This window comes from Balaenoptera musculus, chromosome 19 (genome assembly GCF_009873245.2).
Source record: "Balaenoptera musculus isolate JJ_BM4_2016_0621 chromosome 19, mBalMus1.pri.v3, whole genome shotgun sequence".
Classification (NCBI taxonomy): Eukaryota; Metazoa; Chordata; class Mammalia; order Artiodactyla; family Balaenopteridae; genus Balaenoptera; species Balaenoptera musculus.
Window position 1 is genome coordinate 6769519 of NC_045803.1, and position 68297 is coordinate 6837815.

The following is a 68297-nucleotide window of genomic DNA, read 5'->3' on the forward strand; positions in this document are numbered from 1 at the left end:
TCCCTCGTGATATTGACTTTTTAAAGAGACCAGGCCAATAACTTTGTCTAATGCTCCACATTCTGGATTTGTCTGATTGTTTCTTCATGGTGACTTGTTCCTCCATCCTATTTTCTGTAAGATGGAAATCAAGTCTGGAGCAGAGGTTCCCAAATATTCTCATTTCACAGTATCTTCAGTGCCTCAATAATTTTTTCATGGTGTTCCGAAGGCCCCAAAGGAATACCTAACTGTTCCATTTATTAAGTAGTTAGGTCCATGCAACTTAAGAAGTATTCATGTCCTAATGAGTTAGCACCAGCTGAAAAAGTAATGCACATAAATTGAAAGAAAAATATTTTATTTCATTCTAATTGCTCACTAATGGGATGTGTGCACCTGCTGGGCACTGCACAACCTCTCAAACTTCAGAATCGGATTAGACACCACCACCCTCATTTCCAATTCCACAAAGATTTCCAGGGCAGTGCTGGCTTTTAATCATAGAACTGCCAAAAACCCAGCTTCACAGAGATAAGTCATCTCAAAAAACGTAGCACAAATCTAATGTCGAAACTGTGAACTACGTCACACACACTCACACACACTCACACATTACCAGCGTCACAGTCATTCTCTTTGGTGCTCCAGTTGTCCCAACTGCCGCCAATGGGAGCCCCTTCAAGCTGGCTACTGTGTCCTTTTGACCTGACCCCATTAGTATTGTGAACACTTTCTTGCCTTTTTGGCACGAAAGATGGCCCATGCTTACTTTGTAATTGCCCTGCCCCCAAACCTGGAAGCAGCCACTTTTCCAAGAAGTCTGGTTCGTCTTAGGGGGAACGATATCTAGAAACCAAGACCAGGATGGTACATGGTTTATTTCAGCCAAACTTTCCACCACTGATGGATATAGATGGTTTGAGATTGTCCTGTCTAGTAAAGGACTAGAGTGTCATGCTCTGTGTCACTGACTGTTGCAGTTATCTGTTGCTGTACAGTAAGTCACACCCAATACTTAGTGACTTAAAGCAGCAAAATCATTATATTATCTCTTCAGGTCTCTGTGAGTCAAGAATCTGGGGAAGAGTCAGCTGGCGGTTCTGGCTCTAAAGTGGATACAGTGAGACTGTGGCTAGAGCTGTAAGAGAAGGAGAGCTAACGCAGCCGTGTGCTGGCCAGGAATTCCTCCCTCTTCAGGTAGCGTCAGGGCTTCTCTGTGTGGCCTCTCCCTGTGGGATAGCTTGAGCTTCCTCCCAGCATGGTGGCCTCAGGGCCGTCAGTGAGCTTATTAAGCCACCAAAGGCACAAGAGCCAATTTCCAGCAAGTAAAGCAGAAGCTGCATCTCTTTTATGACCTAGCCTTGGAAGTCACATGGCATCACTTCTGCCACACTCCTTTGGTTGAAAAGGTCACAAAAGCCCTCCCAGTTTTGAGGGACGTGCACGTGGAGGAGTGCCAGAGCGTGTGGGATGGGGGCGAGTGTTGCAGCCACCTTTGGGAAATATGGCCAGCCACGCTGACACAGGACAAACACAGATGTTCTGGAAATTGGACAAGCAGGACACAGGGGTGTTACTCTGCATCCAACTCTGTGTTCCTTGGTCAGCAGTTGCCATCTCTCCTAAGAGTTAGGGATTAGGTTGGAGGCATAGTGAAAGTCAGAACTGGGGGTTAGGTCTAGGGCTTAGCTGAGCACCTGCTGTGATGTTCACCCACCTCCTAGAACTCTGAGTCAGTGAGGATCTTGTTTATTTCTTGTTTATTTACCCACGGTAGGTAGCTGCTCAGTGGGAGTGTATTGAACAAAATACCTGAACACGGGTGGGGGGGGGCGGTGATACCTCTAGCCATTGTCCCCCATGGATCCCACTTTTTTTTTTTTTTTTTTTTTTTTAAAAGGTACTTCCTTTATTAAAGCTTTATAAAGAAACATTATGAAACAGTGGGTAGTTTAGAATAAATATGTGTCTGGTGCTTTTATGGTGTGGTTTTTTTCTTATTTATTTATTTGTCTTCGTTTCTGTGCGAGGGCTTTCTCCAGTTGCGGCAAGCGGGGGCCACTCTTCATCGCGGTGCGCAGGCCTGTCACCATCGCGGCCTCTCCCGTTGCAGAGCACAGGCTCCAGACGCGCAGGCTCAGCAATTGTGGCTCACGGGCCCAGTTGCTCCGCGGCATGTGGGATCCTCCCAGACCAGGGCTCGAACCCGTGTCCCCTGCACCAGCAGGCGGATTCTCAACCACTGCGCCACCAGGGAAGCCCCTGGATCCCACTTTGAAAGAGCTTTCTGAGCAAACCAAACTACTTTAAGTGAAAATTTCCTTCCTTGGCCCATATTTTCTTTATCAAAGGTAAACCTAACTGTCCATCAGAACTTCTGATAAGGGTGAGATGAGTATTTAACACACTGAGTGGATTAAAAGAAAAAAAATTTTTTTTTTACAGCCTGAAGCAGAGAGATTTGATTTTGGGTTAACCTCTGAAATGCCATCCCAAAGGAAATGTATACCTTACATTTGGTTGTGTGAAATAGTAAACGTACCTTTTGAGTCTCCATTACTATGGGGGGGTGGGGTCCCCAGGTCACTGCCATCCCTTCTTAGGCAATAGGGATTCTGGCCCATCCTAGGCCATCATAGGCCCCAATCAGTGTTGAAAATGCGAATGAAAAATGGGGATCAGCGCTTAGGATGCTCAGGACTGCTGCTTGAGTTAATTAAGCTTTAGGGCAAAGTTTAGGGGACAGATGGTCACGTGGGGCTTGGTTTTGTGTTTGCGCTAATCCGGGGCTCTTCCTCCCCCTTTCTACTCTCCCTGTGTCTCGCCCTGCTTCTGCCACACCTGTCTTATTTCCTCTCTCAAACAGGCCAAGCCTGTGGCCTTCCCCGGGCCTCTGCTGTCCACACCTCTTCTGCCTGGGGGTTCTTCCCTGCACACCCCGGCAGCTGCCTCCTTCTCTCATTTAGATCTCCTGCCTCCTTATTGTCATTTAGATCTCCGCTCCAAAGCCACTTCCTCTGTGAGGCCCCCCACCCCATCACCTCCAGCCTGCCGCCCTGCCCGCCCCTGTCTTCCTAGCGCTCTTTTGTTTCTCTGAAATAGGTTCAGACCAGACCAGGACGCCTCAGGAGTTGGTAAGATGTGGAAATTCTTCTCTACTTCCCTGCTCTGGCCTCTCCCCAGCAAGCCTCTAGAAACTAAGGGGTTAATGCTGGGAACAGCAGGAGCCTCCAAGACCCTGCTCTGCCTGTGCCCACCCGTGCTCACATCCCTAAAAGTCCAGTTGAGGCTGGTTGTAAGGAATCAGCTAGATGTTCACGAAGCGCTTGGCATGGCATCCGAGTCTGATCGAAGCAAGCACGTATGACATGCTGGCCGTTATGACTATTATTGTTTTACCAGCATTGCCACTGACCTTGGGCCTGTGCTATGCTGTGCTCTGGGGTGCACGCATTCACACCTCCAACCTCCTAAACCAGATTTCTGTAGCGCCAAGGTGGGGACCCAGCGCTCCACAACCCACCTGTTGCTCCCAGGCCCTGGTCGCTCTCTCCTTCCTCAGTTTCCCCTCTCTGCAGTTCTCCCGTCTCCGCATTAACCGGCCCCCACCCACAGCTGCTTCTCATGCACCCAAATGTGACCCACTTTCCCTCCCCGCCTCCCAGCCCCCTCTTTCCCCAGACTGGCTTCCACTTCGCCCCATTTCTGCCCGTGGGGATGAAGGGGACACACGTGCCCCTCCCAGGGCTCTCGGAAGAAGGGCAGATTGGCACTTTATCTTTTCTCTCTCCTCCATATGCAAAGCTAGTAGCTGGACTTTTTGGGGGGACAAAGAAGAGGTGAGATTCCTGCCTGGGAGGAAATTCAGCACACTGGAAATGGGCTGCCTCTTTTCAGCCCCCTTCTGAGTTTCTTTGCCCCCTAATTCCCCATGCCCCCCATCCTTGGTGGCTGAGCCTTTAGGGGCAGCAGACAGGGGAGTTGATGGGGCAGAGGGAGGGCAAGGTGACCTCTCCGAGGCCCCTGCACCCTCTCCCTGCCTCCCTGCACCCAAGGTGCAATGCGGGCTTCACAGCTCCAAATGTATCCCCAGCACCTGCTGCCAACACCTGGAGGAGGTGAGAGAACTCCGTGGGGGGAGGCTGTGGGCCCCATCCTCTGCCCTCTCCCACGCATCTCCACCTGACAGGGCTGGGCCAGGGGCTCCTCGCCAGGGCCCAGCCTCTTCTCTAGCTCCTTCAAAATACCCCGTCCAGAGCCTGGACTCTGCATTTGGATTCTGCCCTCGTTCCCCTGAGAACTCAGTGTCCTTATCTGGGAAATGGGTGAGAGGATCTTTCTGTCTGGCTGCTGAAACGGGGGCGGGGGGGGGATGATGAGGTGGGCACACAGTGAGGGTTCAAGGCATTCCCTGCGTGCTCTCCCTCAGGCTCCTGCACCCCACCTGTACCTCCACAGCTCTAGCTCCCAGGCTCCTTTCTCCCCTGCCCTGGATCTCCCCTCTCCCCCCACCCCTCTCTTGGTCTCCCCCCCCCTTCAGTCCTCTCATCTGTGTCCAGCTTTGTTTCTCCCCATCAGGCCAGCGCCTCCGCCCTGCTCCCTCCCTCTCCCCACATCCCCCCAAAGCTTCCCCGCCTTTCCTCCCGCCCTCTCCTAACTCTCCCCTCCCTCCTCCCTTCCCCCACTTCCCCGCTCCTGGGCCTCCTCCAGCCCTCTAAGCATCTCTCTCCTTCCAGACCCTCTTTTTCCTGTCCTCTGCCTACTCCCTCCTGCTCCCCAGCTCGGCTTCCCCTCCATCCATTCGCTTTGGCCCTGCCTTCCCCTTCCCTCCGCATTCACCCCGCACATATTTACCAAAGGTGTACTAGGAGTTTCTCCCCCCCTGGCCTCCCATCCTGTCTGGGACAAGCTCGCCTCCCTCTCCCCTTCTCTCCATCTTTCCCTGCTCTTCCCTCGGTCCCTCCCTCTCCTGCTTGTCGCTCGGCCCTCCCTCCCCCTCTTTCCTTCCCTCTTTTCTCTTTCTCTCACTTTCTTCCCCTTCTTTCTCCCACCGCTTCACCCCTCCCCCACCCTCCCCCTCTCGTCCCTCCCCCTTTCCCTCCCTTCCCCATCGTCTCCCTTTTCCTCCCTCCCCTTCTTCCCCCCCTTCTTCCTCTCCTTCTCTCCTCTCCCCCCTCCGTTCCTTCCCGGAAAGCCTCCCCCCTCCCGGCGCCCTCCCTCCCCTCCCTCCCCTCCCTCCCGCTCCCCCTCCATCATCAGTATTCCGCTCGCGTCTCTGCCGCTCTCGGCTGCTCTCGGTCGCTGCCGCACCGTCCGAGGCGGGGGCCGGGGCCGGGGCCGGGGCCTGGGGGGGGTGGGGTGGGGGGAGAGCGGCGCCGGCGGCCCGACGAGGGAGGAAGGAAGGAAGGAAGGCTGGAAGGAAGGAAGCGAGGAAAGAAAGAAGGAAAGAAAGGAAGGCAAGAAGGAAGGCGGGCCGGCGGACGAGGGCGCCGGGCCGGGCGGCAGGCGGGCGGGCGAGCGAGGAGGCAGAGCGGCCCCCGAACCCCACCGCTGCCGCTGCGGAAGCCCCCTCCCCATCCAGGAGCCGGGGAGGGGGGAGAACGCGAGCGACCCGGGCCCGGACGCAGCCCCGCCCCCCGCGCCTCCCCGCAGCGGGCCTCGCACCCCGAATCCCTGTGCCTCATTGGGGGGGTCCTCCCCCCGCGGCCGGGCATGCTGCCCCCCGGAAGGAGCCCCTTTCCTCGCTGTGAGTAGCCGCCGAAGGGCCCGGGCGGGGGCGGGAGGAGGAACCGCGGGGGGGGGGGCATTCTCTAATTAGGGGACCGTGGTCTTAGGCCTCCTCGGGGCTGGGGGGCCGGCGGCAGAGGACAGTGGGCGGGGCCTGATGGAGAGCAGCAGCCGGTGGGGGAGGTAGTCGGGTGGGGGTCCTCCGGGCCAGGCTAGTTCTGTGTTGGGGGCGGGGGTCGCCGCTGCCTAGGGACGGGGTGGGGGGGGGATGTACGTCCGGCGGTCGCTGTGTATCCAGCTGTAGGGCTGAGGATGTAGGCTTGCGGGGCGGGGGGAGGGGAGGTGGCTCACTGGGTGTAGGTCTGGGCCCCTCTTTCTGGGGCGGGAGTTCAGGTTCTTCCCCCCCCCCATTGCCCCTCCCACCTTCCACACCGCCACTGCTTGGGGTGGGGGGGCACGCCAGTGATGGGGAGGGGGGAGAGAGGCGGGCACGGGGTTTCCTTGGTGACCGCGCCTGGCAGGAGCGGTTGCCCTGGCAACCGGGGAGAACCGGGGAGTTTGGGAAGTGAGAATGGGAAAAACGGAGGGGGTGACTGGGGAACGAGACAACCGTCTCCCCAATCTTCAGCCCCTCTCCCTCTGGGGTCCCCCAACCCCTACTGATGGGCAACCGAACCCCTGCCCCTCCCTCTTCCCAAGACCCCCTTCCTTGACCCCATTCTGCTTCGGGGCCTTCTATCCTTGGGCACGTGTCTCTCTGGGACCACTACCTGCCTCCCACCGTCCTTAGCCCTCTCCTCTTGGGGACCTCCCCTCCCCCATTTGCTGCCCTCCCAAGCCTTCCCACCCTCATACCTACTCTTCTAGGACCTTCTAACTGCACCTCGTCTTCCCCTCAGGATCCCCTCATCCCCCCATCTCTCACTCTCTCCCCCCAGATATCCCCCCTTGATCCCCTCTCCAGGAGACCGCAACTTTAGCCTCTTTTTCCTCTAGCCCCCAGTCCCTACCTTGTTCCTCTCAGGACCCCTTATCACTTCCCCGCTCTGCTTAGGACCCTCACCTGAGCAGGGGCCGGTGGAGCTTCTCCCTAGCACACCTAACCTCTTTCACTACATCCTGCTCTGTCTGGGACCCCCTTCTGTGACCTTTCTTCATTTAGAGCCCCCCATCCCTGTCTCCTCACCTCATGGGATCCCCCAATCCCAGACCCCCCCAGTCCTAGGGGCCTCCTGTCTGGAAACTCTCCTTCTCTTTCCCTCGGCTTTTTCCAACTCCCCATCAGTCCTGGGGAGCCCGTGACCCAGGCTCTGTCCAGGGTTCCGCCCACATTTCCAAGCCCCCACCTCCATGGGCTCTTCCTTCTCTCCGGCCAGGGGCCCAGCCAGTCTCTCTCCTGGACTCTGGGTCCTGATGCCCATGGGGCCCCCTCACCCACCCGCCCCATCCTGTCTCTGCCACTCCCATCTTCCCCCTCTCTCCCCGCCCCCACCTCTGCCGCTTCTCCGGAGCACCGGCCCCTTCTCCCCGCCCTGCTCCTTGCAGTCTCGGGCCTTGCTTTCTGGAAGAGACTTTCTCAGGGTGAGGAAATCCCCTGGGGAGAGCCCAGATGGGAAGGGGGAGGGGGAAGGGAGCCACAGGGCTGCCCCTCAGCCCCCTCCCCACCCCCTCCCCAGCTGGGAGCTGCAGTCGAGCCTCCGCAGCGCCCCATTGCTATGCACCTCACATCCCAAGTCCCGGCCGCGCAGCCGCCAGACAGGAACTCGGGCTCCAGCGGCAGCTGGGAATAGCCAGAGTCGCTTCCCTCCCGGTCCAGGCGCAGGCAGGATCCTCTCCCCGCTAAAAACTGCCCCCACCCCGCAGTGGCCAGGATCAGCCCCGCCCTCTTCCTGTCTCCTTGCTCCTTCCAACCTGCACCTCCTTTCCCCTCCCCACCTCCCTCCCGCTCTTCCCTGGGTCTCCTCTAATACTGGCACTTGAGTGTTCAAACACACACTCAGAAAGGAGGGACAGAGAGCGAAGCAGCCAAGAGGCGAGAGGGAGACATTCAGACGAGGCAGGGAAGGGTGGGAGCCAGAGAGACAGAGGCACAGCCAGAATGAGAGAGGGGGACCCGACTCCCAGACAGACACACAATTAGGGCGCATCACCAGGGAGCCAGACCTACACAGAGTTACTCAATTTCCAAAAGAAAGGAAAGTAGGGGAGGGAGGGGAACACACATCATCCTCACACACAGAGCAAGGGACCAGGCAAGGCAGAGACACAGGGAGCCACAGGGAGCCGCAGACTCTGGGCACGTGGGGAGAGACCCAGGGCGCAGGTGAGAAGGAGCCAGAGGGCACTTCAGCACCCGAGAGGTGCAGGGGGCAACTAGAGGCACCGGGCCCAACTTGCCCGAGTGAGTCAGCCATCAGTGGAGGGCAGGAGGGAGAGGGTGAGAAAGACACAGAGGCATGTGTAGGCAGAGGTGCACACGTGCGTGGGCGCACACGCACAAACACACACACACAGAGTCATTCACTCGCAGCCAGAGACCCAGATGTGGAATCAGAGAGACCCAGTTACGAACTTGGCTTCGGAACCCAGAGTCAGCCAGAGGCCGGGAGAAAGACCTGGACACACAGAGTCCCTCATACACAGAGACATGGAGGGAGAGACAAAGGCAGCACCTCCTGGAGAGACGCCCTGCCAGAGAGGCCCTCACTCCTGGTCGCCCTGTGACCTCGCACTCACAGAGACTCAAAGAGGTGTCACGGAGACATCGAGAGGCACGGAGGTGGTCTCAGAGCTGTGAAGATGCAGCCCCACGTGTTGCTGGTGCATTCTCAGATCCCAGCGTGAGGGGTCTCCGTGTGTGCTGGAGGGACCCCAGCAGCCGCCCTGCATCCCACCCAGGATCAGATGGGAGAGGGGTCCCCGAGTCAGAGGGCTCCGGCAGAATTAAGACGTCGGGTATCAGAGGGCCATTGACATGTCTCAGGAAAACGGAGCCAGGGCCCAGCGCGCACACGCACGTGAGCACACGCACCGAGGCCAGGTGGAGAGAGGCAGGTCTCCAGGCGAGGTGCTGTGGGGCACAGCCAGAGTGGGGGGGGGGGGAGGGGAAGCGCTGAGTCCGCAGCCTCTTCCGGCACCCCGGCTCCTCTCCTCCCCACCCCCACGGCTCACCTGTCTCCTCTGATAGGACAGTGCACCCTCTCTTTATCACACCCTCCGCATCCTCCTTCCCTTCCCCGACCTCTCTGGCTGGTCTGGCTGGGCATCTGTCCTGAGGTGTCACCTGGACCTCGTGTCTCTATCTCCGCACCTCCATCTCCCATCTCTCTCCCCTCGGCTGACCCTTCACCCCGCCCCCCCAGCCCAGTGCCTTCGGGTCTCGGCTCCTCTGTCTACCCTTGCTTCCTTTTCCACTTCTTTTCAGCCACGCTTGCTCCCTGCACTTTCTTCTCCGTTTCTCTGTTGTCACTGTCCCTCACCTCCAGCCATCTGTTTCGACCCCCCCCAACCCCCGTCTTCCTTCCTCCTCCTCTCCCTGCTTTTTTCCCCCGCCCCGCACTCGCCCTCCCCACAGCCCTGAGCACTTACACCGGTGTCCTGTGGGCCACGAGTGTTATTTGCCCCTACTGCTTTCAAAGTGTTTAATGTGTTGCCAACTTTTTAAAAAAAAATTAGCAATTTCACATAAAAACTCATTCACATCACAAGAAAAAAATGTGTAACTTCGCGTGGTGATTTGTAACTAGACTTATTGTGGTGATCATTTTGCGCATATTGAATTATTGTGTTGTACACCTAAAGCTAATATAATGTTATATTCAATTATATCTCAGAATTCCAGATTATCAGCTTCCTTTGAATAATTCTCCCCCTGGGGTAGCAGTGCCCTGTGCTCAGGTACCCCAAGGGCCAACCCTCCCTCCTCTGTTCTAACCTGCTTCATCCATCTTTCTTACCTGCCCAGCACTATAGAGTTTTCCACCTCTGCTATTTTCTCTTCTCTTTCCTCTCCAAGTGGTTCTTCCCACCTCCCCCACCCCACCCCACCCCCCCGTCACTCTCTCCACACTCCTACCCTTGGTTTTCTTCCAGAATCAGAGCCCCTTTGCCAGGGGCTCTCTCTGCCTGCCCTTCTTGCCCCATCATTCTTCGGGGCAGTTTTGCCCCAGCTCTGGGCCTCCCTGGAGCCAGGGCCTGCCTCCCTGCCACACCAAGGACGGGAAGACTCTTAAGACCACCAGGCTGCAGAGCACACACAAGTTCTGTTGCAGCCCATCCTTGGCTGGCTGACAGCCAGGGTGGGCCCCAGACCCCACCCTTGTCCCCCAGTGGGTCAGATTGCAGCCCCCAGGCAGGGGTGGGTTTCCCTGTGTGTTGAAGGGAGGGCAGGTACACAGCTGAAAGTTCACCTGGTCCCAGTGCAGGTCTCAGAGGACATGAGGCTATGTTCTGGGGGAGGAGGGGCTTCACTTGGTCTCATCTCCGGGTCAGGGTGCAGATGACAGGGGTCCCCTTTGTGCCATGACGGTGCTCAGCCCCACCATCAGTTCCTCCACTATCACCCTTGTCGGGGTGTCGGGAGAATGTCTGTGTTTCCTCTCTGGCAGAGTGTAGGAAGCCTCCTCATCCCTGAGTTTAGGAACCCTCCATCTTTGCTGGGGAGAAACCCCCTTTCCCTTCCCTTCCCAGTCCCTGAGAGCGGGGTGACTCTGCCGGAGAGGGGGTGGCAGGAGAGTAAAAAGAGTGCCAAGATGCCCCCTTGTTGCCTGGAAACCTACATGCAACTGTTGTCATGGCAGGTGGAGGGGAGGGGCTGCTTCTGAGGCCTGGGAGATGGGCTGGTAGAGCCCCTGCAGGCAGAAGTCCATCCCAGGGGGCGGCTGGGTCCTCAAGAGGGCTGCAGAGAGTGAGAACGCTGGGTCCTGGTGGGGGTGTTGAGAAGCCTGTGTATGACCCAGATGGCAAGCAGAGAGGGAGCGAGGTAGGGCTGGGGCAGCGACCCAGGCCACTCCCTTCCTGTCTCAGCTGTGTCCCCCTGAACCCCTCAGCCCACACTCCTGTCAGAGTGTTGAGCTTAGGCCCCAGAGCTCTTGTTCAAGCACTGTGACAAAGGTCAGAAAGCAGTGGCAGCCCCAACCCTCCCAGAGGGGCAACCCCAGGCGGTAAACGCGGAGATTTGCCGTCCACTTGCCTGGAACCCGCAGACACAGGGCCGGAGATAATGATGACAAGAGCTGACATTCATTAGCGCTTACCCTGGGCCAGGCTCTGTGCTGGTGATTCCATGTGGATTTGTTCTGTTTTCTCCTCACAGGAGTCCTGGGAGGGAGGCACGATCATCATCCTTAGTTTGACAAAAGGGGGAACTGATGCTGGAGAGATGAGGTCCCTTGCCCGAGATCACCAAGGTAGAAGTGGCAGAGCTGGGGCTGCACACCTGGGCGCTGGCCACTCTGCAGATTGCCTCCCCCAGCTGAGATCACTGCTTTCCAAAGGGGGAAACAGAGAGGGCAACATGCTGGCCCATCAGGCCCTCCGAGTGGAAATTAGGATCATTAATAATAACAATAATCAGATTGTTAAGAGTAATAGATTCAGAAGGTTAGAGTTTAAAAGAGATATCGGACTTCTGGTAACTCGCAGGCTCCTGGCCTCTCGATCTTGTTTATGCCCTTCAAACCCCAGAGGGGAGAGGACGTACCCAGGCCCATTGTCGCGGCGGACTTTCCTTCCCAGGGTGGGGGTGTTCATGTCCAGCTGGGTCTGGGGGGAACAAAGACCCTTCAGGTGATTCTGTGGGTCCCCCACCAGCGATAAATGGGTGTTTTTGATCCAGCCAGAAATACTGGATTAACATAAGGGGGTGTGGGGGTAGAGTAAAAAGGAGGAAAAGATTTGTTCTTCTGACCCAGTGAGAATAAGTGATAACTGTTATTAATGATTTACTACTGATAACACTGTCATTGAAGTGCCCAGCACTGGGCAGGTAATGACACCAAGCTAGGTGTCATTACCTTCACAGACAGAGCCTGGGGGGCCGGAGGGGGACACAGCGAGAAAGCGGCGGGTCAGGGTGTAAACCCAGGTCTCCCTGACACCCTTGCTCTTTCCACCTGTCCAGCCTTCCTAAAGTGACAGTGTGACACTATCCAGGAGGAGGAGGATAGTCACAGTCATAGAAGAGTTTTACTGAGACCTTTCTATGAGCCAGGCACGAGCTCAGCAACATCACAGATGTGGGACCACTGACTCCCCACCATCCGAGGAGGTCGATTAGCTATTCTCCTCATTTTACAGATGAGCAAACTGAGGCCATGAGAGGCGATGTCCCCTTTCCAAGGCCCCATGTCTAATACGAGTGACAATCGACGTTCTAACCCCGGTCTGCATCCCCTCCCAGCACACCCCTAGACAGGGTGGGGGAGGGGAGGGTTCATTACTCTTCTGGAAATGGAACGTGGGAGCAGATGGCACACTTAGGGGACCCTTGACCCCTTGCTCCAGGACCACCATCCCTGGGAAACGTGGGATCTTGGCCTGGTCCTGGATCCACCAAATCAGAATCTGCACTTTCACAAAGCCCCCAGCTCAACTGGATGCGCGCCGATGTCTAAGGAACACTGATCCCGTTCAAGGAGTTTTCAGCTTTTGGTTACTTTTAGTAGAACGCCCCCCTTTTTTAAAGTGTAGTAGTTCTGCACGCCCTGAGATGGAAAACAGATGGCAGCGTTGCCCTTCCAGGGGACAGGGAGGGGAGCAGGGGGGCGGGAGGCCACAGTCAGGCTGGCTCACACCAGGGCCCTCCCCACCTGCAAACTCACCCCCATGCACCCCTGCGAAGCCTTGGCAATAACCGCTGTTTGGAAAGCCGCCAACACCAGGCTAGGTCCTAGCTCTCTCCCTGGGTGGATTCAATTCAGCGGCCGCCCCACCTCCCAGAGTCACACAGTATAGGGGGCCTGGACGTTCGGCTTCCTTCCATCTCTTGGTTCCTGCCCGGGTCCGGGCGGTCACGGGTACAACAAGGACTCAGGACCTCACCACGCCTCAGCCTGCCCTTCCGTGAAGTGGAACTGCTGTAGTTCCTCCCCTGTGGGCCCAAGGCTGCCTCAGCAGAGGCCTGGCACAGAGCAGGCTTCGTATGACAAAGGCAGAGCCAGCCTGGCTTGGGTGCCCTACTCTCACTTGAGTTCGTTTCTCTCACTTTGATCTCCTTCCAAGTCCTTCCAGAATCCCGGGAGAGCCCTGTGAGGTTGTGGGCGGAGCCTCTGAGCTGAAGGAGCCCAAGCTCTGGGGACTCAGGGTTCCAAGCGGGACCGAGGCTGAACCGGGAGGCACTGGGGTGGCCACACCGCGCTGTCCGATCCAGTAACCACTACGGCCGCAACCGTGTGTAGCCATCAACATCTAGAGTAATTTAAAGAGGGAATTCCCCGGCGGTCCAGTGGTTAAGACTCTTGAGCTTCCACTGAGGGGGGCACGGGTTCGATCCCTGGTCGGGGAACTTAAGGACCTGCACGCTGCAGGGCGCAGCCAAAAAAAAAAAAAAAATGCTCGATTAATTTAAAGTAAATCAACAATTCAGCTCCTCACTCACACTCACCACGTGGCCAGTGCCTGACGGCCACATATGCTGGTGGCCACCGTACCCGACGGTGCTGATGGCACTTGCACAGTGGGGGACAGCGGCTCATTCAAATACTGAACCGGTTCCACACCGGCTGGCAAACAGCTGCTGTTCTCCCCCCACCCCCTGCCTCCAGCCCTTTGTCATATGCTACCTGTTATCAATTCCCATTTCTCAGACGAAGAAACGGGGACAGCAAGCTATGGTTCCCAGCAGAAAATTGGCAGCAGCCTGGGACTGGAGCGGGTTTGCTTCTTTCCCCACTCACCAGGAGGACTTCGAGTCCCAGCTCACATTTGCTGGTCACTTGCTGACTAGACCATCTTCTGGGCCCCCTTTCCCCAGCCCCGGGCAGCGCTGACTGTCACTGGTGTCCTGATTTAAAGGAGGAAATGGGAGCCCAGAGAGGGGGAGGGCCTGGCCCAAGGTAACACAGCCACAGCGACCGATGGCAACCAGGCTTCGGGTCCCTGCACCACCCGTAGCATCTGGGGTGCTGGCATGAGCGGGTTCGCCACCTACAAGCAAAGATTGGACCGCTCCAGTCTCCTCTCCCCAACCTTCTTCCCTGCCCTCTCCCCTTTCCTGGCTTTAAGAATTTGACCCGCAAATCTATAAGAAGAACCTGCCCCCTCCCTCCGCCTCATCTCCAAGTTGTGCCGCTTTTTGCAAATTGGCAGTATCTTTTCACTCTTTTCCTCCTCGCCACCCCTGTGGCCCGGTCCCAGCCTCATCCTCTCCCCCTGGACCTTTGGCCCAGCTCCTGCCCGGCCTCAGTCTCTCCCAAGAGTCCACTCAGAGGGGTCTTTCCAACCCAGAGCTGACCCTGCCCCTCTCCTGTCACAGCCTCCCACCCTCAGCTCCCAGCACCCCCGCCTCTCAGCCCGCTGTGGAGCAGGACGTCTTTGTAACTGAGCTGGACTCCGCAGACCCCCGACCCCCATCTGCCTCTCTGGCCCCCAGGCCTTTACACACAGGGGTCCCTCTGCCTGACGCGCCCTTCTTTACCCGCAGGCCTCACGCTGGTCCTTCAGCTCTCAGCTTTGCCGTCACTTCCTCCCGCAGACGTTCCAGGGCCTCCACCCCGTGCTCACCCTCTCACTCAGCCTTTGTATGTCTCCCCTCTGGACCACTAACTCCCCAAAGACAAAGGCAGGTCTCCTCCGCCCCTGCGCCCCCGGCGCCGGCAGGGAATCCACCGGTAGGGGGCGCTCGCTCGCTCCTTCATTCTGCGGGTATTGATGAGGCTCTGTTAGGAGCCGGGCGCATCCTAGGCACCTGGGATGCAGCCAGACAGACAAACTCCCTGCCTGGGGAGCTCACCTTCTAGTGGGGAAACAGACAATATGCAGGACCGGGCGTTATCCATCATATGATGTCGGGCCAGCTGATGAGAGGGTTGTGAAGGAAAGGAAGAGAAGTGTAAGGGATGGGCTGGGGGGGGGGGGGTGGCAAAGAAACCCTCCCGGAGGTGGCATGGAACAGTCCAGAATGGAGACAGAGCAACGCAGACCCAAGGAGGACCGCTTCAGGCAGAGGGAACAGCAGGGGCAAAGGCCCTGAGGTGGGAATGTGCCCGGTGTGTGGGCGGAGCCTCGGGGTGGTGGAGCCACTCAGTAAATATTTGTTAAATGAACATATGAAAGACCAAATAAATGACCCGTCAGTGCTTCTCGGTCGGGAGTTGGGGGAAGACAGGAGAAGACAGTCCCCCTCACCAAGCAAGTCACCTCTCCCCAGCCCACCCCTGCCTCAGGAAGCCTGGGCAAGTCCTGAGCTGAGCCCCCAACTCTGTTTCCTCCGCAGCAGCTATGAGGGGCCTGGGCCACCCTTTTCCCAGGGTGATTCTATCTCAAAAGTTAAGGGACTGTCAATTCTCGGGGCTTTGGGGTTACTTTTATTTTAAAAGCGTTCAGGACACGGACCGGCTCAGAGGGACACACGTGTGAAGTTGTTTCATCCATCCCTGAAGCCTGTGCTGCCTGTACCCTCCCCCCCACCTCCCCCCACCGTAACAGCTCCCGGCCATGCCCGTATGACAGACATCCAGAGAGAGAAGTGTTCATCTCTCCCTGGCTTTGATGTCTCTCCACCCTCCTGGCTCCAGTCCCTCACAGTTGGGAAGTTCTTCTTTAGATCTAACCTCCATCCCTCTTGCTGCGATGGCAGTCAATTTCCTATCTTTTCTCTCACCTCCTGAACTTCCCCCAGAAAAAGATGAGTCTGCCTGACTGGAATGTTCCCTGCCCCCCTTTTGTCCTCGTCCCACCTCTCCTGGGCCCCTGAGTTTCCGATCTGCCATCTGCCTGAATCCTCTCAGGCACAATGCCCGAGATCTCCCAGAACTTGGGGAGGATGGCGAAGCTGGTGAGGCCTCGGCCCCTCGCCTCGAGTGCCTGGTCCTCCATGCCTCCGCCTTCCCCTGGATCTCGGCTCACTTTCTAGGTTCCTCTGTTCCCCCTTAAAGCCTCTCTCCCTCTTTCTTGCCACCTCACAGGGCTCGCATTGGCCTCTGTCTCTGTTTCTCTCTCCTGCTGTGTCTCTGCCCCTTTCTGCCTTTCACACCTCTTCTCTCTGGGGCCTCTTGCATCTCTGTCTGCTTCGGTCCCTTGCACCAGGTGGGGGTGGAGGACCCTCGTGTTGAGGCTTCTCCCAGGGCCCTGGGGTGAGAGAGGCAGTGTGGTGACCTGGCCCAGGGCTGGGCCTTGGGTTCCAATCCCAGCTGCCCCGTATCCAGGCTGTGTGACCATCAGCCAGTACCTTCAGCCCTCAGGATCTGCTTCTCCATCTGGAAAATGGACACAGGGACAATGCCTTCCTCCTAGGGCCATGGGGAGAAGCCAGCATCTGGAGACGAGGGACGGCTAAGCATGGCCCTAGGCCCGTAGTGAATGCCCAACAGAGATTCCCGTCACTATCAGGGGCAGACCGTGGCCAATGAGGGTCACAGAAGGCAGGTCACAGTTCAACAGGCCCCCAGGAGACCTCCAAGGGAATTGTCCCTGCTATCATGACAAGCTTGAGCGTCTCTGTGGCCCCTTGGCTCTGGGGAGGCTGACCAGGGAGGGGCCACTTCCCAGCTGTGTATTTAGCCTTGAGCAAGTGACTTTGCCTCTCTGTGCCTCAGCTTCCCTGTCTGTGAAGTGGGGGTAAGAGCAGTCCCCTGTCAGAGGGCCAATGGGAGAGCTACAGTTAATGCAAGTCAAACTCCCAGGACTCTGCCCTGTTGGTGCCAGGCACACGGTGGACATTACCATTACTGGTGGTGGGGTTATTCAAGGAGTTGGTATGAGTCAGGCATGTACACAGCCCTTGGCTTTGAGAACATGCTCAGAAGAAGAGGGTTAGCCAGCACCCCTATTAGCTGTGTTGGAGGACTGTAACTGGGGCCAGGTGTCCCCTCGGCGCAAAGCCATATCCAGGAAGGTAGCCCACACAGGTGGCATCTGAGGTGTGGCTCCCCTCAGGGTCTGCATTTAGTGGGGTGCACGCAGCTGCCCTGGGGACCTACGGTATAGTATCTGGGACCCTGCCAGCCAGATGGCGCCATGCTGTGGGTGCAGAAATTGAGCTGAAGGCAGTGTGTTTGCGGCGGCGTATGGAGGTGCTGAGTCTGCCAGGCTGGCCTCCTGGGATGGGAGGGGACCCTCCTGGGATGGGAGGGGCCTCCTGGGATGGGAGGGGACCCTGGGGTCTGGACGCCTGTGGGGTGAGCCTGAGATGTAAAGCTGGGTGAGTGTGTCCTGGGCTGGGTGTGCAGAGAGGGGCATGTGGCCAAGCAGGTGTGTCTCTGTGTGACTATAGGAGAGAAGGGGGGGAAACTGGGGAGGGATCTAAATGATGGCGCTGATAACTAATGCCTCCACCCGATGTTCACTGAGCACCTACCCTGTGCCAGGCACCATCGTAGGTGCTGGGAACCAAACTGTGCACAAAACAGACGCAGTCCCTGCCCTCGGGGAGCTTACACTCAAGTGTGTGGGCTTCTAAGAGGTCAGAGGGTAACAAATGCGATATAGACAATGCAGAGAAGGTTCTGGTGTGGGGTAGGGGTGCTGTGAGATGCAAGGAGGCCTCACTGAAAAGACCTGAAGGGCAAAGACCTGAAGGAGGACAGGGACGCCTGAGGATGAGCGGTCCAGGCAGAGGGAAGAGCACGTGCAAAGGCCCTGAGGCAGGACTGTGCGCGCCATTCCAGAAACAGTGAAGAGGCCAGTGTGGCCTGAGGTGGGTGGGTGAGCAGGGGAGGAGCAGCCCATCCTGGGGAGAGGGGTCTGCTAAACCTCGGTGAAGTCTCTGCCCTTACACCCCACGAGACAGAGCGTGAGAGCTGTTTAGTGGAGGAGGGGCAGGATCTGACTTGGATGCTGTCAGGACCCCTCCAGCTGCCTGTGGGAACCGTGTGGGAGGGAGGGCGAGAGTCAAAGTGGGGAGACAACTGAGGAGGCAGCTGTGATCATCTAGGGGAGATGGTGGCGGGGATGAGAAGTGGTCAGATCTGCATTTTTTGTAAAGAGAGAGCCATTTACTGAGCCAGTCCCCGAGTGGCCCCATGAGATAGATACTATTATTATCCCTGTTTCACAGCATTTTTCTGCAGCTCAGAAAAATGAAGTCACTGGCCTGAGGTCACACAGCAAACCAACAGCAGATCCAGGACCGAAACGCAGGCCCCCTGGCACTTGATCAATGTGCTCTATTATTGCTACTTGTCTTTTGGGGCCTGTGCATGTTGGGTTTGGAGGGTGGGGGCAGCATTAGTCAGCATCTACACCAGTGTCTGCACACAGTAGGGACGCAGAAAATATTTGTTGGATGGATGGATGGCTTAAAAACGATGAATAGAATGAATGGAAGAGGCTGCCCTGCCCATTTTGCAGAAGTGTATCAGGAGGCGGATAGCAGGGTATAGCTGAGGTCCAGGGGAGAGGGCTGCATCTGGGGATGGGTTCCTTTGTGGCAGGAACAGGGGTTGGCCCTCGGCTGAAGGACTGGGGTGACGGTGACGTGGGCCCAGGTTCGCTGGTGTATCGGGGTGGAAGTCAGGGTGCCTGGCTGTGCAGTGTGGTGGGGGGCTTTGGGGGGGCTCCTAGGGTCCTGGGGGAGCGCCTGCCTGCAGAGGAGCTCGCGCCAGGTTGTCTGCACTCTGGCTGGGGGGCAGGTGCACGAGGGGCGGTGGGTCAGCGCTGGCCCAGCCTGGTTATGCGGCCGATGAGTTTGTCTGTGCCAGGAGGCCAGGCCTGGCACAGCCCAGACGCCCCCCACCCCCCACTTCCCTGGGCAGCCCAGCCTTCAACCTTCCTCCCCGGCTTCCCCGCCCTTCCCCGGCTGCCCAGAACCAATGGGTTAATTAGATAACGGAGGCTTTGATTAACGGGGGAGGGGGAGGCCTCCGGCGCTGGGAAGGGGGGCTGGAGGAGGAAGGAGGAGAGGCGCCCTCCCCGCTCAGGAGGCGAGAAAGAAGGAGGGAGGGGGTGGGGAGGGAGGGAGCTGAGGCACAGCTTGGCTCTGCACTGCCGTGTGACTAGAAATTGTAATCGCGGAGAGAGAGAGACAGACAGAGCCCGGCCGAGGGAGACAGAGACAGACAGACGGACAGACGGACTGAGAATCCGACCGAGACGGGCACCCCGACCCACCTGCGAGAGGGTGATGGGGACGGAGAGAGAGTGAGGAGGAGATGGAGAAGGAGAGGGGGGCCTGGTGGTCCCAAGGGTGGCGAGACCGTGAGGGGGGGACCTGAGGAGGGGGCCGGGGCGCAGAGGCAGAGGGGCAGGGAGAGAGCAGGGGGCTGAGGTCAGCGGGGGGAGAGGAGGCTGGCGGTGGGGGGAGAGTGGAGGTAGAGGGTAAGAGACTGGAGGAGGCGAGCAGGGAGGGGAGGAGGAGACAGTTGCTGCAGTGGCCTAGACGGGCCTCCGGGGGGGTGGGAAGGGCGATAGGCGAGGAGGGGGGGGGCGCGGGGAGACCCCAAAAGCCCCTGCGCCCCCCCCAGCACAACCTCGACGGGAAGCCCTGGAGAACTGGGGAGGCAGAGCCCCCGGCGGCTGGAGGCATGTGGAGGGGGGGACCTGGGGCGCAGGGAGAGGCCCAGCGGAAGCCGAGCCACTGGGGTGAGTGTCGCTCTCTGTTGGGGGAGACAAGGATGGAGATGGCGGAGGGCGATGAGGGAGGGGAGGGAGGCCCAGGCTCTGCAGAAGCCGTCCTGGTCGGGGTGAGGTGGGGGCGGCGGTGGTGCGGGCTGGCAGCAGGCGAGATGGGGACCGAGGCGGAGGTAGAGACACAGCGGCGGCGGGTCTGGACCTGGGGTGGGCGCTGCGGGCTCCCACCGCCCGAAGGGCGTCCCGCTCTGGGGGTGCCCCGGCCTCGAAGGCTGGCCCCCTTGGGCTGCGCCGGCCCTTGGCTCCGAGGGTGTGGGCTGCCTTATCACCAGTGTCTTGAGGTGGGAACAGGACAGGGACAGAGCGTAGCGCTCCCTGTCACTCAGGGGTATGCAAAGACCCCACCGCCCTCACAGGCCGCGTAGATAGAGGCGCTCACAGCTCCCAGTCCTCCAGGCAGAAAAATGAGTCTGGAGTGTAGACACAGGACCAACCCTGCCCCCATCCCACCCCCATCTTTCTCTCTCTGTCTCTGTCTCTGTGTCTCCGTCTAGCTGTTGCTCTTCCCCTCACACATGCGTTCAGGCACACAGACATACGCACATGTCCTTTTATCTGAGTTAAAATGATGTTGGAAACGGCGGGAGGGAGCGTGTGTGTGCGCGTGCGTGTGCGGGGCGGTGGGGAGGCCCGGCGGCCCTGCGTCCGTGGGTCTGGGAGCGCGAGGGCGCGCCCCGGCACCGCTGCTGCTGTGCGTGTTTGTGCAGACGGCTCCTCTGTCCCCCTATTCGCCCCACTCGTGGGGAACTCTTGGGTCAGCCGCGTTGGAGCAGAGCTCGCGGGCGTGGGCGCGTTTGTGTGCGCTCGAGGCGCAGACGCGGCGTGGAAGGGTTCGGGTTGGGAGCCCGAGGGGTAAAGCCAGGACCACAGACCCCTTCTGTCGCTGCCCAGCCAGCTCCGTGCTTCTCAGTGGCCTCATCTGTCAACTGGGCGTCCTAACAGCTTCCCCCCTGGGGCTCCCAGGAGGCTTAAACGAGCGTGTGCAGGTCTGGCGCAGAGAAGGGGCAGACTCGCAATTCCGGAGCCATTATTATTGTTGTTGTTTTCATTGTTACTGTCATGACTAGCCGATCCCCCTCTCCGTCTCTGGTCCTGTGGAAATGTGGGTGGGAGGGCCTGACCCCCACGCTGCCCACTCCCCTCCCAGAGCTCAGGCTCAGGCTCTCCGGCCCCCCAGCCCCTTCTCCGGCGGGCGGGCGGGCCCGGCACCATCCTGCGCGCAGCAGCCGCTGGCACGGACCCACCAGCCGCCATCGTGGCCTCGAGCACCTGCCGCCCTCCACCTCCTCCTCCCCCGTTATCGTCTCCGGTGTCCTCCCTCCGCAGCTGCCTCACCTGCCCACACCCGGCACCTCCCCACTTGCCTTGTCTGGCACCTCACCTTCTCCTTCCAGTTCCCCCTCTGAGTCTAACTCAGATCCCTCCAGCTGCTGCCGCTGCTGCGAGGCGCACGGACCATGGGTGATGGCGGGGAGTCCGGGTTGCTGGGAAACTTGGCCTCTACAAACACTCCCTGAAGGGAGAAGTGGTGGGGGGGGGGGGGCGTCCAGGAGGCTGGTCCCCTCCCAGAGGTGCGTGCAGGTGGAGAGGGGACTTGGGTGGCTGCTGGGACAGGAGCCAGATCCTCACTCCGACTTCCCAGCTTGGCTTTTCACCTCTTGTCTGTCACTTATGTCTTGTCTCTCTTGTCTCTCACTCTATCTCGACCTATTTATGTCCCTTTTTGAAATCATGCAAAGAACCAAGTTTTTAATCTGGCCGACATCTCCACTTGCCGGCCAAGCGCCCCTGGGTGAGCACTTCCTCTCCCCCAGACTCAGTTTTCTGTTCTGCGAAATGGGCATAAAGTCTTCCCAGCACAGAGAGGGTGAGATGAGTGTAGGGTGCGCAGGGCTAGCCCTCCTCTCTGCACCCCTCGTCCTGCTGGGCCCTCATCGTCAGGGGTGGCCTCTCCCCCCACAGGGGGCCTGCAGGAGCCTTGCCCCCTTGGGTCCTGAGCCTGGGCAGGGAGGTGATGGTGGTGGCAGCAGCCGCAGAGAGCGGCCTGGATGTCGGGGAGAAGCTGGGCCACTCGGGGGGTCCCCGTCCCTCACTGAGCCTCTCCCTCTCTCTCCCTGACAGCCCCCCGGCGCCCAGGCGGAGCATGAACATTGAGGATGGCGCGTGCCCGCGGCTCCCCGTGCCCCCCACTGCCGCCCAGTAGGATGTCCTGGCCCCATGGGGCCCTGCTCTTCCTCTGGCTCTTCTCCCCACCCCTGGGGGCCGGCGGGGGCGGCGTGGCCGGGACATCTGCCGCCGGAGGGGGCTCCCCGCCAGCCACCTCCTGCCCCGCGGCCTGCTCCTGCAGCAACCAGGCCAGCCGGGTGATCTGCACAAGGAGGGAGCTGGCCGAGGTCCCGGCCAGTATCCCCGTCAACACGCGGTACCTGAACCTGCAGGAGAATGGTATCCAGGTGAGCCGGGCTGGCGGCCCGTGGGGGTGGGGGAGGGGCCCAGGCGGTGGCCAGTCCCTCCCCCCTGAGCTGGCAAAGCCTCCTGGGCGTCCGCACCAGCTCTTCACGCCCGTACCCTGGGCACTGATGAGACGCTGTTTGCACCCTAGTCACTTGAGCCGAGGCTGTCTGGGTTTCCTCGGCACAAGGCTCCCTGTGTCTGTACCCGCACGCTGGGCCCCAGGGCAGGACCATCTGCCCTCCTCCCACAGCACGGCACAGGTGAGCCTTCAGCCTGGCCCCGGAGCCACAGGTCGTGCTGGGAGTGACCCTTCCCTGAGGCCCCTGGGCCACCTGCACCACCGCACCTGCCGCGTGGCGTCGGGCGCACATGATGCATGGCTCTGCCCCTCAGTTTCTTCACCTGGAAAATGGCGATGATACGATCCCTGCCCCACGGGATTGGTGCGAGGGCTGATGGGTGTCACACTTGTCAAGGATTTAGAGCCGTTCTGGCCCCGGGCGAGCGCTCACTTGCTGTGCGGTACGGGGCTCACACACCCCCCCACTTCCCGGAGCTGGTGTGAGAGCCCAGCGCTCCCCAGTACCTGGCTGGCAGCACTCGGACGGGGCAGTTGCCATCCGATTATAATTGTCATTAAGATGGGCCATGAGTGATGCTTTGGGGGCAGGGCTGTGCTATGTGGAAGCAGGGTCTCCCCTCTGCTTTACTGACTTTGGGGCTGGATCCTCCTCGGTGGGACTGGGGGGCGCGAATCCCGCGCACTGCAGGGTGTGAAGCAGCACCCCCGGCCACTAGAGGCCAGTAGCGTCCCGCCCCCAGTTCCAAATGTGTCTCCAGATGTTGCCAGATATTCCCTGGGGAGGGAGGGAATTTTCCCCCCCCCCAGTTGAGAACCACTGTTTTCTGGGTTTTTTTTGAACCCGGGCCACCACAGTGGAAGCGCTGAGCGCTGGCCCACCAGGGAATTCCCCTGAGCTCCATGTCTTTAAAGCTGCAACCAGCAACCCCTCCTCCTGCAGCCACCACCCACTTCCCCCATCCAGTTCCGTCCCCCACGGCCCTTAGCGTTTAACACAATGCCCGTTTACTTCTAGACAGAGGCCTGGAATGCGGGATCAGGGAGGGCGCGAGTGGCTGTCAGTTTTATTCACTGATGTGTCCCGAGTGCCTAGACTACGGCCTCCCATGTGTAAGTCAACCAAGAGACACTGAACAGACCAAAGCGTTCAGGGGAAGGACGTGGATGCTGGGGCGCTTTGGGCCCGGAGAGGAAGACGGTGAGGGGAGGTTTGCCTGCGGGACCCCAGGTCCCAAGAGAGGCGTATTCAGGCAGAGGGATCGTCTGAGCAGCTCCCCAGGGCTGGGAGGGCGACTGGTTATCACAGAAGAGGCTGGACTTCATGCCAGAGTCCAGGGGGCTCTGGAGGGCTTTAGGCAAGAGGGCACCATCAGGCTTGTGTGGTGGCCCCTGGGAGGATGGGTTGAATGTATGCAGTTAGGTGGCGGAGCTGTGGCACCCGTGTCTCTTGGTCGCTGTCACATGTCAGCCAGTGCCCTGCACTGGACTGGGGCGCGGGCGCCTAGCGCAGGGCCGGGCACTGAGCAGCTGTTGATGGGACCGAATTGTTCACTGAGCCCCCCAAAGATAAAACGGCCCAGTTCCTCCAAAGGGATGTTGCTGGTGGTGGGAACTCAGTAGCTCCTCGTCGCAGACGCAATCCTTGATGCTCTAACCTCCCCCCTTCCGGCTCCCATTTCCCGGTTATCCCAGCCTGGCGTGCCACCCTGTGTATTGGTGGATTGCCTCTTCCCTTCTAGAATGTAAGCCACTCAGGGGCAGGGAAGGGCTTTGCCCAGAGCTGGTCCTAGCAGCATCTGTGGACTGTCACATGAATACACAAAGGATGGATGGAGTACCGGCAGCAAGGGGGCAGGTGTATGGTGAGAATGAAGGGAGGGTGTCGCCCCCTAAAGGGAGGCATGGACAGAGCAGCTGAGACTGCAGCTTGATGTGTCTGAGGCTGACTCAGAGCACACGAGCAGAAAAGGTAGCCTCTAGGTGGAGGCAGCTGGTGAGGTGGGCCTGGAGCCCGGGGACACAGTCCTGCAGGGGCAGGGGTGTGGTGATGTGACACAACTCCAGCTTCAGTGGTCCTTGCCCCACGGCCACCCAGGAAGGGACAGCCTTGCCTTTGGCAGTCCCCTTGGCACTGACCCCCTAAGAGGTCCCCTCTCTGCCCCCACAGAGGGGGCTCTGGTCCCCAGGCTGTCCAGGACAGTCAGATGGGGGCCCTGATCCCTTCCCCTTCCCCAGGGTCAGACCAGGATCTGCAGTGGGGGAGGGGAAGTTTAGCTCTGAGCCCTCTTCTCTCCTGGCTCTATGGGCTGGGATAGGAGAGGCCTGCATGGGGACAGGGGATTGACCAAATGCCTTTAAAACAGTGGTTCTCTGGGAATTCCCTGGTGGTCCAGTGGTTAGGGCCCGGTGCTCTCACTGCCAGGGGCCCGGGTTCAATCCCTGGTCGGGGAAGTAAGATCCCGCAAGCTACTCAGATCCGCCAAAAAAAAAAAAAAAGACACGGAGGTCAGGGTGGCCTCATGGAGAAGGTGACATCTGAGCAAATGTTTGGAGGAGGTGATGGTGGGAGCCTTGTGGGGCATTCCAGGCAGGGGGCAGCAGGTGCAAAGGCCCTGGGGTAGAGCCTGCCTGGTGTGTAGGAGGAAAAGCCATGAGCCTGGCGTGGCTTGAGCGGAGTGAACCATGGGGAGAGGGCGGGGGATGAGGACAGAGATGGGACAAAGGGGCCTCGTGGTCACGGTGAGGACTTGGGCTCTTCTCTGCATGAGACAGGAGCCAGGGGAGGCTCTGAGCAGAGGACAGACGGGCTCTGACTCGGGTCTCTCTCTGGCCAAGGTGTGGGGACTGTAGGGGCAAGGGCGATGGCAGAGAGCCCTGTTCGGAGGCTGGTGCAGAGTTCAGGAGAGAGATGCTGGTGGCCCCAGGTTGGCCCAGACTGGTTGCGGTGGAGGTGTGGGAAGCAGACAGATTCTGGGTCTGTTTTTTGGTGGTGTTTTTTGTTTGTTTGTTTGGTTGGTTGGTTGGTTGGTTGGTTTTTTGGCTGCGTTGGGTCTTTGTTGCTGTGCACAGGCTTTCTCTAGTTGCGATGAGCGGTGGCTACTCTTCATTGCAGTGAGCGGGCTTCTCTTGTGGAGCACAGGCTCTAGGCATGCGGGCTTCAGTAGTTGTGGCATGCAGGCTCAGTAGTTGTGGCACACGGGCTTAGTTGCTCCGCGGCATGTAGGCTCTTCCCTGACCATGGCTCGAACCTGTTTCTCCTGCACTGGCAGGCAGATTCTTAACCACTGCAACACCAGGGAAGCCCCTGGGTCTGTTTTGAAGGTGGAGACCACATGATTTTCCAGCAAAGTGGATATGGGAAAAGAAGGAGAGAGGATGACTCTGTAGGTCTGAGTGGACCCCTTGGTTGGACCTGTCTGCTCGTGTGTCTCTCACCTCATCTCCCAGGCCACTGGTCTCCAAACGATGTGACCCACATCCCTGTCGGAATATACATATATGAATTTTATTGCTAAAGTCGTACAAAGGTCTACAGCATCCATGGATCGTGTATATTATAAAGCTTGCACAAAAATGGCCACGTTAAAGGATGGCAAGCATATCTTGAACTCCTAACACTTTCGTTTCTCACCCCTGGGGATTCTTGCAGCCCCCTGCTCTGGAGACCTCCGACCCCACCCCACCCCCCAGACTGCACATTCCCTGAGGCCAGGGAATGTCCAGTCCGCAAAAGTGAACGATTCAAGATGTTCAATGGAATCTTCCTCCCTCGGTGGACACCTTGCAGATGGCGGGAGGAGTGGGGCCGCCGTTAGAGGGGTTTTACCAAATAACTTTTTAATTATCCAGATAAGAAATGAAATAACTCACCCCTAGTCCCACTACCTAGATATACATAACTACTGTTTACATTTTGTTTTAAAGCCTTCCTGGCTCTTTTCTGTGCCTATGTAAATGTGGTTTAAAATGATTTATTATAGAATGAATACAAATTAATTTAGAAAAACTAGAAAAGATACCTAAGTAAGAACACAGGGACAAAAGCCAAGTGTAATCCGACAACCACAGGTAACTCCCGTTAACATTTGGTGTCTTTTTATTCAGAGACTCTGCACACACACCTCTGTGTGCACGACAGGGTTGGGTCTCTAAATGGATATTTTGCTTTTTTAAAAAAAAAAAAAGAAAAAATGGAATCACCCCATTTCTTACTGGCTGGCAACTGGCTTTTGGCACCTAGGAGTTCAACCATGAATATCTTTCTCCCTGATTCGGATACTTGTCTATTATGTGGATTTTAATGACTGCATTAGATTCCGATGCGTGAGCGTCCAGTTAATTAACTAGTCCCCTCTTATTTCCAGTGTTTTATTTTATAAATTTGTTTATTTATTTTTGGGTCTTCGTTGCTGCGCACAGGCTTTCTCTAGTTGCGGTGAGCGGGGGCTACTCTTCGTTGCGGTGCACGGGTTTCTCATTGCGGTGGCTTCTCTTGTTGCGGAGCACAGGCTCTAGGGGTATGGGCTTCAGTAGTTGTGTCATGCGGGCTCAGTAGCTGTGGCTCGCGGGCTCTAGAGCGCAGGCGCACGTTGTGGCACACGGGCTTAGCTGCTCCGCGGCATGTGGGATCTTTCCGAACCAGGGCTCGAACCCGTGTCCCCCACATTGGCAGGCGGATTCTTAACCACTGCGCCACCCAGCGTTTTCGTTGATGTAAACAACACTGCAGTGAACATCCTCAGTTCTTGTTCTTTGTACTATTCTGGATTCTGCCCTTGGGACAAATTCCTAGAAGTGGGATTGTGGGGTCGGAGGCTGTGACCGCCCCAAGGTGCACGCACACGAGGCCTGGCACCAAAGCTCCGTAGAGGTGGCCTGAGTTGTGGAGATTCGAGAGTCCCCCCATGTCCATGGTCACCTGCTTGTCATCTGGCTCCTGCCCAGATGGTCACCTCCATGAGGGCAGGGACTTCGCCCTGCTCCCTGTGTCATCCCCAGCACCTAGACCAGAGTCTGGCGCACAGTAGGTGATCAGCAGTTATTTGAGAAAGGAAGGCCAGCCCCAGGGGACCTGGCAGAGACCGGGGGAACCTCCATGAGCGGGAGCAGGAGGTGACTCCTGCAGTGCCCGCCCTGAGAACTGGGGCAGCCCTGAGGGTCCCATCACCTGTTCCCACTCACCCCTGGCCGCCTGCAGTCCAGCGAGGGCGAGGACCACACGGGGGGCACGGGGACTCCAAGCACACGTGGCCAAGTGGCCACGGGGACGGGGCTGAGCCTACAGAGATGCCTTCTAGGCGAAGCCCTGGGGACCCGCCTTCCCTCTGCCCTGCAGCCCTGTTGCCACTCAAGCCGGGCACCTGCCACTACCGGGCGGGCCCAGGGACACCTCTGTTCCCCTGTGTACTCTGGGTCCACGTAGACGCTGTGCCCCTGGGCTGGGCTCAGCCAGCCCACCCCTCCTCAGGCAAGCGGGGGTCCTCCCTGGGCCCCCCTCCTCGGTCACAGGTCACGGCCTCGTCTCCTTGTCCCCACTCTCCTCCCCTCCCCTCCTCCAGAGCCAGCCATCCTCATGTGTTTACTCTGGATCTTTCTGCTTGTGTGTGTTCTTGCAAAATGCTTATTGTTGCTTTGTGTGCATGTATTTTTAATTTATGTAAATGAAGGTGCGTTATAGATGGCTTTCTTTGTCTCACTGTTTTCACTTGGCCTGGGTTGTTAAGAGCCATCCACGTCGCCCTGTGTGTGTGTGTGTGTGTGTGCATGTGTGTACTCGGGTGCTTTAACTGCTGCAGAATTTCCTTGATGGGCGTCCCCCCCTTCCTGCCCCACCCCCCACAAAGCCTCCTTTAGGAACCCTTTGGGGGCTGCGGCATGATAATGTGTTTGGAATGTACGCCGGGGGGATTGCTGGGTCAGAAGACATGATGTACTTAACCTCACAAAGTACACTGACCCACCCAGGCCTTTAGGGGGCTGCCCTGGTCCCTCCAGGGGTCTAACATGGGGTCCTGTGAGCAAGGCGTGTAGAGTCACTTGACAAGGAAATATGCTTCCATCCTAAGAAACAGATCAACCCATCCTGAGATCCTCAGAAGTGTTCAGAGAGTTGTGTTGAATGCTGGATGGCACAACAGCCAAAACGTAGAAGCAGTCTCAGTTCCTGATGATTGGGGCACTGGTTCAGTGAATCACTGCACATCCTTACGACAGAATATCATGCAGCGGTTCAAAATGGAGTTTCGAAGACTATTGAAGGACACAGGGGAATGCTTAGAAGATCATATTGAGCTTTTCAAAGGATGCAAGGAGTATGTCCAATGTATCTTTAAAATTTAATTTAAAACAAAATTCAGGGACCGCCCAGACACTCTCACAGTGCCTTTTTTTTGCCTTTGGCCGTGCCCTCAGGCTTGTGGGATATTAGTTCCCTGACCAGGGATTGAACCCCGAGCCCATGGCAGTGAAAGCACCAAGTCTTAACCACTGGAACGCCAGGGAATTCCCTTAATTTCTTCTTTATGTTTTCTTTATTCCCTAAATTTTCTTCAATGAGGGCATTTAATACTTCTTGTAATCAGGAAAAATTCAACTTAAAAATAACAAGTACAGGGCTTCCCTGGTGGCGCAGTGGTTGAGAATCTGCCTGCTGATGCAGGGAACACGGGTTCGAGCCCTGGTCTGGGAAGATCCCACACGCCACGGAGCAACTAGGCCCGTGAGCCACAATTACCGAGCCTGCGCATATGGAGCCTGTGCTCTGCAACAAGAGAGGCCGCGATAATGAGAGGCCCGCGCACCACGATGAAGAGTGGCCCCCACTTGCCGCAACTAGAGAAAGCCCTTGCACAGAAACGAAGACCCAATACAGCCATAAATAAATAAGTAAATTAATTTAAAAAAAAAATAACAAGTACAAAATGTTACACGAGCCGAAGAAAAAAGTCTACACTGGCATTTGCTCACCCTTCCCTGGAGAAGGGAGGAGAAACTACAGTTTGTGGAGGATATGCCCTGACTCGTTTGTTTCCTTGATGGTGGGATTGTTCCCATTTGACAGATGTGGAAACAGAGGCGCAGGTGGCTTGTTCACCTGCTTGTCCAAGGTCACCCAGATGGCAGTGACCCCGGTGGCTTGCCCCAGGCCCCAGGAGCCGCCGTGGAGAAGCAAGGCCCTGCCAGCCAGGGTTCAGCTTTAGGAAAGTCAATCTGCTGCAAAGAAGAACACACTGTAGTGCACGACCAAGGCAAACACCAGAAATGGCTTTTCAGTTACATGCTAGTTTGCAATTTTCCGTGTGGCCGATCCCACCAGCATCAGGAAATACAGGGAGTTTTTGACAGGATGGACTTTTCCCAGCCAGAGCCCTTGAAGGAAGGGAATGGTGGACCGAGGGGTGTGGAAGGGTCCTCTCTAGAGGTCAGCAAGGGCAGCCCCACCTGCAGGCCCGTGGGACACTCGGGTCACCTGGGCAGGAAAAAAGCAGCCAGCCTCAGGGGCCACACCCAGGCCCCCCAGGACTGGATGCCTAATTCAACCTGTCCAGCTTCCATCCTGACTCTGGTTTCCTCCTTCCTTCCCCCGGAAGCACCCCCGGAACCCTAGATCATCCCGTCGCCCCCTCTGGCACTCAGTTTCCACACCTGTCAGATGGGACTCCAGATGCCCTGTCTGTTTCTTCCTGACTTATTTTTATTATCACGTGTAACACACACATAAGAAGAACACGGACGTGAATGTCCAGCTCAAAAGGTCATCAGAAAAGGAAGGGCCACGTCAATGCCACCAGGGCAAGAAATGGAATATAAAGAGCCCCTGAAGCCTCTGTGCTCTCCCCTCATTTCCTCCCCCTTCTCCCCAGAGACAACCCTCCCCAGAGTCCTCACTCCAGGCCAAGGGAATCAGGCGCCTACACTCCTGCACGTCCGGCTTCCTTGGCTCCGCACAGCTGCTGAGACGCATGCTTGGTGTTTCCTGTGGCTGTGGCTTTTCCCCTTTTCCTTTTGTATCGTTGGATCACATTCTATCTGATGCAGATACCTCAATTCCTTTATGCATTTCTGTTGATGGGCATTTGGATCGTCTCCAGTTTGGGGTTCTCACTCTGCCTGGTTTTATAAATTTATTTATTTATTTTTGGCTGTGTTGGGTCTTCGTTTCTGTGCAAGGGCTTTCTCTAGTTACGGCGAGCAGGGGCCACTCTTCATCGCGGTGCGCGGGCCTCTCACTATCACGGCCTCTCTTGTTGCTGAGCACAGGCTCCAGACGCGCAGGCTCAGTAGTTGTGGCTCACGGGCCTAGTTGCTCCGCGGCATGTGGGATCTTCCCAGACCAGGGCTCGAACCCGTGTGCCCTGCATTGGCAGGCAGATTCTCAACCACTGCGCCACCAGGGAAGCCCACTCTGCCTGGTTTTGATTTAGTTTTTTCGAGCCGGAGGAGATGTGGGTGGAGCCCCTCCCCCATTTATTCCATGAGAGCTGGCCTGCCTGCCTCGGGGCCGGGGCAGAAGGTGGGGGGTAGCACAAAGGCTGCCTCAGACTCTGTTGGTGAGCGGCTCAGGAAAGGGTGATACACGCTTCCTGCCTCACACCTCACGGGGCAAGTCTGATGCCAGAGAGCTGGTCCGCTTCTTTGACCATCAAACCCTGAGGTGTTCCCTCTGGTACCTACCCTGATGAAGGCAGGGTCCTTCAGGATGCAGCCCCACCCCTCCCCCCTCCAGCCTCCTGCATCCCGGGCATCACACTGGCCCTTTCCACTCCCTCCTAGCTCAGCACCTTCACACATGGTGTTCCCTCTTTCTGGAATACTCTTCCAGTTTCCCACTCACCTAGGTAACACCAGCACTTAAGATTGTAAGGGACCATTGGGGTTTGAATCACAACTTCTCGGGAACATTATGGAACTCATCTGGGCCTCAGTTTTGTCATCAGTAAAATGGGGATAACAGTCCTTCCGTCTTAGAGCCACCGAGAAATTCCATGTCTTTAACCTTTGGACCAGCATGTAATGAGCACCACTGCATGCTGGGTGGTCTTGGGGGCCCTGGGGACTCAGTGGTCTCAGCGGCTCAGATGAGGGAAGAGGGGCTGGCGAGCGGTCAGCTCCTGAGAGGTCCAGCTAGTGTTCATAGTGAGACCGTCATCAGGGTCGGTCACTGTCATCTTTCTTGAGTCAGAGAAATGTCTTGGCCTCAGAGGCACCTTCTCTGAGCCCCCGGTCCAGTCAGGCCCACGGGTCCCTCTGGTGCCCAAATCTGTTGGTCACGCTTGTGGTCGCCGCTGGCCCCAGCACTCAGCACAGAGCCTGATGGACTGTAGGTCCCCAAATACAACTGTTAAGTTAATGAATCAGAGAATGGCTTGCCGTCTTGCCAAGCCATGTGGCCTCTGAACCTCACCACAGGCCCAGATCTCACCCCCACTTCTCAGTTGAGCAGACTGAGGGCCTCAGAGGCGGAAAGTGGGAGACGATTCATGCAGCCCCAGCACTGCTCCAAGCCCTTCCCACGGCGACCCTGTGAGCAGGGCCTGTTCTTATCCCCATTGTACAGATGAGGAAACTGAGGTGCAGGAGTAAGACTCTGGTTCAAGAGGCCACAGTCAGTGGAATTGGGACTTAGCCCAGGCAGGCAGGCTGCAAGACTGTATTTCTTCAGCGCCATTCCTTTGATCTGTATTTCTGTTTTTGTGCCAGTACCATACTGTTTTGATTACTATAGCTTTGTAGTATAGTCTGAAGTCAGGGAGTCTGATGCCTCCAGCTCCGTTTTTCTTTCTCAGGATCACTTTGGGTGTTCAGGGTCATTTGTGTTCCATACGAATTCTTAAATTTTTTGTTCTAGTTCTGTGAAAAATGCCGTTGGTAATTTGATAGGGATTGCATCGAATCTGTAGATTGCCTTGGGTTCTTCAGTGCCATTCCTGATGCTTCCTAATTCATAGTTACTGGGCTCTCCACCCTGGTGACCTGATGACAGAACTGTAATCGAGTCCTGACTCCATGTCTGGAGTCCCTGCTCTGGCCTGACCTTGCCCATCAGGACACTCCCCCCGGCTTCCTTCCGGCCACCTGGCCACAGTCTGTTCCCCCACCCTCAGCCAGCGTCACCACGTCATTCCTGGGCTTTAAAACGGCCCATGTTCCCCCAAGAGAAGACCCTTCTCAAACTGGGTGTCCCAGCCTCACCTCACTCAGGGACGCCCCCTGCTGGGCTCAGACACCCTTCCCTCCCTTCGGAAAACACGTTGTCCCTGAATAGCCAAAGTCACCTTCTGTGCTTGCCCACACCGGGCAGAAGTGTGATCCTCAAGATGCCACCGTGAAGTCTCCACCTGGAAACAGGCTCCGACTGAGAGGAGGCTGAGACTCATGTGTCCCTCTCCCTACAATGCACCTACTGTGTGCCAGGCACTGCTGTACGCACAGTGAGCAGGACAGATTCACGTCCCTGCCCTGGTGAAGCTGGGTGGAAACAGAGACAGTGCAGGAGGTGCACAGCACAATGCCAGTGTTTTTTTGGTTTGTTTTGTTTTTTATTTATTTATTTATTTTTGGCTGTGTTGGGTCTTTATTGCTGCGTGCGGGCTTTCTCTAGTTGCAGCAAGTGGGGGCTACTCTTTGTTGCAGTGCGCGGGCTTCTCATTGTGGTGGCTTCTCTTGTTGCGGAGCACGGGCTCTAGGCGCACGGGCTTCAGTAATTGTGGTGCGTGGGCTTAGTTGCTCCGCAGCATGTGGGATCTTCCCGGACCAGGGCTCGAACCCGTGTGCCCTGCATTGGCAGGCGGGTTCTTAACCACTGCGCCACCAGGGAAGTCCCAGTGCTGGTGTTCTGGGCTGTGCCACACGGCGTGTGGGATCTTAGCTCCCCGACCAGGGATCGAACCCGTGCCCCCTGCAGTGGAAGCATGGAGCCCTAACCACTGGACCACCAGGGAATTCCAATGCCGGTGTGTTTTAGATGGAGATGAGCTGAGTGAAACAGTCAAGCAAGAGAGGGAGGTGCAAGTGGGGGAGGCGGCGTGGCTTGAGCCTGAGCCTGACCCCACTTCCCCACTCCCCCCCACGCACCATCTTAGGCAAAGCTGGGGTGCACTTAGCGGCTGGCACCCCCCTCTGGTATAGCGCTCGCCCCTGCATTGTCTGCACGCAGGTTTAGATACCCATCTGGGCTCCTGGGTTGGGGGTTGAGGGCATCCTCTCACCAATTCTAGGAGGTAGATCTTATAAGCCCCACTGTACAGATGGGGAAGTGGCCCCAGGAGGTCTGAAATTTGCTCCAAGTCACAGAAGCAGTAAAGGGCAGTCTGGATCAGGAACTCCGGCTGTCTGACCCCAGAGCTTTAACCACCAGGCCGCAGGGCTCAACCTGCAGTGACAGCCGGGCAGGGTTGGGGGCCGGGGACGAGACAGGCCTGTCCGAGCACAGTGGTCTTCTGGGGAGCTGGGGACCCGTGGGGAGCAGGCTGTGTCCTCTCTCGCTCTGGCCAGAGCCCCTCCTGCCTGCCTCCTGTAGCTGAGGATGGCCGGCCCATGGTGCAGGCTGAGGTTGGTTCCAGCTGCCCTCGCCCAGGATGGCTGCTGGGGGGTGCGGCATGGAGCCTCTAGGATGCCCCCCTCCCCTGTTAGAGGGGTTGCCCGGCATGGCCTGGACCCTCCTATCAGGGACAAATTTAGGATTTGTTGTTGGCGGTGAGGGGGTAACGGCGAGGATGGAGAGGGTGCTGCATTCTGAGGGGCCACCCTGCCCCTGGGCTGGGCTGTGTTGTCGTGGTACATGCTTGTTCTCTCTTAGTCCTCAGGGCCCCTGTCCCCACGTTACAGAGGAGACGGAGGCCCCAGGAGGCCGAGTCTAGGCCTGGGGGGTGGGGGACTCAGTGAGCAAGGCAGGGGCCTACACTAGCCCCCATGCTCGCCCAGCTCTGGCCACATCCTGGCGGTCAGGGAAATCCCTACTGAAAAGCGATGCACAAGACCCTGATCTCAGAGAAGGAAGAAATATGAGGAGTTGTCATAAAAACAGTTGGTACGGAGGAAAAAAAAAAAAAAAAAAGGCTTTTAAATTATGAACGTAAAATAATTAACGAGATTAAAAAAAAATACCCAACAGTAAGCTTACTAAACTTTTGTTATCGGTTCATTACATTCAAAACCCATACAAGCAATTTATCTTAATAGTGTTAAGATGAACAATTCACTTCACCATTTTCCAACCACAGTTAAATTTTTAATAAGGGATTTCTTGACAGTTTATTTTCTTAAAAATCCCAAAAGAGGGGCTTCCCTGGTGGCGCAGTGGTTAAGAATCCACCTGCCAATGCAGGGGACATGGGTTCGAGCCCTGGTCCAGGAAGATCCCACATGCTGCGGAGCAGCTAAGCCCATGTGCCACAACTACTGAGCCTGCACTCTAGAGCCCGCGAGCCACAACTACTGAGCCTGAGTGTCACAACTACTGAAGCCCAAGCGCCTAGAGCCCGTGCTCCGCAACAAGAGAAGCCACCGCAATGAGAAGCCCACACACCGCAACGAAGAGTAGCCCCCGCTCGCCGCAACTAGAGAAAGCCCGTGCGCATCAACAAAGACCCAACGCAGCCAAAAATAAATAAATTAATTAATTAATTAAATTTTAAAAAAAAATCCCAAGAGAACACAATGGGGATTTTTTTCTAGAGTTAGTAGCGTTTACCTACCACCACCGAAGTGGAAAGTCCCCTAAATAATAGGCCAAGTTACAGGATGGAAAGAGAGGGGAGAGGCCCCCGTCAGGTTGGGAGGTGGTCATTGATGAGACCATGTTCTGGTGCCTGACTGGTGTCTGCATCCTTGGCAATCAGCACAGAGCCGGGCGCACAGGTTGGGGAGGGCTTAGCAAACGTGGGCTGAAGGAGGGAGGGGACTTGGTGACTTGGGTAGTTAGGACCCTAGCCCCAGCTCCTCTGCCACATCACAGGATGTCAGCGTCCCATCAGGCCAAAGATGTCAGGCTGGGAGGACAGGGGGATTTGCCTGCTCCGAGAACCAGTCCTCACCTTGCCTACCCGACTCTGGGTCAGTGAGCCAGCCCTCGGCATCAAAGAGGATTTGAGATCATCTGGCCTCGGGGGTTTCAAATTGTGCTGTGAAGGGGCCACAGGCCTGCCTCTCCCCCTGCAACCAGGGCATCTCCCGAGATCCAGATCCGTTTATACCATTACCACTTAAATGATCATTTGCATAATAATATGTTTCGTGTTTCTCTTCCCCTCTCAAGGTCAGGCTCTGGGAATTTGGCTATGGCTGTCTTGTCCATGCTGGATCCCCAGAGCCCGGCATGATGCTTGACACATAGCAGGCACTCAAAGAATATCTGTCAAATGAGCAAATCGCTACATGGGTAATGTTTGAATAATGAACGGGCTCTGCAGCTCAAAAAACACATCAAAACCCACACAGAGCCCAACTCTCTTGGTTTAGGTGGGTGAGTGTGGTGGAGACCTGGTGTTTAGATTCAGGAGAAGCCGACTTTGAGTCCTAGTTCTGCTACTTTGGAGCTGTGAGACTGAGGGCAAATGACTTTACCTCAGTGAACCTCCATTGCCTCAGCTGTAAACCATCAAATATGAAGAAGGAAGGCAGGGACATGTGGTTGATAATCTCCATGTGACAGGATTTCCACAAGGATTAAAGGAGATCATGACCTCAGAGTGTTTAGCATAGGGTCCAGTGAATACTAGGCACTTAACAAATACTGGCTCACCCCTTTTGCCTTATTAGAAACCTGCCCTGGATGGCACTTTGTCAGAGTCAGAGATGGGATCAGCCTTGTATTGTTTGGAAGAAGAGGGGAGGAGTTGATTGGCTTTGGTCTTTAGGTATGCATGTTAAATCTTAAGGCTAACCACTAAAAGAAGAGAAAATACATAAATCTTAAGATAGTAAATGGGGGAAATGGAATAAGAAACTCGATCTTTGCAAAAGGTCATAGGAAAGGGGAATGAATAGGCTGCAAAAAAAAAATCAGGACAAATAGAAAGCGTGAAAAAACATAGGAAAAATAATTCCAAATAGATTAGTAATTACAATAAATGTAAACACACTAAACTTCCTGTCAAAAGACAGAGATTTTCAGACTGAATGAAAAACAAAATCCAAGAGACATACCTAAAACATAAAGACAGAAAGGATGAAAGCAAAAATGATGGCAAACACTAACCTAAAGAAAGCTGGTGTGTCTTTAATAATATCAGACACATGGACTTTAAGGCAAAAAGAAGAATAAGTTGGAAACAGAACCAAAAACAGAACACTGGTGCTCTCTCAGTTCCCAAGTTCTGTCACTGAGGATTTCAACATTTTGGGTGCTGTCACCCAGGCCAAAAGCCATGCAGGCACATTGACTCACACAGTGGGTACTCTCCAAATATGAGCCTTGTCCATTCTGAAGTCCGCCATGAACTAGGCCTTGACCTGAGTGCAGGGAATGCAGAAATGATTCAGATGGAGTCTCTACTCATGAAGACTCACAGCCTAGACAAGGAGACAGATGCATTGAGCCAGTGTGATAAGGGTCTGATAAGAGAATACCTGTGATGAGTCAGTGAACAGGAGGCCAAAGAGAGCCTCCTGGCAGAAACAATTGGAACATCCCAGAGAACTAGGAGGAAGGTGGCATTCCAGGCAGAGGGCACAGCCTGTGCAAAGGCAGAGAGGCTGAGCAGAGCATGGTGAGCGTATAGAACCCCATACATCTCCCTGTGGCTGGAGTAGAGGAGAGGCCAGTGGGGCAGGTCCTGCAGAGCCTCTGACACCAGGCTGAGGGTCAAAGGGAGCCATGGGAGGGCTGTGAGCAGGGATTTGGCAGGGTCTGAACTGCATCTTAGACAATTCTGACAGCTGATGTAGAGGAAAGAGGCTGGGGAAGAAACTGGAAGCCCAGAGGCAGGACAATTGTTAATGATCATTATCAGCTGCATCAACAATTTAAAAATATGTCTTACTGCCTGCTTGCCATGTCCCAAGCATTCACTATCTTGTCCAAGCCTCACAATAACCCTGCAGGACCTGCGAGGAAAGTGGGCTCAGAGACGTTAGGACACTCAGCCAAGTTCACACAGCTGGTCAACAGCAAAGCCAAGATTCAGACCCAGCCCTGACTCCACCCCCCACCCCCCACCCCCGCCCACTAGGCTGCTCCCCAGTCACCCTGCAGAGAGGAGGAGGGAGAAAAGACTGGAATCCTGTTAAAAATAAAGGGACTCACTATTTTAAGCAATCCTACAGCACATCCTCAATAAAACCAGACTTCCCTTCTCAGCAACACCCCCGTCCTGCTTATTCCCAAGTGCATCATTCAAGTGACTGGCGGGGGGACCCCACCCGCTTTGGGAGTGCCCCTGCATCTCCCTTCACACACCCCCTTCTCATCGCAACTGGGACAAAGCACGTGGAACAGGAGCAGCCGCAGCCTCGGGCTCTGCCAGGACGCACCTTATGGACATGGTGTAGTTTCACTTGCTTTGTCCAGAGGATCAGGGAGACCCGGGCTGGACTCCTAGCTGCGGCCTTCCCACTTCCCCCGGGGAAGGTGAGCAGCCCTGCTGAGTCGCCTGACCTCGCTGAGCCTCGGCTCCTGGTCTCTGAAACAGGGCACGATGCTGGCCTGTGGGCTGCCCAGGTTCAAACCCCTCATCGAGTAACCTCGCCGAGTGGTTCCTTCTGTGAAAGGGAGCGAACAACACCTGCCCTGCAGGGCTGGTGGGGACAAGCCGAGCTGACGGATGCGGACACCCAGCCCAGAGCCTGGCATTCATCGCTGCAGCCCAGATGCCACCTGCGAGGGCCACGCCTTGTGCTGAGCGAATCTCACCGATGACCTTGCATCCTCGAAACAGCTCTGCAGGGCTGACATTACAACGCCCTTCCACAGAGAATGGTCCTCCTCCGTTTGCCCCTTCAGAACTCCTTTATCCCCGTTCAATAAATAAGCGACGGATGGATGAGTGTGAGACACTTGGGCTGGGCCCAAGAGAGTGAGCAGGGGTTTTCGAGGTGGATGAAGAGGGAAGGGAATTCCGAGCAGAGGAACAGTGTATGCACAGGGGGAGTGCCTGTGAGATAGCTCCACGAAGTTCATACTGGCTGAAATGTAGCCGGAGTGAGGGCTGCAAGTGAGGGGAGCCTACAGGCCAGGCCAAGCGGGGCTTGCAAGGCAGGCTGAATTTCCTCGGAGGGCACTGGGGAGCCACGGAGGGCTCTAGAGGAAAGCAGAGGCAGGGCCAGCTCTGGGTGTGGCAAGGCCCTGGAGATGAACTTGAGGGGAGAGACTGGAGGCCAGGCAGGTTGAGGCGTGAGCTGGACCGACCGTGGGGACAGAGAGAAGATGGCTGTGAGACTTTCAAAAGGATTAGAACCGGCGGCTTGCTGCCTGACCAACCCTCACAAGGGGAGGCCGTGGACGATGCAGGGGCCTCTAGGCTGCAGGCCCGCTTTCGACTGGGAAGGCAGGCTGGAGGGGCCGCGCCGAGAACAAGGACCCCGGCAGGAGCGGGGGCAGGGTGGGGCATGCAGACGGGTTTGCTGGGAACTGGGGAGGCCCCCAGAACTACATGTGACTCAGACCAGGCAACGGGCCACTCCAACACCTGGGCCAGCAATCCCTTTGTTCTCAATTTGTCCGTCCAAACCCTCAAGTCTGACCTTCAGACTTCATTCTCTCCCTAGCGATTAGTAATGACTGGATCATTACTTCATTTTCTCCCTAGCGATTAGTAATGCCTGGATCCTCTTATTATTATTATTATTATTATTACCACTATTATTATTATTACTATTATTAATAGAAACAGCAACTAGAAGCCTGCTTGGTGCTTTGCCAGCGTTTCCCGGGGCAGTGATAAAAGGCAGCCTGTGAGAAGGGTTCTCGGGTTATTATATTTGGGAAACTCGAGAGTCGAGCAAAGCAAAGGGGCCAGACTGTTTGATCAGGAAAGCTTTTCGTTGTGCTGTTGTTTAGCACCTCACGGGTTGGGCAGGCAGCAAGAGAGCAGGGTGGGAGGCGAGGGGCTGGGCTCTTCCCGCGGTCCCTCAGAGGAGGAAACCAAGGCTCCAGCAGCCCACGCAGCAGAGCTGGGGCTCCAGGGCCCGAGGGCTGTCAGGCCAAGGCTCTCCAGCCCCCTCTTCTTCTCACCCCACACAGACACGGCCGCATCGGCCACACCGCCAGCAGGCTGCAGACACCCCAGGCCAGCCCTCCTGGTCCTCGTCCAGTTCTAAAGATTAGCCGTGTTCGCTGCCAGAAATGAGAGGAGGCGGAAGCACGTTAAGGAAAATAAAAAACTGACCTTGTCAATTCCATCTCAACATCAGAAAGGAGGTGTAGCCCCGGGGAGGGATTCTAGGTGGCCACGGAAGTCAGGTTTTAGAAGCATACTCATGATATGGGAAAACGCTCACAGTATACTGTTATTGAGGGGAAATGCAGGACCTGCTGCCGAGGGCGTGTACTGTGAAACACACATCGGACCCCCGCAGACTTAGTGTGAAAAGAGAGTAAAATATCTCATTTGTAAGTTTCCCTCTTGGTTACATGATGAAATCATAATATTTTGGACCTATTGGGCTAATCAATTATTAAAATTGGTTTCATCTGTCTTGGTTTTTTTTTTTTTAATGTGGCCTCTAGGAAATTTAAAATTAAACAGGTAGCTGGTGTCGTATTTCTGTTGGATCGCGCTGGCAGAAATGGTGGCTGTTATTGTCTTATGATGATAACGGTACCAGGAATATTATTTTCCTTATGCTGGGTGCCTCCCAGGTACAGTCTTTTCTTAAAGTTTTTACAGTGTTTTTCTACTTAAAAGTAATTTTGGGGACTTCCCTGGCAGTCCAGTGGTTAAGACTCCGCACTTCCACTTCAGGGGCACGGGTTCGATCCCTGGTCGGGGAACTAGGATCCCACATGCCGCGCAGCACAGCCAAAAAAAAAAAAAGGAATTTTTGTTCATTAAAGAAAAAAATAACTTGAGTTAAAATTGCCCATAATCCTCATCAGCTGGAGTTCACCACTAAGAAGTGGTTAGGGCATTTCCTTGCAGTCTTTTCTTGGTGCATATACGCAGATACCTAATTCCTCAGCTGCTTTTTTCAGTTCTACAAAGTCACAAGCACACAGTATGCTACCTAGAGTTCACCATTATCCCGTTAATTTTTTTTTTTAATAAATTTATTTATTTATTTTTGGTTGCGTTGGGTCTTCGTTGTTGGGTCTTTGTTGCTGCGCGCGGGCTTTCTCTAGTTGTGGCGAGCGGGGGCTTCTCTTTGTTGTGGTGCATGGGTTTCTCATTGCGGTGGCTTCTCTTGTTCCGGAGCTCAGGCTCTAGGCACGTGGGCTTCAGTAGCTGCGGCACATGGGCTCAGTAGTTGTGGCTCACGGGCTCCAGAGCGCAGGCTCAGTAGTTGTGGCGCATGGGCTTAGTTGCTCCGCGGCATGTGGGATCTTCCTGGACCAGGGCTCGAACTCGTGTCCCCTGCATTGGCAGGCGGATTCTTAACAACTACACCACCAGGGAAGTCCCTCCCCTTAATATTTTAATGCAAGTGTTTCCATGGCGTTAACGAGGCTTCAGAAACGCTATCTGATGGCTGCATTGTCTTCTGTGCCTCAGTGTACCTGAGTGATCAGTGGGGAGAATCTGGTAAGATTCTGCCTTCCATGCCCAGCCCAACACTGCCCCTTCTGTGGTGCATCAGCCTCAGCCCTGAGACGTGGCAGCCAAGTTCAGGGATTAAGAGCCGTGACTCTGGAGCCAGACAACCTCGGTCCAATCCCAGATCTGCCAGCGCCTCCTGTGCATCCCTGGGCAAGTCACTGCACCTCCCTGTGCCTCCATCTCCTCCCGCTTAGATGGAGATAATTCTTAATCCCTCATGTGAAACACTTGAGGCTAGTTGAGTTTGGGCATCTGATATTAGAAAGGTATTACTATACAGCATAGATTTTTACAGCACCCCCAGTGGATCTTATACCCCTTATCAAATCTGGGTATGTTTCTAGAGTGGAATCTTTGAATAGTCACATGAGTGGGATCAATAAAAGCTTTGAACAGCTTCACATGAGTTCTGATCAGGTTTGGTGCCAAAGTTATGAGAAATGTGGTTTTCGGGGCTCTGTGGATTTCAGAGTTGTGTGTATTGAATAAGCACCTATCTCACAGGGCAGTTTGGAGGATTGAGTTGTCGGCTCTAAAGCACTCAGAACAGCGTCTGGCACCCAAGAAGTGCCTGATGCATGTTAGCTGCTGGTATAACTATTTTTAATCTTTTTTTTTTTTTGGCCATGCCACACGGCTTGTGGGATTTTAGTACCCCAACCAGGGATCGAACCCAGGCCCTCCACAGGGAGAGCGCAGAGTCCTAACTACTGGACCGTCAGGGAGTTCCCTATTTTTAATCTTTTTGATTGAGGTGTAATTTACATAGAATAAAATGCCTCTCATGTTATGGGTACAGTTTGGGGAGTTTTGTTTTCTTTTAAATATTTATTTACTTGGCCCCATCAGGTCTTAGTTGCGGCATGCGGGCTCTTCATCGCGGCACGCGGGCTTCTCTCTAGTTGTAATGCGCGTGGGCTTAGTTGGCGCGCGGGCTTAGTTGGCGCACGGGCTTATTTGCCCCACAGCATGTGGGATCTTATTTCCCCTACCAGGGATCAAATCCACATCCCCTGCACTGGAAGGCGGATTCTTAACCACTGGACCACCAGGGAAGTCCCCAGTCTGGGGAGTTTTGACAGTTACATTCACCCTTGTAGGCACCACCCCAACTAGGGACATTTCTATCAGCCCGGAAAGTTCTCTCGTGCCCCTTCCCAGACTGTCCTCCCCCTGCCCCAACACGCATGCACACACACACACACACACACACGCTTGTGGAATGGACAGGGTCCCATGGCATGTGCTCCTTTGCATCTGGCTGCGTTTGCTCAACCTGACGCCCGTGAGATCCATTCAAGTCATTGTGTGGAAAGTTCATTCCTTTTCATTGCTGAGCCATAGTGTTCCATCCTACAGCATAGAGCGTGGGTCCTTCACCTGCTGCCGGACACTGGGTCATTTCCGGCTTAGGCTGTAATGAACACAGATGCTGCAAGCACCTGTCACAGGCCTTTGGATGGATATCTGCTGTCATTTCTCTTGGGGAAATACTCGGGCGTAGAATGGCCGTGTCCTGTGTAACTAACTCTCTGTTTAACTTTATAAGAAACCATCAAACTGCTTTCCACAGTGACCTCATGGTCTTACAGGAAAGGTGGAGAGACGGGGCGGCCCAGCACCCTCACCAGCACTCAAAACTCTTGTGATCCAGACATAGAGAACAGACGCGTGGTTGCCAAAGGGGAGGGGGGAGGGGGGAGGGATGGAGTGGGAGTTTGGGATTAGCAGATGCAAAGTATTATATATAGAAAGGATAAACAACAAGGTCTTACCATATAGCACAGAGAACTATATTCAACATCCTGTGATAAACCATCATGGAAAAGAATATGAAAAAGAATGTGTATATATATTCTTTTTCATATATCAATATATACATATATTTTCATATATGTATAACTGAATCACTTTGCTTTACATTAGAAATTAACATTAAATCAACTATACTTTAGGGACTCCCCTGGCGGTCCAGTGGTTAGGAGTCCACGCTTCTACTGCAGGGGACTCGGGTTCGATCCCTGGTTGGGGAACTAAGATCCCGCAAGCCACAGGGCACGGCCAAAAGATAGATAAATAAATAAATAAACTATACTTTAATAAAATAAATTTTTTTAAAAACCCTCTGTGGTCGACTCCGTTAGTATCAGTATCACTGATGGTGTCTCCCCTTCCCGACCCCAGGTGATCCGGACGGACACATTCAAGCACCTGCGGCACCTGGAGATCCTGCAGCTGAGTAAGAACCTGGTGCGCAAGATCGAGGTGGGCGCCTTCAACGGGCTGCCCAGCCTCAACACCCTGGAGCTGTTTGACAACCGGCTGACGACAGTGCCCACGCAGGCCTTTGAGTACCTGTCCAAGCTGCGGGAGCTCTGGCTGCGGAACAACCCCATTGAGAGCATCCCGTCGTACGCCTTCAACCGCGTGCCCTCGCTGCGCCGCCTCGACCTGGGCGAGCTCAAGCGGCTGGAGTACATCTCCGAGGCAGCCTTCGAGGGCCTGGTGAACCTGCGCTACCTCAACCTGGGCATGTGCAACCTCAAGGACATCCCCAACCTGACGGCCCTGGTGCGCCTGGAGGAGCTGGAGCTGTCGGGCAACCGGCTGGACCTGATCCGCCCGGGCTCCTTCCAGGGCCTGACCAGCCTGCGCAAGCTGTGGCTGATGCACGCCCAGGTGGCCACCATCGAGCGCAACGCCTTCGACGACCTCAAGTCGCTGGAGGAGCTCAACCTGTCCCACAACAACCTGATGTCGCTGCCCCACGACCTCTTCACGCCCCTGCACCGCCTCGAGCGCGTCCACCTCAACCACAACCCCTGGCACTGCAACTGCGACGTGCTCTGGCTGAGCTGGTGGCTCAAGGAGACGGTGCCCAGCAACACGACGTGCTGCGCGCGCTGCCACGCGCCCGCCGGCCTCAAGGGGCGCTACATCGGCGAGCTGGACCAGTCGCACTTCACCTGCTACGCGCCCGTCATCGTGGAGCCGCCCACGGACCTCAACGTCACGGAGGGCATGGCCGCCGAGCTCAAGTGCCGCACGGGCACGTCCATGACCTCCGTCAACTGGCTGACGCCCAACGGCACCCTCATGACCCACGGCTCCTACCGCGTGCGCATCTCCGTCCTGCACGACGGCACGCTCAACTTCACCAACGTCACCGTGCAGGACACGGGCCAGTACACCTGCATGGTGACGAACTCGGCCGGCAACACCACCGCCTCGGCCACGCTCAACGTCTCGGCCGTGGACCCCGTGGCGGCCGGAGGCGCCGGGGGCGGCGGGGGCGGCCCCGGGGGCGGGGGCGGCGGCGGGGGCAGCGGCGGCTACACCTACTTCACCACGGTGACAGTGGAGACCCTGGAAACGCAGCCCGGAGAGGAGGCCCTGCAGCCGCGGGGGACCGAGAAGGAGCCGCCGGGGCCCACGACGGACGGCGTCTGGGGCGGGGGCCGGCCGGGGGAGGCGGCCGGCCCGGCCTCGTCGTCCACCACGGCGCCCGCCCCGCGCTCCTCGCGCCCCACGGAGAAGGCGTTCACGGTGCCCATAACGGACGTGACGGAGAACGCCCTCAAGGACCTGGACGACGTCATGAAGACCACCAAGATCATCATCGGCTGCTTCGTGGCCATCACGTTCATGGCCGCCGTGATGCTCGTGGCCTTCTACAAGCTGCGCAAGCAGCACCAGCTCCACAAGCACCACGGGCCCACGCGCACAGTGGAGATCATCAACGTGGAGGACGAGCTGCCCGCCGCCTCCGCCGTGTCCGTGGCCGCCGCCGCCGCTGTGGCCGGCGGGGGCGGCGTGGGCGGGGACAGCCACCTGGCCCTGCCCGCCCTGGAGCGCGACCACCTCAACCACCACCACTACGTGGCGGCCGCCTTCAAGGCGCACTACAGCAGCAACCCCAGTGGCGGGGGCTGCGGGGGCAAAGGTCCGCCCGGCCTCAACTCCATCCACGAACCTCTGCTCTTCAAGAGCGGCTCCAAGGAGAACGTGCAGGAGACGCAGATCTGAAGCCTCCGGCCTGCCGGGCAGGGGGGACCCCCGGGGCGGGGGCCGGACCGGCACCCTCCCCGCAGCCCCAGCCCCGCACCGGGGAGGTCGGGGCAGGCAGCTCGGAGCCCTACCCGCGTCCGCACCCCAGGGCAGCTCGCCCCAGCGAGGACAGTGCGGGGCTCCGGGAATGGAACCCGCGTGGTTCCGGCCTCGCCCCCCTCCCCGGCCGCGGGAGGGGACGCAGGACGGGAGTGGCCGGAACCCTCCGCTTTTCCTCCTCGCTCTCCCGACCAACTGCTCCCGGCCCTCCGCCTTCCGGGGGAGAGAGGAGCTTTTTTCAGGAGTGTCCTCTCCCCTCACCCCCAACAGCCCTCCTTTTACGGTTCATTTTTTGCAGTTTGACGCCTGTCCCACCCCCGACCCCCGCCCTCTAAACTGAAGAGACAGCCACGTCGTCAGAGCCTCCCGAGCCCCTGGCCCTGCCCCGGGGGAGTCCATTCCCGGCCCCTGGTCCCCACTGGCCGGGGTCGGGGCGGCCTCAGCCCGCCCCCCGCCGTTGCCCCCAGCCCTCTCCTGCCCCACAGACTCTTTTGATACTGAAGGGAGGTTTGCGTCAACGACTACCTGCTCTGTAATTACTTTAAAAAAAAAAAACACGGAAAAAGTAAAAAAAAAAAAATTTTTTTCGTTATGAAAGTATGGAGGAGAGAGAAAAGAAAGGGAACATGGGTGGGCAGTAGAATGAGAAGATGGAAAACTCCAGGCCCCAGCTGGAAGGTCAGTGGGAGAGCCGGCACCTCTGAGTGGTCTTAGGCCCCTATCATTTCACCTCCGAGGACCTAGAGAGGGGCTCGGTCACCCAGCACGCCCGGCATTTGTGTTTATTCTGCCTGCACCCCTTTTGAGGCAGGTACTGGGGTCCTCTCCCCCAACTTCCCACCTCACAGCAGAAACCTAGGGGGCCTATCTCCTGGGGCTGCCGTTACAAGGTACCACAGACTGGGTGGCTCAGAACGACAGAAATTTAGTGTCTCAGTTCTGGAGGCCAAGGTCAAGGTGTGGGCAGGGCCGTGCTCCCTCTAGAACCTGTAGGGGAGGGTCCTTCTCTGCCTCTTCCAGCTTCTGGTCGCCCCAGATGTTCCTTGACTGGTGGCAGTGTCACCCCAGTCTCCACAGGGCGTTCTCCCTTGTCTCCGCAGCACCTTCCCTCTGTGCATGTGTGTCTCTGTGTCCAGATTTCCCCTCCTTATACGTCATATTGGACTGGGAACCGCCCGACTCCAGTACAGCCTCGTCCTGATCATCTGCAAAGACCCTATTTCCAAATAAGGTCACATTCACAGGTCGTGGAGGTGAGGACGCAATTCATCCCATCTCAGAGCCAAACCAGAGAGGGTCCGTGTCTACCGCAAACCCATTCAAGACATTGCCGTGCGGAGAAAGCGGGTCACGTTTAAGGGGAGGCAAGGAGTGAGCTGGGGGGTTGGGGGGGGAGGGGTGCTCGAGCTGGGGCCAGCGGAGCAGCAGGGGGGCTGCAGTCGGTCTGGTTAACTCGGCCCAGGAAGTGGAGGGGGGCTACGCTGCAGCTCAGGAGGGCAGCTCACACGCAGAGCCCTCGGAGAGACAAAAGCCAGCGAGTGGGTGCAAATGCCAGCAAATGCCAGCGGTCGGCCAGGCCCTTGGGCAGGTGCTGGTACGGCTGGGGCAGGCCAAGGTACCAGCGTTGCCGCCTCCAGAGGGCCAGGCCCCCGCCCCAGGGCCGCCGTTTCGTGCTGTCTAGACAGACAGAGGCCAGTGGAAGCAGGATGAGGCACTGCTCTGGGCAGACATAGCTGCGGACACACGGGTCTGGGCCCCCGGGAACAGCTCTCGTCTCAGCCCCATTTTCCCCTCGGCCCAGACTGGCCCGCGTACAGGGCAGGCCTGGCGCATGCGCAGGACGGCCAGGCCCCCGTGCAGTCCACGACTGAAGGTGGGGCGGGCAAGACCCCACCGGGGCCCTGTGTCCTCTGAGAGGGCCTGGACCGGGTCCGTGCGCCCGGCCCTACGCCTCCTCCCTGCCTGTTTCTGCCCCACAGCATCTTATCTCCCCCCACCGCCCCCACCTGGAGCTCTTAAAGCAAATTCTTCCCTTATCACCCGTGGCAGCGCCTCTACTGCGACGTGTCTGGGGTCCCTGACCCTATCTGTCTGGCCTGTCTGCTTGGGACTCTCCTCTAGTGCGACGCCTGGCTCCCCCTCGCTCCCGCTTTCATGCTCTCTTTCTCTCTTGTCCTCTTTCAGGGCCCCCAGATCCTGGTTGCCATGGTAGCGCTGCAGCGGGTACCAGGTGGTGGTGGGGGGCAGGGAGCCGACACTGCCGCAGTCTCCGCCATTTCCGATGCCAGGCACCCGCGAGGCGCCCTGGCTGGGGCTCATTTGGGGGGGCACTCGGCGACTCCCCAGGCCTCGCAGGCTTCTCCTTGGCCATGGGAGGTGGGGAGAGCGGACGGATGGGCATGGGAGTGAGAATATAAGGGGGCGAAAGAGGGGTGGGTGGTGGCATCGTGGCCGGGGGAGGGGAGGATACAAGGTGAGAAGTCAAGGTGAAAAGAAGGATGATCAGGCTGGAGGGAGGGAGGTTCGAGGGGGGGGCGGGGGGAAGGGCCCCCTCCATGGGAGCTGGTGGGGTTGGGGGCCACTGAGGCTAGGATGAGCCGAACTCCAGCTCCTGCAGCCTTGTGGGGAGAGGGGCATGACCAGGCCAGGCCTCCCTCGGACCTTAGGGGAGATGAGGGCCTGGCTGGAGACAGAATGGCAGCCAGCCCAGAGGAGGCAGGGGCGGCAGCTGGAGGGATGGAGACCGGAGGGATGGAGATCCGGGAAAAGGTGGAGAGACAGCGATGGGAGTGAGAGAGATCTGAGATGGAGACAGAACCAAGGGAGGAAAACACAGGAGGAGGAATGCTGACGAAACACGGGTGCCAAGGCACGGGGTGGGGGGTGGGTAGCGGCCGCAAGGGTGGGGATTGGAAACACAGGAGCAAGGGGACAGACAGAGCCCAGAGTCCCCTGTCACCATCTCCTCTCTCTTGCTCCCAACCCTCTCTACCCCGACCCAAGCAGGATGCAGTTTCCATGACAACCTGGCCGGCCAGAAAGGGGGGCAGGGGACTGCAGAGGAAATTTTCCACATCAGCAGGAAGAGGATGTGATGCAGAGAAGGAATGGGCTGGATACATGGGGGGGCGCCACACAGGGCCCTGGAACCCCAAAACATCTCGCCCACTGCCTCCCAGGATTCTCATCCTGCCCCCAGGTGGCGCCCCCCCCCACACCCCCACCTCTGGGCCACAGCGGGGGGAGGGGGAAGGTTCCAGAGAGGCTCAAGGGTCAAATGTCCAAAGCTCAGCCGCTGCCCAAATCTCGTGTGTGGGGTGAGGTGGGGGGATGGGAGGCAGCAAGCAGCTGCGGAGCTCAGACCGCAGGCCACCAAGTCCAAGGGCATGGCTCTCACCACAGTCCCGAGGAAGGTGGGGATACTGGGCTACGGCCGCGTCGGTGAGTCCTTGACTGTCTGGGGCTTCTTCCCCAGGCCCCTTTCTAGAGCCTCAAAAGCCCGTGTGTCCTCCACAAACATACTTTTCTTCTGTGTCTTTATCTGTGGCCTGGCTGCCTCTGTCTCCCTAAGTGTCTTCCACTCCTCACCGCAGGGCTCCGGCCCCCTCAGGATCTCCGTCCTCCCCTTTCTGAGTCTCTGCCCCCCACCTAAGTTTTCGTGCCCCCCAACTCTGGGTCAATGTACTCCCTCCCTCACCTCTGTCATTCCCTCCCTGGGCCTCTGTCCCCCTCTCTCTGGGTCTTTGTCACCCTCCCTCTGGGCCTCTGTCCCCCTCTCTCTGGGTCTCTGTGCCCCTCTCTGAGTCTCTTTCCCTCTCCCCAGGACAGTCCCTGGTCTCCCACTTGCTGACTCAGGGACCAGAACTGGGCCTAGAACTTGTTTTTGTCTGGAATCGTGACCCAGGACGAATGGCGGGGAGTGTGCCCCCTACCCTTCAGCTCCAGAACCTTGCTGCCCTCGGGGAGAGGTCAGTGACCTCGCCGTGAGAGAGTGGGACTCTCTGAAGCTCCTGTTCTGGCCTCCCTTAGGTGCTGTGTGCTCTCAGGCGAGTCCCTTACCCTCCCTGGACCTTGGTTCGCCCAAATGTGAAATAGGACAAGCCTCTGTCCTATTTCCCCTCCCAGGCCAGGGTGAAGAGTGACAGGCCTCCATAGACTCAGGGAATCTGGGGAGGGGAGATCTAATACCTCTTCAAGGCCCTCGCCGCCTCTCTCCCCTCTCCCAGGCACCCTGACCTTGTGGTGGAAGTGGCCCATCCCAAAATAATCCACGAATCTGGGGCAGAAATCCTGCGCTATGCCAATCTCCTGGTGAGCTCTGTGTCTTCCGCCTTGGCATCACCCCCCCCCAAAGCGGGATCCATCTCCTGACCTCAGCCCCTCCCCACCTTCATCTGCCCCAGGTGGGATCCCCCTCAGCCCTAGCTGACCAGGCCACAGAGCGGCAGCTCCTGGAGGCCTCGCATCGCTGGGGCCACGCTGTGTTCGTGGCCCGAGGGGCCCTCTGGGGCACTGAGGACATCGCCAGATTGGACGAAGCCGGGGGCCTCCAGGTGAGGGCCTGCTGGGCTCCTTGGGAACCGGAGGGGTCCAACAGAGACCCCCAGTTCCCCCGACTCTGGCTCTCACTTCCAGAGCCTCCGTGTCACCATGGCCACACACCCTGATGGCTTCCGGCTCGAGGGACCCCTGGCTACCCACCGAGCACAGCCCGGGCCTCGCACTGTGCTCTATGAAGGCCCTGTCCGTGGGCTCTGCCCCCTTGCCCCCCGAAACTCCAACACAATGGCTGCCCGCTGCCCTGGCCGCCCCGGCCTGGGCTTCGACCCGCGTGATCGGGGTGCTTGTGGCCGATTTCAGGTGAGCAAAGCTGAGCGGGGGTCTGGGCTGGGCCAGGCCAGCCGGACTGACCACCCTGCTTGCCCCAGCCTCAAGGACATGCATGTGGTGGATGTGGAGCTGAGCGGACCCCCGGGCCCCACAGGCCGAAGCTTTGCTGTGCACACCCACAGAGAGAACCCCACCGAGCCAGGCGCGGTCACCGGCTCTGCCACCATCACCACCTTCTGGCGCAGCCTCCTGGGTGCGGCCACGCTCCTCCCCGGCGCTCCTCTCCCCAAGCCCTGGGCTCTTGTGCTCTGCAGAGCTTGGGTCTCAGGCTCTCTGAGTCTGCAGTTCTGATTCTGTCTCTATCGATTGATCTTTATTTCTGAGTCTCCTTAACCTTCTACTCCGCGACGCTGAATCTTTATAGATCTCTCTCTCCGTCCAAGTCTCCTCTCTCTGAGCCTCTGTGTCCCCCTCTCTCTGGGACTCTAGCATGTGAGTCTCTGTCTACCCCCAGGTCTCTGTCCCTCTATCTCTGGAATTTGGTCCCTCTCTCTGGGTCTCAGTCCCTCCCTCTAGGTCCCCACCTTGGTCTGTCCCTTCATTCCAGGTGTCTGTCACTCCTTATCTCTCTGTCTCAGCCTTTCATTCCCCGTATCTCCTCCACAGGCTGCTGCCACCTTCCCTCCAAGCCGGGGATCCATCTCTGCTAAGAAGCCTCCTCCTTCCCAAGAGGACGTCCTCATCTCATTATTTACCTCCCACCGTCACCGTCCCGCTGCTGCCTCAGTATCCCCAGACCTCCCTCCTGTCTCAGTAAATATTGGAGGCTCTTCTCCCTACGTAGTCTGGTGTCTGATCACTTGTTTCCCTTCTGTGACGTCACGCTTTGTCCTCACACTAGGCATGATGTCATCACAGGGAGCGGGCATACAGGGTAGCAACACCCCTGGAAGCTATCGCGAGAGCCTATTCACTACATTTCCCAGAACCCTTCGAGAAGCAGGGGGCGTGGAAGTGTGCGAAGGAGAGGGTCGCCTCAGGGCACATTTCCGGGACTCACCGCACGGGCCGACGGAAGTTGTAGTCCCGCGTTCTCGGGGGCGACAGAGGACTTCCGGGCCACGCTGCCCGGGCGTTCCGTGCGGAACAAGAGCTCTCGCCAGGGTCGCCGGGAGTCGTAGTCCGGCTCGCGGGGGCCGCCGGGAGCTGTAGTCCGTCCTCTGCCCAGTCAAACGCGGTGCTGCCCGCCCTGTTCTCGGAGGCCAGAGCCGCCGCCCAGGGGGATGCGGGAGCCCCCCGGTTCGGGGGAACGAGAGAGGCAGGCGGGGTGAGGGTCGTTGCCAGGCAACGGGCGAGCGCCACGGTTGGGGTACGGGTCGGGGAGAGGGCTCTGTTACTCGGTGTCCGGGGAGGGGGCCCTGTTGCCAGGTGACAGGAGGAGAGAACTCTGTTGGTTAGTGACAGGGGAGGGGAGTCTTCTGTTGCTAGGCGACCAGAAGAGACCCTGTTACCTAGAGACAGGGGAGGAGGCTTCCTCTATTGCTAAGTAACCTGAGGAGAGACTGGTTACCTAGTGGGGTGGGGGTGGGGGGTCCTCTGCTGCTAGGTAACCAGAGAGGAAGCCTGTTACCTAGGGACAGGGGAGGGGGGGTTCTCTGTTGCTAGGTGACCACCATAGGGACCCTTTCACTTTGGGATGTGGCGGGGGTGGTCCTCTGTTGCTAAGTGAGCAGAAGAGAGCTTTTTTCCTAGAAATAGGGGATGGAGGTACTCTGTTGCCAGGAGAGCGCCAGGAGAGCAGTCAGTGGCCCGGTGGCCGCTCAGGCTGCCTGAGCCCTCACTCAATGACGGTACCCCCAGGGCCTGCTGGCAGGTTGGGCTTCCAGATCCCAGGCTCTTGAGTACCTTTTCCCCCACCCCCACCCCCAAGCAGGAGCCGAGGACGGCATGTCCCAGGCCCCAGGAGCTCAGCCAAGCCCGCCCTCCGTGTACCACGAACGGCAACGCCTGGAGCTCTGTGCCGTCCACGCCCTCAACAACGTCCTGCAGCAGCAGCTCTTCAGCCAGGAGGCTGCCGATGAGATCTGCAAGAGGTGACCATCACCCACCCCAACCCCTGGAGAAGCAGGGCTCACAGAGGCAGGGCAACCCACCTGGGTCTCAGAGCAAGGCAGGGGCAGAGCCCCGGGGCTTTCTGCTGCCCCATCCCCTGCCTGGACTCTGGGACTCAGAGACTGAGAGTGCCTCCTGTGCCTGTTCACCCCTCTGGCCTCAGCCCCAGATCAGGCCACATCCTTTTATCTGGGCCCTCATCCCCCACTCTCCTCTGGCCTCCCAGCTTCCGGTTTATCTCGTTCAGTCCAGGCTACATAGAGCTCCCGCGATGACCCTGCCCCTCTCCTGCTCCCAGTCCTCCCATGGCTCCCCAGCACCCCTGGCAGAAGTCCCAAGCTCTGCAGTCTGATAACCAAAACCCTGTGTGCTGTGATCCCCACCCGTCTGTCGCTTCATATCTCACTGCTCCCCTCCAAGCAAATTCCTCTCCAGTCCCCGAAAGAGCCCCGCCGTGGTGCCTCTGGGCCTTTGCACAGGCTATCCTTTCTGCCTGGCACAGCTTTCTCCTCTTGGCAGCCTGGAATGTTCCTCCTCACTATTCAAGATTTCAAACATCACTTCTTTGTTATCTCTCTGCCTGATCCCTTCCTCTCTGTCCCCACAGCTCTGGCCCCACCGTCTCCTAGACCCTCCCCTCAGCCTCCAGTCAATTCCCAGCATGATCCTACACCCAGAGATGACCCTTTTTCCCCATCTCTTGCTCACAGCCCTCCCGTGCCCGTGCCCCTGCCCCAGCATCCTCAGGCAAAGTCCCAGCCCCTCAGACTGATTATTTTAGAACGTATTCATCTCCTCTGTCATTCAAAACAGGGATCAATCAACTCTTTCATGGCAAGTCCATGCTGGAGACCCAGAGATGAGTCCGCTATGAGCCCTTCGCTGAGGGAAGCCAGGGAAACAGATACACAGAAAAAGAATACACAACTTCCCCTCTCCGACCCCTCCCCCTGCCCTGCCCACCAAAGGCCCAGAGACAGAACAAAGGTGCCATTGTCCAGAGGAGGCAGAGCCCAGAGAGACAAGCGGTGGCGGGGTGGGCCTCTTGGGCTGGGGGACAGCTGGACGAAAGGCTGGGGGTAGCAGCACAGGAGATGTGGTTGGGGACAGGTGGCTGCAACGGGTGGGATGGGCCTGAAGCCAGGAGGCCAGCAGGGACCAGATCATGCAAGGCCAGGCTGAAGGGCCGGGGCTCTCTCCTGGGGTGACGGGGGGCCAGGAAGGGCCGGGAGCAGGGGCAGGGCCGAGGCAACGCCGGGTGTAGAAAGAGCCCCCAGGAGGGGGAGGATTGGAAGCTGGGTGAGGGACAGGGCACACATCCTTGAGGCCAGGGCAGAGAGAGTGAGGGGACAGGAGCAGGGCTTGGGGCTGATGAGTCACGGGGATTGAAGAGAGGGAAGAGTCCCAAGGCTGGGTGACTCACGGACCCTGGGACTCTTTGGCTTTGTGGGGGAGGGGGAGGCCTTTCCAGGGACCCCCCCAACTCAGGAGGCCCTGCCCACCTCCCAACCAGGTTGGCCCCAGACTCCCGGCTGAACCCCCATCGCAGCCTCCTGGGCACCGGCAACTATGACGTCAACGTGATCATGGCCGCCCTGCAGGGGCAGGGCCTGGCCGCCGTGTGGTGGGATAGAAGGAGGTGCGACCGAAAGCACTGCGTCCTGTGTGCTGAGCTTGGCACAGTGGGTGCGGTGTGATGGTGGTCAGTGTGGGACAAAACAGGAGGAGGGGTGGGTGGAAGGTTTGCATGGGTGGATCATGGACGCTGGCAGACTGAGGGGTTGGGAGGCGGTAGAGGGATGACTAGGTCGTCAGTGCGGTAGGTTGATGGTGACTGGGTGAGTGGATGGTGAATGGGCGGCTGGATGTATCGGGTAGGTGGTTGGGTGATGGGATGATATGAATGGTTGGGTGGTTGAGTGGTTGAGTGAATAAGGGATGAATAGCTGGTAGGCAGTGGATACCAAATAGGCGGTTGGGTCGATGAACGGGTAAGTGGCTGGATGGGTGGACGGAAAGAATGAATGGAGAGTTGGGTGGATGGTGGAGAAGCCGCTGGGCTGCTGGCTGGCTGGCTGCTGGTTGCTTGAATCAGCGGGTGGATGATGGCTGGGTGAGGCGTTGATGGGCAGCTGGATGGTGGGTCGTTGTTAGGTGGCTGGGAGGCCTGGACGGGTGAGTGGGTGGGAAGGTGGTGTATAGTGGATGGATAATGGGTAGAGTCAGCAGTAGGTGCGTCAGGAGTGACTGGGGAGTGGGGTGGGTGGTGGACTTGTTGGGCGCGTGGCTGGAGGGGGAGGTGGGTGCGAAACGGGCGGGTAATGGATGGTCACGCAGGTGGCAGATGGTGAAGGGGGAGTTGCGGGCGGGGGGTGGTTGACTGGGAGGTTTGCGTGGGGAGGGGGAGCAGGTGAGTGCAAGGAAGCAAGGGGTGGGTCGGTGGGAGAGAGGCCCTGGGTGGGCTCGGGCAGCCACCGCTGCCACCAGCCTGGGGCCCCACACCCGGTAACGTTGGGCCGGCGGGCGCCTGCGGGGGCCAGGCCCTGACCATGGCGTCCCTGCCCCGCCATGCAGGCCCCTGTCCCAGCTGGCGCTGCCCCGGGTGCTGGGGCTGATCCTGAACCTGCCCTCGCCTGTGTCCCTGGGGCTGCTGTCCCTGCCGCTGCGCCGGCGACACTGGGTGGCCCTGCGCCAGGTGGACGGCGTCTACTACAACCTTGACTCCAAGCTGCGGGCGCCCGAGGTCCTGGGCAACGAGGACGGTGTCAGGTGAGGGGCGGGGGCGACTCCAGGGCTGCGCGCCAGACCCCCCTCCCCGGGGGGCAGCCCCAGGCACCCCCCAGGCCTCAGTCTCCCCGTTTCTCCGCCCAGGGCCTTCCTGGCAGCCGCGCTGGCTCAGGGCCTGTGCGAGGTGCTGCTGGTGGTGACCAAGGAGGTGGAGGAGAAGGGCTCCTGGCTGCGGGCAGACTGACCCCGCGGAGGAGGGGACCATGGCTGCCCGCCGGGCGTGGCCCCCGCGCGTCCACATCCGGTTCCCAAGTGCCGGGGGAAGGGCCAGGCCCCGCCCCTCGTGGACCCAGCGGAGGTCCCAGCCCCTTCCCCACATCCCCTCTCCCCCCGCCACATGCCACTGCTGCCTCAATAAACCCGATGATTTGCTCCCAGCCTGGCCTGAGTCTCACTGGGGGCCCCTTTCCTTCAGTTACGCTGGTTTATCAGAGAGGCCCAGGCGGGCCTGGCCAGGATCCGAGCTCTCTGCCACCTCCCGGCTTGGCCACCTGCAAGTCACTCATCTCTCGGGCCTCAGTTTCCTCATGGGGGTGGGCCCAGGGGAAAACAATGCAAATGCCTGCCCTCTTGAGGCACCTGGGAGAGACCAGGAGCGAACAGAGAGATGCAGTCCAGGGTGTTTAGGGAGATAAGCCCCAAGGAGAAGGAGAGGGTTTACTTCTTGACTCCCAACTCATGTACCAACTGCAGTCGTGGCCCCAAAAGATGTCCAAATCCTCACCCCCGGAACCTGCGAATATGTTCAGATGCGTGGCAAAGGGGAACGAAAGTTGCTAATCCGCTGACCTTAAAATCGGGAAACTACCCTGCATTGTCTGAGTCGGCCCGATGTAATCCCGAGGGCCCTTAAAAGTGAAGCAGGCACGGGACTTCCCTGGTGGTCCAGTGGTTAAGACTCCACTCTTCCACGGCAGGGGGCACGGGTTCGATCCCTGGTCAATACCGCATGCATGGGGGTGCAGCCAAAAAAAAGAAAAAAAAAGTGAAGGAGGAAGGAGAGGAGAATCTCAGACATGACTAAGGAAGCAGCGTCAAAGAGATGCTACACGGAGGGGGGCGCTTTGAGACAAGAGGGGTCACGGGCCAGGAAACGCACGCAGCCTCTAGGAGGTGAAATACACAGGGAAACGGATTCTCCCCCAGGCTCCCAGAAGGAACCAGCCCTGCCCACACCTTGACTCTAACCCAGTGAGACTCATTTTGGACTTCCAACCTCCAGAAACGTAAGAGAATCAATGTGTGTTGTTCTAAGCCACTACGTTTGCTAGAGCAGCAGCCAGGGAAAGGAACACCAGGGAAAGGAACACAGCGTAGAATTCCTCAGGGCAGTGGAAGGTGTTGCTGAGGAGGTGTTTGAGCAAAGACTGGGAGAAGGGGAGGGAGAGAGGCAGGCACGGAGAGGTCTGCAGGAGAAGCATTCCAGGCAGAGGACAGGCAGTGCAAAGGTCCTGAGGCAGGCTGGTGTGGCTGGAGCTGAGGGAGCGAGGGAGAGAGAGGGTGGAGAGGTGACGGAGGGGGAAGACGGTGGCCGGTGGATTTGAGCAGAGGAAGGGCAGACCCCCACTGGGTGTCCTCTCCACAGTCTCCCCTGGGCAGCCCCCCGTCCCGTCCTGTACCCTTCCCCCAGGGCCCCCTGTCCCTCCAGGTCTGGCCTGGGCAGCTGGATGCTTGCCCTCCCCAGCTCTCAGGCTGCGAGGAAGACACAAGGGGATGGAAGTAAAGACCCCCAGTCCCAGTGGCGGGGTGTTTTAACAAGGGTCCCATGGGACAAGGTGGGGGGCCACAGGAAGATGAGGGGTCCTGGGGGAGCTGGCTGAGGGGCATTCTCCAGGGAGCCAGTGGGAAGGGAGGGAGGGCCCATTCCAGAATTAGAAACAGCCCAGATTGAGACCTGGAATGTTGAGGGAGATGATTTCTCCAGTAGCTATTTGAGGAGGTGATAAAGAGATAAGGGTGGATCCTGGCAGGTCCACGGCCCACAGGGCCTCCAAGAGCAGCTGAGGGGCTGGATCTGGTCCAGGGCAATGGGTAGGGCTGTGAGCAGGGGGGGGGCAGGTCGGTCCTGGGTGCAGAAAGACCCCTCTGGGGCCATGTGGGGGAAGGCTGGAGGCTGAGGGTCCCAATGGGAGAGGACGAGGCCTGAGTCAGGACCCTGGGGGCAGAGTGGAGGTGACAAGAGAATCAGGGCAGGCTCTGGGGGTGAGGGGCAGGGAAGGAGGTACCCGGTGTCTGGCCCTGGGACCTGGGGGACAGTAGGGCCACCCCAACAGATGGGACCGAGGGAGGAGGAGTGGGTGTGGGGGGCATGCTGAGCTCAGGGGGATGTAAGGAGTGTGACAGGCCGGGTGACATCAGGGGAGGAGGACCAGGGTCAGGGACCCAGGGGATGGTTTTAGGGGTCACGGGCCTAAAACTGTGAAGGAGGAACATGGGCAAAAGAGGGGCCCCCCATTAGGTGGCGGGCAGATATGGGGGACCTGGAGGCACAGGGAGGCCGTGGGCAGGGAGAGGCAGGCAGGGCCCCAGCTGGGGGCGTCTCCCCGAGCCCGCCTAAGGCTGCGCTCCACCCAGACAGTAAATTCTGAGAGGACACAAGAAAGAAGGCGGGGAGCAGGCGCCGGCAGGACACGCTGACCCGTGGTGATGGGGGCACTTGGGCTTGGTGGGTTCTGGTTCCCAAGACCTCAGAGGTCAAAGGGCAACTTGTAAAGTGAAAAGTCAAGCAGCACGTGAGGGGAAACTGCTGGGGTCCCGGGACACCCCAACTCGGGGGTGCCCCCCACACCCACTCAGTCTCTGACTCCCTCTGTTCCTCCCTTTGGGTCCCTCTCTTGGGCTCTCTTTCTGGGTGTTTCTGTCTCTCCATGTCGCTCTCAGCTTCTGGGGCCCCCTCCTGCCCCCTGTGCCTGTCGCCTGTCCCATCCGGTCCCAGACAGCCTGGCGGGGCTCCCTGAGTGTTTCTATTCCTGGGCCTGAGTGACCTCCCCAGGTGCCTTCTCAGCGGTGGCCTAATATGGTCAGAGCGGGAGCCCAGAGGGCAAGGGTGGGACCTGGGGAGGGGGCGTGGGGGGTCCCTGCAGCCTCCCTCCTCCTGCTCCCAGCCCCCCCCCAGGTGCTAACCCCTCCTGCTCTGCAGGCTAGAGGATCGGCAAGCTGGACCAGTGCATGGATTGAGCACTTACTGTTTGCCCCTTACGGTGGGTGCAGACGGGCCCATGCAGCCTCGAAAGCCCCCACCTGCTGGGGCCACCCCACTTCTCACAAGCCTGAGTCAGGCTGTCCCTTGTCCCAGGGTGCCCAGCCAGGCTGGTCCCAGAGCATCGGTTGGCGGGGGCTCCTGGGGATCCCCGGTTGCCCTTTGGGGGCGCCCCACACAGGCCCCCAGGGGCCTCTCAGTGCCGGCCTGGTTGCAGGAGGGAAGGAGGGGGGCCAGTCACGCGGAAGGTGCAGGGGGAGGTGACAGCTGTTCCGTGCCCCCCGGGTGCTGACAGCTGAGGCCCAATTTAGCTCTCGGAGCCCAGGGCTAGCCAGATAAGGCAGTGAGGGGTGCAGCCCCGCCCCCAGGGCACCCCTTAAATCACCCGGTCGGGCCCTGGGGGGTGGCCGCCAGCGATGCCAGGTGAGAGGGGCTGCGCTCCTTCCTGACTCCCCGCGTCCCGCCTGCACAGCGCTGCCCCTCTCTCTCCGGCTCTCCTCTCTCTCTCTCTCTCTGTCGTCTCTCTCCCTCTCGTCTCTCCATCTGTCTTTCTGTCTCTTCCGATCTCCGACCCTCCCGCTCTCCATTTCTCCCCATCCTGTTCCTAACTCTGCCTCTATCCTTCTTTCTCTGTCTCTCTTGCCCCATCCTCTCTCTCTTGTCTCTGTCTTCCCATGTCTATCTAATCTCTCTTCATCTCTGTGTATCTCTCCTGTCTCTTTCCATTTCTTTGTCTCTCTGTCTCTGTCTCTCTCTCCATCTCTGACCCTTCCGCCCATCTCTCTCCCTTCTCCCCTGTGTGTGTGTGTGTGTGTGTGTGTGTGTGTGTGTGTGTGTCTGTCTGTCTGTCTCTCTCCTCACTTCTCTGTTGGTCTCTCTCAATCACTCCCTGTGTCTGTCTCTCTGCCTCTCCCTGACTTTCTCTCCCCGTCTCTCCCTGACTTTCTCTCCCCGTCTCTCTCTGACCCTACCTCTCCATCGCCCCGGATGGAGGCCGCCCGGGGCCTCTGCTGCGGTTTCTGCTGAATAAAGCTGTTTCTGTCCTCACCTCTCCGTTCCTCTCGCCTCTTTTCCTTTCTCACCCCTCTGCCTCTGAGCTCAGCACCCCCGCCCTGAACCCGGGTGGGTGGAGGTCGGGAATCCGGGGCTGGGGTCGGGGTCAGGGTTCCTCCCTCCCAGAGACTGCAAGAAACAGAGTCTGAGAGACAGATGGAGGAGATGGGGAGAAAAACCGAGAGATGGATGCAGAGGGAGACCCAGCAACAGCAAGAGACAGGGACTCAGAGACAGAGAGACCGGGATGGGGGCCATAGACTCAGAGATGGGAGAGCCAGTGGGACAGCAGGACCTAGATACGCGGAGAAACACAGAGTGAGACGGGGCGACGTCTCCATCTCAGAGGCAGGGAGATGCGGAGACACGGAGAGACTCGGAGGCCGAGAGACAGAGATTAGACGGTGCCCCGCATCCCCCCAGACACGGCAGACTGGGCTGGGCAGCCCCACCCCCTCCCGCCAGGCGGTGCCAGGCCCCAGACAACGGGCCCTTGTCCTGACAGGGCCTTGACTCTGTCGGGGCAGCTGGGGGCTGGGCTGGCTGGGCCCCGGTGTTCGGGGGTAGGGGCGGCCACCAGAAGCCTGGCCTTGGCCTCCACCCTCAGACTCCCCCTCCTCCCTCGACCTCCTCCTTCCAGCCTCCCTTCTGGGGTCTCTGCCCACTCCCAGCCTGCTTTCTGTTCTGCCGAGGAAGGGGACAGGCATTTATGGAGCACCTGCTGGATGTACCTGAAATGCCTCCGTGCCCCTCCTGACACCCTCTTGTCTCCCCTGTCCCTTCCTCTGTGCCCTCTGCTTGTTCTTCCTGGGCTTCTGGCTCCCTTCCTTGGAAAAGATGGGCATTTATTAAGTTCCTAGTGTTTGCCAGGCAATTTCCATACACTGTCTCTGCACCTTATACTTTTTGCTCTCCTGTCCCTTCCACCCTGTTTCCTTTCCCTTCTTCCTGATCTGCCTGGTCTCTCCTCCAAGGAAATGGGCATTTATTGAGCACCTACTGTGTACCAGGGAATTTACAAACCCTGTCTCCTCTCTTATTATATACACCCTTTTCTCCCCCAATTCTTTTCTTCCTTCTCTATTCATTTCCGCTCCTTTCTGACTCTGCTCCCTCCTAGGGGAGGGAATGAACATATATTGAGGACCTACTGTGTGCCAGGCAGTTTACACACCATCTCACCCTTCCTCACACCGTCTTCCTCCCCTGTCTCTCCTCTGTCCTCTCCTTGTCTTTCTGGGCTCTCTGCTCTCTGCCAAGGCAAGGAACACACATTTATTGAGTACCTATGGTATACCAAGCAATTGCTTGTGCTTTCTCTACTCTCCTCTCACCCTCTCATCTCCGCTGACCTGTGGTTTCTGCTGTCCTCTGCTTCTTTCTGCTCTCTGCCAGGAGAGGAACTGGGCATTTATAGAGCACCTATTGTGTGCCTGGTAATTTCCTTCCACTCCCCCTCCCCCTCGATTCTCCCTGTTCCTTCATCTCTGACTTCTCCTTATTTTCTGCTCTGTCTCCCCTTTCTTGGGGGAAGAAAACAAGCAATTATGGAGCACCTACTGTATGCCAGGCAATTAACACCCCACCTCATCTTCTCTTGCCTCTTTCTCCCTGCCCCGCTCATTCTGCCAGCTTCTCCCTTCCTGTGTTCTCTGGGCCTTCCTCGGGGAAGGGAACAAGCATTAACTGAGCACCTCTATGTGCCCCATGATTTGCCGGAACTGCCTCCTCTGACATCACCTCCTCCCTTCTGCTCCATCCTGTTGCCTCCTCGGCCAGCCTTCCTCTCACCAGTGTCTTCCGCTTCCTCTTGTTTGCCTTCTCTTCCAAGGAAGACAGTGGGCATTCACTGAGCACCTCCTGTGTGTCTCACCCACACACTCGCACGGTCTCTTCCTCATTTCCTCTCTTCTCCCTGGTTCCTGCTCTCCTCCAGCTTCTCCCCTTCCTCTCTGCCCTGCCAGCTCTCTCCTGGGGGAGGAACTAGGCATATACTGAGCGCCTGCTGTGTGCTACTCCTCCTATCAGCTGTCTGTCCCGGCTTGCCTCATAGGCCCTGTGCTCCCTTCTCTCTCCCTCTCTGCTTGCTTTCCTCCTCCTGGCTGCCTCCTCTGCTCGCTGCCAGGAAGGGGGACGGGCATTTATTAAGTGCCTATTGTATGCCCACTGCTTTACCGACACTGTCTCCTTCCGTCACAGCTTCTCCTGTTCATCCTCTCTGCTGGAGTTTCCCCTCCCCGCTCCTTTTCTGCCTGCCTTCTTTCTCCCGGGAAGAGAACTAACACTTAAGAGCACCAACCATATGCCTAGCTATTTCCACCCCTGGCCCTCCCTCCTTTGGCTGTCTTTCCTCCCGTTTTTCCTCTGTGGTGGTTTCTTCACTTCCTTTCTGACTTGGCTCCTCTCTCCTGAAGAAGGGAATGAATGGGCATTGATTGAGCACCAGCTGTGTGCCAGGCTCTTCATAAGCCCAGCGTCCCCTCCTCACACTCTCTCCTTCCCCCTTTCCCTTCCTCTCTACCGCCTCTTCTCTCCCTTCCTGCTCTCCGCGTTCTCCACCAGGAAAGGGTAGGGGCACTAATTAAGCACCAGCTGCGTGCTGGGCAATTCACACATGCTGCTGCCTCTCCTTAGACCCTGTGTTCTCCCCTGCCCCCTCCTCTCCTTCTTCTCTCCCTTCTCTGCAGCGGAAGCTCTCAGTTTTTCCAGACGGAAGGGATGTAGGCAGCGCTCTCAGCCGCCACGGCTGTAGAAGGGGCCCATCATCTTCCCCTCATGGTGCTGGGCACCGCGAGCTGATGACCGACTGGGGCTCCATTTGGATTTCCTCACTGGGGAAAAAAAATGCCGATCACAATAGCCACTCCCTAGGACGGGGGAGGGAGGGGTGACTGAAGGAGACCAGGAGGGAAAGTAGGATAGACTGTGCTAGAACAGTGCCCACGGGAGGAGGGGGCGCCGATTCTGCTTCTGGCCGTTGAGTCCTGAGTTGTCGCCCTCGTGGCCCCCTCCCCCACCTCCCTGCGCGCTCTGCTCCGCCCCCGCCCCCGAGAAGCAGCTGAGGAAACTGAGGCTCAGGCGGGGAAGAGACTCGCCCGCCACTCGCCACTCGGCCCCGTGTCTCCCCCCCTCTGTGAGCCTCGGCCCCCTCTCTCCCCCATTCTCGGGATCGCTCCCTGATTCCCAGTCTCTCTCGCTCACTAGCTCTTTCTCCCCGCCCTCCCGTTTTCTGGATCTCGTTCTCTCTGCATCTCTCGCTCCATCCTTTTTCTCTTTCTCTCCTGCTCCTCTGTCTCACACACACTTCCTCTGCCTCTGCCCCATCGGTTTCTCTCGACGCACACACGGTCCTCCCCGAAAGGACTTCCCTCACACTGTGTTGTCGTTTCCTTCGCTCACACCTTCTTGCTCAGGTCCTTTTCATTCTTTCTTCGTGCTGCTGCTCCTCTTCCTCCTCCTCCCCCTTCTGACCTGTCTCTACCTTCTGTCCGTTTGTCTGTCTCTCCACACCCACCCGCCCCCAGGTCTCCTTCCCCTCACCCTTGTCTTTCACCCCGATCCTCAGTTTCTTCCTCTTTAATTCGCACACACACACGCTCCCCCCCCCCCCCACCCATTTCTCTTCCTTAAACCGCGCTCCTCTCCTTCCTTCACACCTTCCTCCGCCCCAGCCCCGGCTTGACTCCCCTGCGCTGTCACTCCCAGCCTTTCTGGAAGCCCTTCTGCTTTTCCCTCTGCCTTTGCCCCGCCCCCCGCTCCTGGCTCCCACCCCCGATGGGGATGGGGCGCGGAGTCCCCAGTCCTGGGCTTCCCGCTCTGGGCTCTGGGCTTCGCCCTCCGCTCCCCCTTCCTCGGCTGCTGCTGTGTCTCCTCTCGCTCCCCTTGTCCCCGTCACCTCGTTCCCATTCCTCACGTTCACCTCTCACGCCAGCCTCTCCTGCAACTCCGGCTCCTCCCATCTCCCCCCACAGGGGCTCCTATTTCCTTCCCTTCCTAGCCTCACTCTCTCTGTTTTCCTGGTATCTTCTCTCCATTGGCTTTTTACTCCAGACTCTCTCCTCCGCCGTCTACTCCCCCCTCCCCGCCTCGCTTCCCTGGCGTGAGGGGCCAACCGCCCCCTCAGCCCTCACCGCATCCCTCGTCTCCGTCTCTCATGTTCTCTTTCTCCCACACCTGTTCCCATATACCTGGGGTTTGCAGCGTCTCCCTCTCCCCGCTCTCCCCGCCCCTGTCCCCATCCCGTCCTTGCTCGACTCCCACAGCTGGGGAGGCCCCTGCGATAACCAACGGGGGCGGGGACAGCTGCGTCCCCGCGCCGGTGGTATTTTTATCCTGTCTCGGAACAGACGGTCCTGTGATTAATGTTTCACAGTTTACGGAATTCATTTCATGTCCTGCCAGGTCCTGGGCCCATCAGCTGCACGTTTTCGCCGTCTGCAGCTCATCGTTAACTGGGACACGGGGACACTGTCCCGTGACTTGGCGCGTTATCACTCGAGAGGGGGCAAACCTTCCCTTCCCTCCTGTCTCCCTCTCTGTTTCTCTCTCTCTCCCCCTTCTCCTATCTGAGCCCCGTTCCTTCTCTCCCCTCTTTATTCACCTGGCTCTTTCCTGTCACACCTTCGGCTTTGTTCTGTTTTCCCTGCTGTCACTCTTTTCTCTCCCTCAGTCACCAAATGCCCTCGCGGTGGTCACCCGGGTGTCGAGGAGGGAGACTGTGCCCTGTGGGCCGGGCTGGGATCTGAGGGGCCGCCGCCCACCCCTCCCGGCGTCTCCAGGCCTCGTGCTGCGGCCTAGTCTTGCCTGACTTTCCACTTTCCTCATTTCCTCCGTGTTCCCCGGTCCCTTCTTTCCACCACGTGCCTCCCCGCTGGCCTCCCTCCATCCTCTCCTCAGCCTGGACCTCCCCCTCCCTCCGCCCCTCCCCGTGGCCTCCAAGGGTGCGTGTGTGTGACACTGGCGGGACCCCCCTTTCCCCTGCTTTTGTGTCTGCGCCTCTCTCTCCCTTTCCCTCCTCCTCTCTCCCCGCTCCCTCCATCCTTTTCTCTCTCCTTTCCTCCTCTCCCTGCCTGTCTCTCTCCGTGCCGCCTCTCACACCCGTTCTCTCTTACACACATGTATACACACACTCACTCATTCTCTTCTCATCTTCTTTTTACCATCTCCCCTCCATCCTTTTCTCTCTCCCTCGGTCTCCCCTCCCCTCCTCTCCCGGCTCTTCGTCTCTTCCTCTTTCCTCCCCGGCTCCCTGGGACTCTCCCCAGGGCTCACACCCCTTCTCTCTCCGCTTGCTTCTCTCCCGTCTCCTCCTCTCCCTCTCGGGTCTGTCTCCTGAGCGGTTCTCTCCCCCCTTCGCCCCATCTCTTCTCTCCTCCAGCCTCCCTGTCTCCCTCTTTTCTTTCTCCCCCTCCTGCATCTCTGCCCGTGGCTTTCTCTCCTGTCTCCCTTCTACTTTCTGTCTTGTTTCCTCCTCTGCCTCTCACCGTTTTTCTACTTGCTCCCTTCCTCCTCCCTGCTCCAGTTGGCCCCTTTTTTCTCTCGTCTTTCAAAACCACTTGCCTCTTCCTCTCCTCCTTCCCCTCCTCGGGTCTCAATGCTGCCTCCTCCCTCTTCCTTCCGTTTCCTCTTCCGTCTTCTCATTCTCCTGCTCCTCCCCTCTGTGCCCCTGGCCGCCCCGTCTCTCCTCTCCCCTCCCTCTGTTCCTTTCCTCTCCCCTCTTTCCTTCTTCCTCCTCCTTTCTCTCCGACCCTCTCCCTTCTCGTCCCCGCCCCGTCCCTCCCCACACCTGTCTTTTCCTTGTTTCTCCCCTCTCTGCCCCCTTCTCTCGGGGCCTCCCTCTGTCTCTGTTCCTCCCATTTCTCTGCCTATTCTCCCCTCTGAGTGGCCCCCTCTCTCCTCCTTCTATTTGCCCTGCCCTTCCTCTCCCCTCCTCACATCCGTCTCTTCTCTCTCCTCTCCTCGCTGAATCTTTCCTTCTCATCCCTCCTCTTTCTCACTCTCCAGTTTCTTTTTCTAGCCCCACGCACCTTCTTTCAGTCTCTCTCCTTCTTTCCTTCCTCTCCTCTCCCAATCTGTCGTCTCATCTCCTCTTTCTTTCTCCGTCTCGGGAGGCCCCTGCCCTGCCCAGCACCCCCTCCCCCGTGCGTCGCCCTGAGGGCTCCAGGGGCCCGTCTCTCCCTTTCCCTCTCCTGCCCTTGGGGCTCTGAGGTTTCCAGGTTCTGCGCAGATGGCGGAGTCGACCCAGGGAGCCCAGGGCCAGGCTGTCAAGCCACAGTCCCCGAGGTGGAAGGACCTTTGTGACACCCATTTTCTCTCTTTTTCTGTCTGCCCTGGACTCTGGACATCTGCCTGGAGGGATCAAGTCTGCCCCAGGTGCAGGAAGGACGAAGCGAGGAACAGACTCAGAGGCGGGGAGCAAGCTGCCTAAAGACTCACAGCGCGTAAGTGGCGGGGCCAGGACAGGGTGTGCCGCCCTACAGTTGGCTGGGAACCTGCTCCTTCCTGACTCTGCTGAGCCCTGGACTCCGGCCTGAGCTCGGTGAGAAGGGGCTGCCGCCTTTCTGCTCCGTTCCCCTTCCCAACCCTCCACCAACTTCTCTTCCTCAGGCAGCGTGAAGCACAGCAGCAGCTGGGAGGACCTCACACGACCCCACTTCACGATGAGAAAATAGGCACCTGGTGTTCCTGAGGACCAGCATCTGCTAAGACAGAGACTTCATGGGAACCCCAACCTTCCCAAAGGATCGACAGTGCCCCCTCTAGGGCCCTTCTCTCTACTGAGACGGACCACATGGGTCAGCACGATGCCTGACCTCCCCCAGTACCGCCTGAGAGGCATTCTCAGACTGGGTGTCATCTTCCATCGCCACCTACTGTCAAAAGACAAAACTGCAACCCAGCTCTAATAAACACTGGGAATGACCCCGACAAAAAAGGACAGTGCCAGGGGGTGGCAGAGGGGCTGGGGGAGAGGAGAGGGAGAATTTGCAAAATTCTGTAAAAATTAAAAACTTTACTCCTAACCAATACATAAACATCATACTCAGCAAGCTTCTTGGTATGTCAACTTAAATCTCCAGACTTCATGGGTGTTTTCAAGTCATGCTATGGGCAGGTTCTCTCCTGCACTGCCATGGAAATGCACGTGTCGCTGCTTTGGGAAATGAAGGAGAGTGGGATTTGGTTTACACAATTTGCTGGGGAGCCTATTTCTAGGAATTGGGCCAAACTGAGTTTGTTTCGTCTGCAATGACCTTGCTGAATGGAAGCTGGGTGCAAGCACCCAGCTCTGGCTGACAGCCAGAGAGGCCCCAGCCACTGGCCCCTGACCTTCACCTGGAGTCTCTCTGATGGGCTAAATAAAGAAACCTCTAGAATTGTTTCCAGAAGCTACCTGCTACAATGCACAATTTGGGGGTGGCAAAGATTCTTTAAAAATACTAAAATTAGCCTTATATATTTTAAAAGACTGCTTGTCAAACAACTCTGTTTTAAATACGCCCAAATGACAATATGAAAGCCCAGGCTGGGAGAGGGGAAGTTTCCTCAGTGCCAGGGAACAGGTGACATTTTGTGGGGCAGAGAAGGGCATCCAAGAGGTGAGGCAGGAAATTGGGGAGGGGGGCATTCCTTTCACTGAGCATTTACCTTGCAGGTGCTCCCCTTAGACCAGAGGTCAGGAGGCTAGGGTCAGGGAGCAGGAGGGGGAGAGTGAGGGCTGAACTCAGTGGGGACAGAGAGGAAGGAATGTGGCAGGAAGAGGAGGGATGGGGCTGTGGAGGGGTGGAGAGGGGGAGAACGGTGCCTGCAGTCTGGCCTGGTGGCATCTAACTGAATCATTAATTGAGGCTGGGGGTGGTAATTCATGAGGCTGAGGAGGAGGAAGAGATCAGAAACCAATGGGCCTCAAAGGCCAGGCTGAGGGGCTGGGACTTTGCCCTGATGGCACTGGGGAGCCATGGGAGGGCTGGGAGCAGTGGAGTGGGGGCAGCGCTGGGGTCAGAAAGCCCTCCATGAGGGGGATGGAGTGGAGGGGGCACACGGGAGGCCAGGGAGGAAGTACAGGTGGGAGAGGACGAGGCCAGGGCTGGGGCCACGGGGGCAGAGATGAAAGGACAAGGCCGGGAGGAACAGTGGGCAGGGCAGACCAGCACTCTGGTCTGTGAGGCCGGGTAGCTGGAGGCACCACTCACGGGGTAAGGATTCCTGGGTGGCACCAACTTCCCCGGTGGTCCCTGAGGCACATCCTGGGGAAGGAGCCTTGGGTCAGGAGAACCTGGAGGGGAGTCTGGGCTGGAGACGGCCTTGGGAGCCACCAGGGAGGAGGGGCTGTTCAGAACCTCCAGTGTGGATGGGCGGCAGTGAGACCCTCCCCCAGGAGGTCCCCAGCTGGGGGTGTGTCCTGCAGACACACGCACACGTGCAGGAATAATGCAGGTACACGGGGATTCCTGCAGCACTGCTTGAAACCCAAAGGTCCATCGACAGGGGACCAATGAAACCACTCTGAGCCAGCCACATGGTGGAATGAGGATGCACTCTACATCAGAGATGGAAGCCTCTCCCACTTACGTCAGGCGGTGATGGTGGGGGGCTAGGGCAACATATTTCTGCAAACCCTGTGTACATACACATTTGCTTGTTTCTGGAGGGAGCAGCTCCAGAGCAAGGCACAGGAGACGGAAAGCTCAGGCTGCCCCCGCGAGGGGAACAGGTGAGCAGAGGGCCCTCTCTGTGGGTCCCACTGGATCTTGTGAGTTGCGCGCTATATCCCCAGATACCCTGATCAATAAAGAGAAACAGTGACTAAGCTCTGCAGGGATGGGCAAGAATTAGAAGAGAAGTTTAATCCGAAGAGAGCCCTAGGGAGCCTGCGCGAGCTCAGACACTGACTAGAATATGCAGGGGAACCCTGCTGGCTTGAGAGCAGTCAAAAAAAGTCTAAGGGCTTCCCTGGTGGTGCAGTGCTTGGGAATCTGCCTGCCAATGCAGGGGACACGGGTTCGAGCCCTGGTCTGGGAAGATCCCACATGCCGCGGAGCAACTGGGCCCGTGAGCCACAATTACTGAGCCTGTGCGTCTGGAGCCTGTGCTCCGCAACAAGAGAGGCCATGATAGTGAGAGGCCCGCGCACCGCGATGAAGAGTGGCCCCCACTTGCCGCAACTAGAGAAAGCCCTCGCACAGAAACGAAGACCCAACACAGCCATAAATTAAATAAATAAATAAATAAATAAATAAATCTTCAAAAAAAAAAAAGTCTAAGAAGAAAAGAATGTGGGACTCCTCTCATGGGCCAGTGGCTAAGACTCCGCGCTCCCAATGCAGGGGGCCTGGGTTCGATCCCTGGTCAGGGAACTAGATCCCACATGCTGCAACTAAGAGCTCGAATGCCACAACTACGCATCCCGTGTGTGCAACTAAGACCCGGCACAGCCAAATAAATAATAAATAAATAAAAATAATGTAATCAGATTGACAAAGACCTC

At 57.8% G+C, this 68297-nt stretch overlaps 3 protein-coding genes across 9 annotated transcripts; all 3 read left to right on the plus strand.

The window, feature by feature from the left end:
• Positions 1-5419: 5419 nt before the first annotated feature.
• LRRC4B (leucine rich repeat containing 4B) lies at positions 5420-46171 on the plus strand. 4 transcript variants are annotated; one of them, XM_036833424.1, is made up of 4 exons: positions 18839-19005; positions 19329-19446; positions 21616-21947; positions 42907-46171. In XM_036833424.1, the coding sequence occupies exons 3-4, from the start codon at positions 21651-21653 to the stop codon at positions 44746-44748; spliced, it is 2139 nt and encodes a 712-aa protein (XP_036689319.1). In that variant the 5' UTR covers positions 18839-19005; positions 19329-19446; positions 21616-21650; the 3' UTR covers positions 44749-46171. The 4 variants fall into 4 exon arrangements, with proteins under 4 accessions (XP_036689322.1, XP_036689319.1, XP_036689321.1 ...); XM_036833427.1 differs by lacking the exons at positions 18839-19005; positions 19329-19446 and adding an exon at positions 5420-5728; XM_036833426.1 differs by lacking the exon at positions 19329-19446.
• A 1963-nt stretch (positions 46172-48134) lies between these two features.
• ASPDH (aspartate dehydrogenase domain containing) lies at positions 48135-50491 on the plus strand. Its single transcript, XM_036833485.1, is given in 8 exon segments — positions 48135-48270; positions 48653-48797; positions 49056-49140; positions 49233-49382; positions 49465-49656; positions 49658-49689; positions 49758-49912; positions 50326-50491. Coding segments are annotated over 8 exon segments (858 nt in total). The 5' UTR covers positions 48135-48215; the 3' UTR covers positions 50370-50491.
• Positions 50492-50839: 348 nt separating this feature from the next.
• Positions 50840-54930, plus strand: JOSD2 (Josephin domain containing 2). Of its 4 annotated transcripts, none has more exons than XM_036833531.1 (5): positions 50840-50986; positions 51593-51752; positions 53285-53410; positions 54346-54540; positions 54643-54930. In XM_036833531.1, exons 2-5 carry the CDS (start codon positions 51607-51609, stop codon positions 54740-54742), a joined length of 567 nt encoding a protein of 188 aa, XP_036689426.1. In that variant the 5' UTR covers positions 50840-50986; positions 51593-51606; the 3' UTR covers positions 54743-54930. The 4 variants fall into 4 exon arrangements, with proteins under 4 accessions (XP_036689426.1, XP_036689428.1, XP_036689427.1 ...); XM_036833533.1 differs by having other exon boundaries at positions 50847-50986; positions 51590-51752; XM_036833532.1 differs by having other exon boundaries at positions 50848-51028.
• Positions 54931-68297: the final 13367 nt, after the last annotated feature.

What these genes read in the sequence shown, in the direction of transcription:
- LRRC4B (XM_036833427.1), top strand. Translation starts at nt 21,651, where the DNA reads ATGGCGCGTGCCCGCGGCTCCCCGTGCCCCCCACTGCCGCCCAGTAGG. An exon ending in TGCAGGAGAATGGTATCCAG is followed by an intron (nt 21,948 to 42,906) that starts GTGAGCCGGGCT and finishes TCCCGACCCCAG; the next exon opens with GTGATCCGGACGGACACATT.
- JOSD2 (XM_036833531.1), top strand. Translation starts at nt 51,607, where the DNA reads ATGTCCCAGGCCCCAGGAGCTCAGCCAAGCCCGCCCTCCGTGTACCAC. An exon ending in GCCGATGAGATCTGCAAGAG is followed by an intron (nt 51,753 to 53,284) that starts GTGACCATCACC and finishes CCTCCCAACCAG; the next exon opens with GTTGGCCCCAGACTCCCGGC. An exon ending in GGCAACGAGGACGGTGTCAG is followed by an intron (nt 54,541 to 54,642) that starts GTGAGGGGCGGG and finishes TTCTCCGCCCAG; the next exon opens with GGCCTTCCTGGCAGCCGCGC.